General features: G+C 41.6%; 2 protein-coding genes across 2 annotated transcripts; both read right to left on the bottom strand.

The window, feature by feature from the left end:
• Positions 1–8,798: 8,798 nt before the first annotated feature.
• LOC131273125 (putative NBPF family member NBPF5) lies at positions 8,799–16,265 on the bottom strand. The gene is made up of 7 exons (XM_058275363.1): positions 16,092–16,265; positions 14,935–14,989; positions 14,167–14,375; positions 13,090–13,141; positions 12,392–12,573; positions 10,425–10,612; positions 8,799–9,944 (listed from the first exon to the last, which is right to left on the bottom strand). Exons 1-7 carry the CDS (start codon positions 16,162–16,164, stop codon positions 9,915–9,917), a joined length of 789 nt encoding a protein of 262 aa, XP_058131346.1. The 5' UTR covers positions 16,165–16,265; the 3' UTR covers positions 8,799–9,914.
• Positions 16,266–17,542: 1,277 nt separating this feature from the next.
• On the bottom strand, positions 17,543–29,077 carry LOC131273124 (NBPF family member NBPF6-like protein). The gene is made up of 9 exons (XM_071207774.1): positions 28,942–29,077; positions 26,905–27,007; positions 25,873–26,087; positions 23,824–24,030; positions 22,222–22,270; positions 21,186–21,361; positions 19,365–19,416; positions 18,739–18,917; positions 17,543–17,638 (listed from the first exon to the last, which is right to left on the bottom strand). The coding sequence occupies exons 1-9, from the start codon at positions 29,075–29,077 to the stop codon at positions 17,583–17,585; spliced, it is 1,173 nt and encodes a 390-aa protein (XP_071063875.1). The 3' UTR covers positions 17,543–17,582.
• Between the last annotated feature and the right edge of the window lie 31,871 nt (positions 29,078–60,948).

Raw genomic sequence — 60,948 nt, 5'->3', positions numbered from 1 at the left:
AGGTGAGGAAGGAACATTACAAAGACGCCTGACCCAGCTGATGTCTGTTCCACTCATCCTTGTCCAGGGCTCACCATCCAGGGCTGTTACTGTCAGGACAAAGTGGCATCTTGTCCAACTGGGATGGAGCAGACACCTCAGGTTCTGGATCTGCTCCAAGGACTGAAGAGGTCCTCGAGCAGACACCTCAGGTTCTGGATCTGCTCCAAGAACTGAAGAAGTCCTCGAGCGTGGGCCCAGTAGCCCCGGCTCTGGCCCTCGGGGCACCTGAAGGCCTCCATACTGGAACCCATGATCCTAAAATCAAACCTCTCAACCCCATAATGAGCTAAGAAATGTGATTTCATATTTAATTTTCTCAGTGGATCCAATTCCAACATGTCTCTGGTGAAATAAACCTCAGGATCTAGGATTCAGTGGATGCAGCCAATTCCTTTTACCAGAGGCCTGAGCTCAGAGTCACCGAGGGACTTACAGGTCACTGGGCTCCTCGGCAATGAGAGGCAGAGCTGCACTCAGGAGGGCTTGCCAGAACGGGGTACCCCATGATTGGTTATCCCTAAGCATCTGCAGTTTCCCTGCAGTCGAGAATCCCACCTGGGTCCCTGGAAATTACTGAAGCAGAAAGTGGAAAACACTACTGAAGTAGGATAGAGAGGGAATCAATAAACAGATCTGGAACATGGCAGAAAAAGCTGCCATTAACACCTGTCCTCCAGTATCCCCAAGATGGCTGCTGGAAAACCCTCATGAGAAATCCCCTTAAGAAAGAGATTTACTCTGGAAGTCAGGATAAACGCCGCATATTCTCCAGGGACCTTATCATTGTGCTTTCTGGGGTGGGGGATGGATGGGTGGGGTGATGGGTCAAAACAGCAAACAGCTGGACTGGTTTAAAAAGCAAGTGGCAATCTCCCGTGTTCACCTGCTACTACCAAAACTGCCCCCCAATTCCATGCACCATCTGACCCCCCCACCCAGGCCTAGCCCCCCTCAACCCTGCAAAGCCCCACCCAATAGGATCCCTATGCCCCTAGCATCTGGCACAGGTGCACCTAGGGCAGGTTTCTAGGAAGCGTGTGGGTGCTCATCTTGTCATAGTGTGTTGTATCAATGGGTGGAGACCCATACAGTGTGCAAGAAGGTGTTGTACCCCCATCCTGAGTAGGATAGATGCTTTCAAACAGAGGGAAGGGAGTCTCTTGAGAGCATTGGTGGCACCCAACTGGGGAGGACAGTCTAGTGTGTCAAGCCCTTCGCCTTACTGCAAGTATCTATGAATCTGGTCCTTCAGGCAGTGAAGCTTGGTTGTCACTGTGGGCCCCAAGGGGAGGGGGAGAGAGGAATAGAACAGATGGAAGAGACAGTTACTGGGGGGCAATGAAAGTGTTCCACAAGATCATGCAATGATGGATATAGACCATGTTAAATTTCACCAAAAATTTATAAAAGTATATAGTCTAAAATGTAAACTGTAATGTAACTAAAAATTTTTTAAAGTGTACAATCTAAAATATAAATGATAGTGGAAACCAAAATGGAAGCATGGTTAGTAGCTTTGTTTCAATTTCTGCACATCAGCTATAGCAAATATAACACCCACATGTAAAAAGATCCTTGCTGGGGAAGGGAGAAAAGGGTTTGATATTGGGTATATGGGAGTCCCCTATATTGTATATGTGACTTTACTGTCATCTAAAACTTTTTAAAAGACAAAGTTAAAAATAAAAAATAAAAAAAGGATGAGACACTGAAGAAGGAATGGAAGAGACTGCCTTGCCACTTTACATACAGGGCAACACCTATTAGAGTGATGAAAGGCAAAATGTCAAAAACAAAGTTTTATGATATTTTCCATTTTTTAACACCCCAATTTATTTTTTACTTTATTTTAGTTTTTCTAAATCAGTATGTATTCTATTTCTAATTCTTAAACCTATCATTACTATTTCATTTTCCTACTAATTGAATTTGGCAATATATTAGGCTTCATTTTTGAAAAAGTTTTGGATCATAGAGGAGTTCAACTATGGGAGGGGAGGAGCATCTTTGTGGGATGTCATTGATGGGGGACACAACATTGGGAGGGACTTCTCCAGGGCATGTATATAGGGTATACAAAATTGTTCAGATATTCATAGGGTATTCTCATAATAGATTTAAACATGACAACTGAGGAAGTGCTGAGTTCCTAGCCAGGGGAGCTCTGTCACATTCCCCAATGGAACAGCAGCAATCTCCCAAGTGCAGGGGAAAAGACCAGTGAAGAAGGATGGTCCAATGATGAGCCCTTGGTACTAATGACTATGCTTATGAGACTGTGCCTGAAATTTCAACTAGGCCTAGAGCTGCAGGGTGCCTAAGAGTTACCTCCTTAGAGCCTCTGTGTTGCTCAAATGTGGCCACTCTCTAAGCCAAACTCAGCATGTAAATGCATTACCTTCCCCCCAGCATGGGACATGACTCCCAGTCACCAGCTGGTGATACAACTAGAAAAAGATGTTGAATAAAAGGGGGACAAGGTAAAGATAAATGAGTTTATATGGCTAAGAGATTTCAAAACGAGTCAGAGGTCATCAGAGGGGTTGTGCTTACACACATCTCAGCAGGATCCCAGAGACAACCAAAGTAGATACAACCCCAGGTACTGGCACTCTTGAGCTACAGAGATACACAGGTTCTATGGGCATGGCAGATGGCTCTGGAGTTCAGTGCCTTGTCAGTGGGCCTTACTTTGGAATTTGTGTTCCTGAGTATGATGGAGCTGGACTCAGATGTGACCTTTCTACACATGCCTCTACAGTCACTTTTACTGAACCTATGATTGGTGCTGGTGTTGGTGTATACTCAGGAGACTTGAATCTCTGGATGTGCCAGCTGGGCTCTGAGCCTTAGCAGATTTGCAACACCTACTCTCCAGTTCTTTGGACTTACCCAACGCAGCTAACAGGGAAATGAAGATGGTCCACCACCATACCAGGGAACTGATAGGGTCTACAACTGCAAGCAGGAGAATTGCACCCATCAACCATGTGGGATCTAAGCCCACTCTTGATTTAGAGGTGAAGTGGACATCACCATCCCAGGATCCACAGAATGGAGGAATAAAATATGGATTAGAGTGGACTGACTGGTATTCTACTATAGAATTATTGTGACACTAGCAATGGAAGAAATTGTATCATTGATGTGGAGACAGTGGTCACAGGAGGTGCTGAGGGCAGGGAGGGGGAAGAAGAGGTGTGATGTGAGGGCATTTTCAGGACTTAGCCTTGTTCTGAATGACATTGCAGGGGCAGATGTAAGACATTATATATCTTGCCATAACCAACTGAATGGATTGGGGGAGAGTGTAAATGACAATGTGTGGTTTTTATTTTAAAGATGTATTTTTTATTTCTCTCCCCTTTCCCCCTGTCCCCCATTGTCTGCTCTCTGTGTCCATTTGCTGTGTATTCTTCTGTGTCTGCTCACATTCTTTTCAGCAGCACCAGGAATCTGTGTCTCTTTTTGTTGGGTCATCTTGCTATGTCAGATGTGTGTGACACCACTCCTTTGCACGCTGTGCTTTTTAGCAAGGGGTGGCTCTCCTTGCAGGGTGCACTCCTTGCTCATGGGGCTCCCCTACATGGGGAACATCCCGGCATGGCACAGAACTCCTTGTGCATGTCAGCACTGCATTGGGGCCAGCTAACCACACAGGTCAGGAGCACCTGGATTTGAACCCTGGACCTCCTATATCATAGGCAGACACTCTTTCAGTTGGGCCAAAACCACTTTCCTACAATGTAAACTATAATTCATGTGGTGTAGCAGTGCTCCTCAATGTATTCACCAAATGCAATGACTGTGCCACAGTGAAAAAAACGAAAAAAATGCAAGTGGAAAGCCAAATCAGTCTTTTTGCCTTCGCCCTGTCCCAGTGCCTGTCCCTGCCCTATTCTGACCTTCATTGCTCCCACTTAGACCAATATGAAAGTCAACCTGGGGATTAATAATTTCTAATGGAGAATTGTATTCTATAAATCAGCCCTCTTTATCACGTTACAGCCCCTTCCTCTCTCTGGGACCTATGATCTGTTGTTTTCTCCCATTTCTCTCCCCCACTCCCTTAACAAATTACTGGCCTAATCAACATGGCTTGCTTTTGAAATTCATTTCTTGCAGCTTAGTCAGGAAACCTAGACAAAATCTGGGAACACTATTGTTTCTGTTGAGCACACATTTAGTTTGGAAAATGACTCCCTGGGCTGCTAGAGTAAGATTTGTTTCCTTGCATTAGAGGGACAGCGCCCACTGAGATTTGAACTCAGATTGCTGGATTCACAGTCCAAAGTGTTCACTATTAGACCATGGAAACACCATTAGACCAAGGAGAAAAGCTCCTTCCCTGATGCTTTGGAGGTGTAGGAGGCTTTTTCCAGCTGGACCTGTTCCCAAGGACTTGGCTCCCAGGGCACTTCCTTTCCTGGTCAGAAAGGACCCACGTGGGGCTCCTCCGTGATGGGATAGTTGCCCCTGACTGACATCATCTCTGCTGGTGTCTTCACGCTTGTGTCTCAGGGAATGAGGTAAAATCCATGTGGGGCTGAGTGACAGGGAAAAGCTTTTCAGCCCTCCAATGAAGGCTTATGCTCTGCCTCAGTTTACAAGCGTTCCTGGTCTCAGGTAACATTGCTGAGGGAAAAAGTGGTTTTCCTTCCCTTTGCAATTTTCCTTTTCCCAGGGCCCAAGAAGTGCTGATGTTTGGAAAATGACTTGGGACTTACTGGGATCTGCCTTGCCTAAGCCATGGGCCACGTCCAAAGAAAACCAACCTAAAACCCTATTTAGACCTGGAGGAAGTCTCACACAACCCCTGGTGTTCAGTGACTCTCTTGATGCCCTTCTGTCCTCCTGGCAAAGTCTGGAGCCTTCAGCACCATGTGCTCTTGGGGGCGCTGCTGACTTCTAGCCCCTGAACCTCCAGCAGACTCTAGGCATCAGGGAAGGCCTTGGCCACTGAGAGCAGGACCTGGAGAGCTGCCAGGTCCTAAGGGTTAAACTACAGGGCATGCTGGCCACAGTTGGGGAGGGAGAGTCCTCTCTCAAGATTGAGATTTGAACAGAAACTGCCACAGCCCTAACACAGGACCCTAGTCACACCATGGTCACAGCTGGAACCAGTGTGGTTGGGTGTAAGTTATCATTGATGTCAGTCAACAACAGTTTCTTCTGAGCTTTTTCCTCAATGACTAGAGTGGCATCTCCATCTCTCTTTCTTTCTCTTCAGATTTCCCGGGTCACCCTCCTTCCCACTTGACTGTGTCCCAGAGGTTGAGGGGTTGAGGCCTCTGCCCCATAGTAGGTGGGGAATTTAGAACAGTTCCAGACAGTACTCTCTAAATGTTTCTATGATCAGAACCTATACCTGGTTCTAAAACAGATGTGGGTATAAATTTTATAAAGAAAGGTAGAGGATACAACAATGTATAAAAAGAATTATACACAGTGACCAAGTGGAATTTATTCTAAGTATACATGTCTATTTCAACATAAAAAAATCAATTAATGTAATTCATCATAACAAGAGGCTGAAAAGAAAACATTTGACAAAATTCAAATACTAGTTTAGGATGAAAAAAATTCTTAACAACCTATAAATAGACTGGAGCTTCCTCAAGTTGGTCAAGAATATGTACAAAAATCCTGTAGCTAACATCAATGTAATAGTGAAAAAATAGATGCTTTTCTTCTGAGGTCAGGAACAAGACAAAGGATGTACCCTCTTTCTACACCTATTCAACATTGTACTTGAAATCCTAGCTAATGCAGGAAGACAAGAAATTAAAGGTCTAAAGCTTGAGAAGGAAGAAATAAAAACTCTTTGCAGATGAAATGATTGTCTATATAGAAAAATCCCAAAGAACAGACAAAAGAAAAAAATCTCCTACAACTAATAAATGATTGTTGCAAGGTGACAGGCTATAAGGATAATATTCAAACATTACTTGCTTTCCTAATATCAGCAATGGACAATTGAAATTTGAAATTCAAAGCAGAATACCATTAAATTAGCACATCCAAAAAGTCAATACAGCCATAAATCTGACAAAATATGTACAGGATCTAAAGAGGCGATACTAGAAAACTCTAAGAAAAAAAAAATAAAGGTCTAAATAAATGGAGAGATATTCTATGTTCATGGATAAGAGGACGTAGTATTATTAAGATGTCCATTCTTCCCAACTCACTTTATAGATTCAGTATATTCACATTCAAAATCCAAGCAAGTCATTTGTGGATAGTGACAAAATCATTCCAAAATTTATAAAGAAAGGTGAAAGAACCCCCTCTTTTGAAAACCTTTAACATCCTTCCATTCTGGGGTAAGTTTAGGACTAAAAATTTAGGGTACACAGTGAAATTTTAGACCTACCCTCCCACAGGGTACTAGCACAGAGTTCCTTCATTCCCTGAGCATTTATTGGGTGCCTGCTACTTGCCGGACACAGCTGTTGGCAATGAGATGCAACCTGAGGAAACCCAAGTTCCCTTTATGGTGTGACCCACTTCTAGAGGTATCAAGAGGGGAGAGAACTGTTGAGACAGCCAATTTGTGTCCTTTCCATCAGCATTTGCTGGTTCAGATCTGTGGACTGCGGGTGAGTGTGGCAGGTAAAGGAAAGAAAGGGCTATGAATGACTTCAGCCTGAGAGGCTGTGGCTATCACCCTGGGGACAATTTCAAGGCAATAAGGTGGGAAGTTAAGGGACTCAAGATTGTCTGCTGGAGTCCTGCACTCACTCGGCCTCCATGTCAATGCCCAAAAGAGTCCAATGACATGACTCAGTGTCACTGGCAAAGAGTTTTTTTCCTTCCCATTAAAAAAAGCCTATTTCTGTTATTCAGCTCAAATAAACTCTATAGATCTGTCCTCAACTCACTGATTCTATCCTGTCATCTCTACTATTCTACCCATATACCAAGGTGTTCTTCAACCTTGGTTATATTTTTCATTTTTCCTTTTCAACTTTGTTTATAGCCACACAAGCTTTCTTACCCTTAGTGTTTGCATGATAATTTTCCCACCATTTGTTTTCAACTTGTCTGGCTCCTTGTATTTAAAGGGAGTATCATAACCTCAATAGTAATCCTACCATAACCCACTGAATGTACTGAGGGAGAGTGTAAGCTCCAATGTAACTATAATTCATGCATGCAGCAGTGCCCTGAAATATATTCAACAAATGCAATGAATGTGCCACAATGGTGAAAGAGGCTGTTGATGTGGGAGGGGTGGGCGTTGGGAGTGTGGTATATGGGAACCTCTTACATATTTTATTCAGGCTGTACTTTCTTTCGGACTGGGTGGCTCTCCTTACCGGGTGCGCTCCTTGTGCATGGGGCTCCCCTACGTGGGGGACACCTCTGAGTAGCAGGGCACTCCTTGTGCACGTGAGCAGTGTGCATGGGCCAGCTTCACAAGAGGCCCCCGGTTTGAACTGTGGACCTCTCATGTCGTAGGCAGATGCCCTATCCATTGGGCCAAGTCTGATTCCTCTCTTATATTTTTAAATGTAGCATTTTGTATGATCTAAGTATCTTTTTTAAAAAGACAATCAAAATTTTCATTTTCAAAAAAAATACTAGAGTGAGTCTCTTTAAAAAAGCTATAAAGTCACCTTAATTTTTTAGGCAACATTAATTCGTTCTCATTTTATGAAGCTATTGATATGGCCTGGTTTAAGTCCACCATCTTGCTATTGTTATTTTCTGTTCCATTTATTCTTAGTCCTTTACTTCATACATTTCAGGAAATTCCTTTTAGTTTGAGTATTTTTTAGCATTTTGCATTCCTTTTTATTTAGTAGATCTTCTTTATCTTATCCCTTTCCTATAGCATTTTATTATTTTAAAAAAACTGAGGTGAGTTCTTCAATATTTTTTATGAAATTCCCTTAATTAGATCACACAATTCATCATGTGCATTTTCTGTTTTCCACAAAACAGCAGGCAAAAATGTTGCTAAATGACTGCTGCTACATAATGCACATCCCCTCTTTCCAGTTTCCAATGTGTTCACTTTTGTTTAATGTTTCAAAGTGGAGGCCTCTTCAGAATTCTTCCATCTTTCATCCACTGTCTAGTTTCAAAGTTACTCCCACATTTTATGGCAGCACACTTCCAAAATCTATAATTCATTTTCTATTGCTTTATGATAAATTACTACAAAGGAAGCAGCTTAAAATAATAAACATTTAACATTTCACACATTTCTGTGGGTCAGTAATCTGGGAGCAGGGTAGCTAGGTGGTTTTGTCTCTGGATATGGGCAATACAGTTCACCTGTAGAACTAACTCCAAAACCAAAGTGGGGAGAAGATGAGAAAATAGTCTGTAAGTGGTGTTTGCTTAGGAAGGTAGAATTGACATCACAACAAGTGGCAGGTACAAAGAAAATAAATATGACAATAGAATAAGGTTGTTGATCATCAAGGCACAGATTTGAAATGGAAAGATATCTTTTAAAATTTATAAACTAACTACAAGATGTTTGACAAATTAATATGTTTTTATCCCAACAATAAAACTAGCTATACTATTCTTCCTCAGTAAAAATAACAGAGACATAACAATCACAAAAAGAAAAGCAATAAAATGGAGAAATATAGTAAATATAATCCAATACATATGGTAAAGATAGCCTACAGCACATGAGTTGTAAATATAAATAATGGGAAAATGTTTATGCTAATGTATATCCATATGCACCAAAAGCCATGAATGTATTGAATTAAAAATACATGAGTCCATAGTGACAGTCAAAACAAATTTAATTGTAGGGAAAGGGGAGGGAAAGCTATTTTTTACAGCAGAATAACAGCAAATAGAAGTATAGAAGAATGACTAAATTAGAAACTTAACCAACAAACAAACACAAAGAGTAATTGTCAAGGAGCATTGATGATCAGTAGATGCCAAAAGATTTAAGAGAATATTATTCCAGAAGAGGATATTAACTCTTCTCAAAGTACCTATCTCCAGATTACTTGATTATAAAGAAAATAATATACACTGCAGAGTTCTGCTAGAGCCCTCCTTACCAAGGTGACCAGACCTAAGACCACAGTAATGCTGGTGGACACAATGGACTTCATCCATCAGATAGGATGACTTGGAAGCACATAATCTTTTGAGTAATCTTACCCAAAATGTTCATCTGAATTTAGTCATGAGCAAAATAATCAGAAAACTTCAGAATATAGAACATTGTGTGAGAAACCTGACCTGGCCTCTTCAAAAAGTCAACATCGCCATGAACTACAACAAAACAGTGAGGACACACCTTTGGTTCAAAAGTACTACAGAGTAAGTCCTGTGGTTTTGAACCAAAAATGTATCCACATCTTTTTGTTGTAGTTGTTTGTGATATTGGCTGTTTGAAGAGGACAGGTAGGTTGTCTTGTTGAATGGACTATATTCTGTAGTTGTCTGATAATCTCCTGATTAAATTCAGGTTAAAAATTTTGAGCAAGACCACAATGTTGTTAATGCTGTGTGCTTCCTAGCAATCCCATCTGCTGGCAAAGGATGTCCAATTTGACAGGCGGTTTCTTCCACCAGATCCTTACTCCAATTATAAATAGATTGGTGTGGAAAGTAGCAAGGATTAAGGCCTCTCACACATGTCTGTCAAAACTGACATTGGTCACCCTAAATAGTTATCACATTTGGAGATGGGAGGAGGAGGAGGATTTTTCCAGTCCATGTAGCTTTATGGACTAAAAGTAAGGAGCGGCTGGTAGTTGTGAAATTGATTCTTGGTGATGAATGGCTCCAACTGTCTGTCTGGATTTTAACATGAACTGTTGTTTCATACTTTTTCATCAGGCAATGAAGGTACTTTTTAAAAAAATCAACTTTCATTCAAATTAGTGGTATCTTCCAGCAGTACTCTGTATCTAAAACAGAAGCAAAATTAAGAAATAAACAAGAGTCCTTGCTAGTTACCACTGATAGCTGAGCTGAACTGATAGATAAATTGTGATAGAAACCAGGTGTGTACAAAACTGCTATTGAATCTATAAGCACAAAGGGGTTAAGCTGCAGGATGGCTCAGGGTTTAGTGACAGCCACAGATTAAAGGAAGCACGTGCTCCTTAATTTACAGTCCAGACTGTGGAGCAGGATGGGAGCCACCCACGCCATACCAGGAGCTAGAGATGGCACTTCTCATCACTGCGATGGAGGGAAACAAAGCAGGGTTCAGAAACAAACAGGAGATGGAGTTGGTAGGATGTGGCAGGGGCCAACTTCATGCAAAATAGAGGTAGGACTTTGGAGTGAATAAAAAACTGATCCAATAGTGGGAGAATGAGCTATGATGGCATATAAAGAGCAAGAAGGAAAAAGTACCCCAAAGAACCACAGATGTGTGATACCTCTGTCTGAGTGTGAAGGCCAGGGAATCGGCATGCTAATCTCCTCTTGCTGAGCAGCAGTTTTCTTTTTGAAATCTTCTGTTTCAAGGCACTGGTAGTGTCAATGTGGCCAATGACTTCACAGCCTTGATTGTTGGCTGCTGAGTTCTCAAGAGAATCACAATCCAACGTGCAAGAGGTTTTCAGTCCTATGGAAGCAACAAAACCCAGTTTTGAAAAATAAAACATAGTCAAACAGGTTCCATTTTTATTCATTATATCTCTGTGACATGTTTTTTTCTTTCTAAGAGGAGGCATCAAAAATGTGTCTGGGAACCAACTAGGCCATCTGGAAAGTCCTGGGGTGAGGCAAAGCTAGTAAAAACACTTCAGTATTTTCCTTATACACAGACCTCCATGAGGTCTGGAGCACTAGCCCCTCTCAAGCATATTTGCACTTCTACAGAGAATTGAATGCACAGTGTCAGCAAGGGGAACACTTCAGGTGAGGCTCAGAGAAAGCCAGGTCCCAAGGGATTGTACCTCATTGGCATAATAGGATGCTTCTCTCCTCCCCTCCATGGTTCCCATTCTCATTAAGATGTGTTGAATGTTTTCTTATAATTGTCTGTTATGATTTCATCTTCCTGGTAGCACCTTTTATCAGACTCTCATATCTAATACAGAAATGCCACCATCTACATATTGGTATCCATTTGAGAATGAAATGAGCTATAGCTTATACAGCATTTGCTTGATAGGGGGCATCATTTACATAAGTGCAAAATAAATGTGTATATAAGTCTTATTTCTTACTTGCTGTAATACTGAGAAAAGCCTTTGCTGCTTTGTACCTCAGGAAGAAATTGCAACAGGCTAGAGGATGGAAATTTAAGAGGATGGTTCCACCATGAAAACTAACTTTTCTAACTTTTTCATCACTGATGAAAGAAGGAGTCTCTATACATTTTGACTGACTTCACAATAAAATATATAGATACTCTGAAGGAAATGAGTCTCTTACTTTTCCTGTAAGATGATTTGACAAAATAAGTCTCTAACAATCCACATGCTCTCCTGAATCAAAATTTGAAATATAAGCCAAATGAAAAGAATGAAAATTAGGGTTTAATCTCCACATATCTCTGAGGCTGTGACCTCAAGGATCTCTCAGTCACCTAGAAGGATTCCTAGAGAATAAGGAAAGGAAAACGCCCTGCTCTGCTAAAATATTAGGTTACAGCTCCATCTTGTATGTGGGTTGTTGATGGATCAGATGAGATTGTGGCACTGAGACTGGACACATGGTTGAAACTGGGGACCCACAAGTGGTAGAAAAGTGCTGCACAATTGGAGAAAACCATGGCACACATAGAAGATGGGGAGCTAGATTGGGGCTCTGACTTTAGTAAACAACTGGGAACAAACAGGATTGTGGTGTTCATGACAAGGTATCCAGATATCTCCAGAAGGATGTAAACCACCAGAGGAAGTAGAGGGTAAGGCCTGGAAGCAGGAATCATAACAGGAGTCCTCCAAAGAGCTGGCAGTGATGGCAGTCACATCGTTGATGTGCTGGGCAGACACAGGTCAGGAATGCAATGAATAAGAGCAATGCAGGAGAGGTGAGAAGACCTTCCTAAAGGTGGAGGAGTGTGCCAGAAACTTGCTCTGAATGTGTGGTCGTGATGCCCGCAAGATGGCCATGGCAGTTTCCCCACTGTGGCCTAATTTGGGGCATCAATGGCCTGCACTTGCCAACGGGGGCTAGAGGTCAGATTTGGAGCCTGGAAAGAGAGCAAAGCTACCTGACACACCTGTATTCTGGGCATAAAATTCTATCCTAGTGTTTGAGTCAGGCCAAGATGGGTCTACAACACCTACCTCCAAGGCAACACCTGTCAGTCTAGACACAGGTACTGAGATAAAAGTATTTGGAGATTCTTTGTGGCTCCAAGATATACTTTCTTTATACTAAGAGTACTTACTGCCTACATCCAGAACACAGCAGGCTCCATGTTCATGAAACAAGGGGTGGGTGCTGCTGGAAGGCAGGTGGGAATCCAACAGGCCATGATGACTAAAAGGACCCAAATAATCTTCACCCTTTGAGTCCTGCAGGACGTCCATCATTTTGTCCTTCTGTGGCTCCCTGCTGAGCTTGATGGGGCTGGGAGGACAGAAGATTAATGAAGGAGGGAGAGGGCAGCACAGTGATCCAGCTGGTCCTGATTGGGAACCTAAGGGAGTATGAGAAACAAAAGGGGCCATCCCTTCAAAGAGAAGAGAACAATCTTCATCTGACTATGGCACAGTGTGCCTGGCACCAAAGCAGGCAAGTCAGGTTAGCCATTCTCAGTGCCAATAAACAAAAGCTGAAAATGCAGAAAACAGATGGCAGACCACCCTGATTTTTAACCAAACAGGAGAGAACAAGTTGTTTTTGTGAGTGCAAGAATTCCCTGAGCCTAGTTGACTTTGGGTGAGAATGACTCTAAGTACCATGAAGAAAATGGACACCCTTGTTAAAAGACCGATATCATCATTGATTGTATCAGGAGATAGGAGTTTTTGTTCATCTCTGCATTTAGAATGTATGGCCACCTTGTACCTCTCAGTGTGTTCTTTCTGGGACACTCCCCGTATTTACCCTGTATACTGCCAGCACCTGATCATCCATTTTCACCTGAGAGCTGGTGATTCCTGTTCCTCTTCATCTTCTTCATCTTCATGATTTTCTGCAAAAAAAATTCAGAAATAACCAGAGACCCATGAATAGTTCCCACTTCAAACATTACAAACCCAATGTCCTATATGGGCACGGACAGGTGAATTATCACGTTGGAAAGTCAGAGAGTGTACTGAAAGTCTCAGATTTCATCTTTAAAGCAATGTCCTGGCATGACCTTTTCATCCAATCAGCAAGCAGTCCCAAATATCGCCACCATGACATCTCTGTGTGAAATTGGGTAAGGTGTGAGAAATGCCTTTTGTTATCATTTCACAGAATGCTTGTCCAGCTTCCGTCTGGACTTCTCCAGCCACAAGGCTGACACTTTGAAATCAGTGGCTCTATCCCAAACTGGATCTAGCCTAGAACTACTCCTGTTTTTTAAGGAGATGTCTGAGAATTCTGTCCTGCTTCCTGCAATACATCTGAGGACATCACAGGGACCTGCAGGTTGGCACCTCCTCTTTAATCAGCAAAAATTCCTTCTATGCTATTTGTTCCCTTATAAACCGTGACCAGCCACCAGCTCTACTATCTTCAGTAGCTGAACCCACTTGTAATGAGGGTTTCTTCCTTTTTGAAGTGGATTCATGGAGATTGCTTTGGTCATTGCTACAGAAATCATGCAGCACATTACCTGAAACCACCTTACAGATGAGGAAGCACGAATCCAGGAGGGAAGAATCAGGCGCCCACAGTTAATAAAGGCAGCGCTCAGCTAGAGGCAGGAAAACCTTGATGCTAACATGCTGCCTGCTCTCACATCCTTCTTTCTGTCTATTGACACTGGACGGAGGCTGCCTTTTGCCCTAAAGTCCACATTCCATCAGGCAGGAAAGAAACACTTTTAGTCCTATGACCAGTATGTTTCTCGTTTGCTTGCACCCAGGCAGACCTGAACCTGTTGTGGCACCAAATGTACCTAATATATACTAGATACAAATGTCTCCTGCGGAGGTGCTAAGGAAGAGAGTTTCTTGTGGGTCTGGGAACTTGGAGCAGATCCTTAAGCAGGGCATGGGGCAAACTTACCTGTGCTGAGTTTACAGGTAAGATGCTTTGCCATCATACGCCCCTCAGCCAGTTGCTCCAGGAAGCTCTGTGTCTGGTAGTCATCCTTGTGACTGAGCAGGAGCTTGAAGTGCTCTTTGAGCAGGAAAGATGCCTGCCTCCCTTCCTGGACTTTCTGCCTTAACTCTGTTAACTCCCTTGCCTGATCTTCAATTAGGAAAATGAATGCCCTGAAGTGGATGGAGAGAAAATAGAAAACTGAAGGAACAAGTGACATGTTATAAGGGCTTTCACAGAGATTTCTATGAGTATATGCCCACCAGCCCTCCAAGCAGAATTCTCACCATTGTTTGCTGACCTGTGCATCTTTTCTGCCCTGCAGCATTGTACACTCCTGGCTATCTGAGCTTTCTAAACTTCTCTCTATATTGTCACACAGTGAGAAGTCATTGCTTAATTTTCCTTCTATGAAAGACATGCCATAATCTAAGGGCAACCATAAAGAGAGAACTTCACCAGATCATGATTTTTAACCTGACAGGAGAGAACAAATGGTTTCTGAGAGTGCAAGTAATCCCTCAGACTAGTTAGTTCACCTTAAGGCACACTACTCCTATATGAACCACAAAGAGAAAAGTGTCATCATCGAAGAGTGAATGCAAATAGTACAGTAAGTAGAGTTGTTCATCCTTGCATCCGGAATCATTGACCTCAAAGATTTGTCTATTCTTTTTTCAGGACTCTTTCCCATACTTTACCTCTATAATACCTGCCACTGCTCATTATTACCTGGGAACAGGTTGTCCTTGTATGTCTTCATATTTCTTATATTCATGATTTTCTCCTAACAAATGCAGAAATGTAGTCAGACATTAATAGTTCTCACCTGACCCCTTAGAAACATAGAGCCTCAGTGGGCAGGAAGACAAATGATCTCTGTATGAGTTGCGCATACACTGAGGGAAGTGTGCACATCAGTCTCATATATTTGGCTTCAAAGAAATGACTGTCATGGTTTTCTGATACATAAGTCAAAGGTCCCTGCTCTGGTCATCACAAATCATGATATACTGTGCCTGAAACTGGGAAAAAGTTAAAAATCTCTTTTGTTCCTCATATCTGTGGGTTCTTTTCTAGCCACCTCCAGACTTCTCCAGATCTACCCTCCCTCCAGACACAGGGTGCCCATGTCCCATCCCACCTTCACATAGACCTACTCTTTTCTATCAGGAGAGAGTAACGCCCCAGTCCCACTTTCCTCCATATTTCTCAGGACTTCTCAGGGAACTGCAAGTCCTCAGCTGCCATAAACCAGCTTAATGGCTCTCTAAGAAGTGCTCCAGCATAAACCAATATTCTCCAAAGCATATTTACCACATTACATCTCTAAACCAATCAAGAAGACTGAGCTTTGTATGGATTCCACCCCCCCCCCCCCTTATTTGTGTGCATTCATGAATATTAACACTTGCTATGCAGGACAGTTGGTAGCAATCAGGCAACATACTCTTTGAGCCATTTTATAGAGGAGGAACACAAATCCAGGAAGGGCAAATCAGTCACTCACCCACAGTTAGTAAGGACAGTGCTCAGGCAAGTGGCTGGGAAACTGCTGTTTGCTAGAGGGCTCTATTCATGCTAACAAGCTGCCTCCTGTCACATCCTTATTTCTTCCCACTGACACTGGATGGATGCTGCCTTCTGCTCTAAAGTCCACGTTCCATGGGGGATGAAGGAGACACTTTCAATCCCATGACCCCCACCCCAGTGGGCTCCTCATCTGTGCTCATAGACAGGTACTCCTGATCCTGCCAAGGCCCCAAATGAGAACTGGAACATGGGAGAGTAGGTATCAAAGTCACATGTGGAGCGGTGGAGTTGTGGATCTGTTGTGAGTCTGAGGATTTGGAGCAGCTCAGTGGAAGCAGGGTCGGTGGCCAACTTACCTGCAGTAATCTTACTATAAAGGCGCTCTGCCAGCCTGTGTCCCTCAGCCAGTTTCTCTGGAAGGCGATGCATATGGTGGTTTTTAGAGTACTTATGTGTAAGGAGGCCCTTGAGATACTGATCAAGAAGGTCAGAGAGCCATCTCCCTTCCCGCAAATTCTTCCGCAACTGGCTCAGCTCCCGCACTTGATATTGAATTAAGAAATGGTATTTCCTAAGGTGTGATAAAAGAAAAATTTTAGAGTGGAATAGGCTAATGATAAGTCATAAGGGCTTCAGTTGATACTTCTGTGAGTATTTCTCCAAGAAGAAATCCAAGCAGAATTCTTGTAAATGTTGGGTAACCTGGTTAAGAATTTTTTTGAATTTTTACCTATACCAGACCAGTTATCCCAGGCTCCTCTGTCATTGTCAACTGGCAGAGATCTTTTGATCTGAAGGGTTTTTCTCCTATTATTGCCACATGATATGACCTATTTTGTTATGGTTATATTTATTGCTATGAAATGCCTGCAAAGAACCAAAGTCAACAATGCAGACATGAGATAAGCATTTCAACCTGATTTTAACCACACAGGAAACAAGAAGCAATCTCTGTAAATAGAAGAAATCCCTGAGACTGGATAGTTCCCATTGGGTCATACTGTCACTATGTAACAGTCACAAAACAGTATGTTAAAGGTAATAGGACCACTACCAGGGACCTGAGAGTGCCTACAACTGCAAGCAGGAGAATCGCATCTGTCATCCACGTGAGATCTAAGCCTCCTCTTGATTTAGAGGTGGAGTGGACATCACCATCACAGGGTCCACATGATGGAGGAATAAAATATGGATTAGAGTGGTCTTACTGGTAGTCTACTATAGAACTACTGTGCCTCTAGCAATGGAAGAAATTATATCATTGATGTGGAGACAGTAGCCATGGTATCTGCTGAGGGCAGGGGGAGGGAAGAAGAGATGTGATGTGGGTACATTTTTGGGACTTGGAATTGTCCTAAATTATATTACAGGAACAGATGCTGAACATTACATATCCTGCCATAAACTACTCGATGTATTGGAGGAGAGCGTAAACTACAATGTAAACTATAATCCTGTGGTGTGGCAGTGATCCAAAATGTATTAACCAAATGCAATGAGTGTGCCACAATGATGAAAGAGTTTGATGATGTGGGAGGAATGGGGGATTGGTGTGTGGCATATATGGGAACCTCTTATTTTTTTAATGTAACATTTTTTGTGATCTATGTATCTTAAAAAAAAAGACAAATTTTTTTTTTTAAAGTTAGATGGAGAAACAAACTAAAATAAGTAATAGGAAGTAGAAAACAGAAGAAGAACTGCAAGGAAAACAGACAAAATTCTTAAAAGGCTACTTTGTGGTTGGCTAAATGGCAAAATCAGGTGTAAGCAACAGATTTTGTTTTTCCCTGCATGGAAGCTCTCTAGATGGCACCATTACATTAATAACCCAAGTGTATTTAGACTTACGTCAAGACCACTGGCTTGTTTCTTTCTATTTCCTGATACTTCTTTTGATTTTCTGCAAATAAATTCAGACAGGGCCAGATATATTACTCAGTTCAACTTCACACATACAAACTACGGGGCCTATATAAGCAAAGGGATATAAATATCCTCTAAAACAAAGGAATAGTCCAAAGGGTATACTACAGCAGGCCTCAGGATGTGTCTCAGGAGCTGTGTTGGGCATGATTTCCAGAACTATCAGGCACACTGTCCTATCCCTAGGTGTTAGATCATTATCGCAATGTCATCGGCACTGAGATTCTGAAATAGTTAAATTGTCTCATTTCCCAGTGACATTGGGCCACTTTGCCACTAGATTTCTAGAGGAATTGCTCCCAGGCTCAACCTCTGCCTCAGCAGATATCATGGTGTGTTTCACTTATATGAGAATATACACTGAGACTGGAATGATGGGTGCAGGCTACAAACCCACCTATAGGAATGAACCCATCAGAGTCCATAGAGGACAAGATCTTGCCCGTTCATGGAGGTGGAGGGGTGCAGAAGCCCTGGCTCTGCCTTCAGGGAAAACTGCCAGCACAAACCATGATAGTGGCGTTTACTTTCTGGGACTCTGACAGCTGTTTTTAGCCAGGACTGGTGAACTGAGTAAATAAAGACTGGGATTCAGGGCCAAGTAAACATGGAAACATCTCCAGGCATATAGGTAAGACTGACAGTCTCCTTGGAGGACAAAGATATTGTCCCATAAAATTTGTTAGAAAATTGAAAAAGAGACAAGCAGTTGCATCTTAAAGAAGATGGCCAGTAAGATGCTACTGTTTACGTGGTATAATGGCAGCAAAGATTTTTCCTTGAAACTCTCACATCCCTCCCTCTGGCATTCATAGGGTCCAATAGCCTGCATTTACCAGACAGCACCAGCATGACAGAGAAGTTGCTGGAAAAGCAGGAAGAGTACAAAGATCCCTGACTCACCTTATACCGTACTTAAAACACAGTCCTAGAACCTGATTCAAACCAAGATGAGAATAAGGAATCTGTGACCAAAGATGATTTAATGCATCCGTGACAAAGGTGGTAATCACACAGACTAGAGAAGCTGCCTGGGAGACCAGTTGTCAGTTTGTTCTCTTCAATGGGAATACTCACTGGCTGCACCCAGAGAAGAGCAGACTTCTTGCTCATCAGACATCAAGGTGGTGCTGCTGGGAGGCTGGTGAGCATCAGGAAGATCATGGCAATGGAAATGAGTCAAATAGTGTTCATCACGTGTGTCCTCCTCAGTTTCATTCACTTCCTCTGCTTCTTGCTGCTCCATAAATAGCCTGCTGGGATGTGGCCGAGAGAAAATTAAACTACAATGAGCGCCAAGCCGCAAAACCACAGTGGCCCTGAATGGAAGCCTAAGAGAAGGTCATGGAAGGCAAAAGGGACATATCCCCAAAGAGGAAAAACTGGGGCTGATTGCTATGGGGACAAGAGAGGGAATGACTGACCACATTGACTCAACTATCCATCCATGTATGCTAGACTCATGATGCACAGCACACATGAAATGTCAGATGAGTGGCTTCAAGTCTTGTGCATAACTTTCTCTTAATTTTTTATATGAAGGCCCAGTGAATAGTTTCCAGACTCCTTTAACTCCCAGTGATCTTGTGCCAATATTGGTCTCTTTCACTCAGTAATGTGACAATATATGATTTTTTTCTAGTTCCTTTGCAACTAGTTCATTGCATAAACTATCTGTGATTATCTGTGATTATCAGCATTACCTGTGGGCCATGGACTCTTTTCCTTTTTCATTCTTATGATTGCTCTGATTTTCTGCAAATAAATTAGAATAGGGACAGTCACAAAAAGTAGCACCTTCTTTACACATTACAAACCAGGACCATATCCAAATACTGGGAAATAAGTATTCTGGTGTGTAAACAGGAGACGGTGGGAAGAATATTCTAGGAGGATTCAGGTTTTATCTTGTAAGATACAGACAGACTTACTTTTCTCTGAACTGAGTCCAGGGAAACACAGAAACATCTTTTACCTCAGGGATTATGAAGAAAGTGCCCAGCTGCTTTCTTGAGGTGTGGCTGGTGGACTCAGCCACTGCCACATGAGATACCGTGGTTGTTCTTGGTTTAAATCAGAATATGCGTGAAGACTGGACTGACTGATGCAGTCTCTACCTCCTCGACTTGGAGAGAACATTTTGTGCTACAAAGAGGACAGGATTCTTGGCCGTGCATGGGGATGGTTGTGCAAGGGAATGCCGCTGCCACAGCCCATGCTTGTGAAGTTTATGGTCTGGCACTCAGATGATGTCTCTGCCAGGAGAAACCAACTTATAAATGAGGCAGACTGGGGTGCAGAGCTGAGGAACCAGAGAGCTGACATGTCCCCAAAATAGAGTCAAGAGTGCTGACCTCCTTGGGCACCAATATATGCTCAAGGCACCTGTTCAGGGATGAATATTCACAAGAGTATTTCAGGGGAATGGAGATGTCCCATTTTAAAGAGGGAGCTCTTGGAGACACCTGCTTGCATGTGTCACAGTGGTCCCTGTGATTTTACTTGATCCTTTCATTCTTCAGACTCTGCCAGTTCCTCTACCCTCCACTACTCAGAGATGGCTGGGGTGACAGGCATGAGGAGGGAGACTAGGAAAAGTGTGAAGATAACTAACACTAGTATCTATACTTAAACTTGTTCCTAGAGCCAGACTCAAAAGGAGATAGTTTGACAGGGAGACACCTAAAGAGGCACATGTCTCAGCCTAGACAGAAGTGGTGAGCACAAAGAATATACAGACTCCCTGGGGCCAGTAGGAGATTCATTCTCTATCATAGGTGAGCTCACTGGCCTTATCTGGAGGACAGAGGACTTTCAGTTCATGAAACATGAGGGCCAGTTTACTGGGAAGTCCTAGGAGCTAAACAGGTCATGGCAAAAGGAAGGAGTGAAAGAGTCTCACTACATCTAGGACAAGATTTGTGACCATTTGGGGGTAAGGGGAGAAGGTCCATGTCCAATGCTGGCCTTTAGGAAAAGCTCCTGACATGGGGTCTACCTTCTGATACTTCTAAGTGAAAACAGACTCGGGCCCAGAACCTAGGAATCATGTAAACAACATCCCCAAAATTAGAGTTAAGACTGTCAAACTCCTTGACAGCCATATGTACTGCAATGACATTGCTCCTAGATGAATATCAGCAACACCATTTCTGGAGAGATGAGATGCCCCATCTTAAAAGAGGCACTCCTGCCAACACTGGCTGTACATATGAGGCAATGGTGGCTGAGTGTTGGACTTGGCCTCTTCAGAGTCACCCTCATGGTTGCCTTGTGAGCTCCAACCCCCAGTGACCTGCAAAGGCTAGGTCATGTTTGAGGCAGGAAGACTGCAAAGATGCCTGAATCAACTGAGGTCTGTGCTCAAGTTTTCTTCCTAGCGGCATTTCAAATCAAGTTGGGTCTACAGTGCTTGAATGCAGAGAAAACATCTCTCAGCCTACCTAGAAATGGCAAGCACAAAGAATATGAAGCATTCTGGGAGGACTGGTGGAAATTTATTCTCTTTACAAGGGAGTACTCACGGATTTTGTCCACAGCTAAGTTGATTCCATGGTGATCACATGAGAAGTCATTGCTGCTGGGAGGCCTATGGGAATCAGGCCGGTCATGGTGACTCAATGGAGTCAGACAGCATTCACCCAGTGAGTCCTGGAGGACTTCATTCGCTTTCCCTGTCTCTTGCATTTCACTGCTGAGCCTGGTAGAGTTGACAACGTAGAGTTTAACCAAGATGGATTAGATAACATAGAACCAGCTGGTCCTAACAGGAGGCATAAGAGAGATCACAGAAGGCAAAGAAAACGGCCATTAACATGGAATAAAATAATCCCCTTTGAATGAGGACAAACCATGGTGGTGGACGGTCAGGGGAAAGAGAGCAGTAGGTGATGAGTGCACTGGCCACAGCATGAAGGATGAAGGGGGCTCAGTTCTCTCTGTGCCATACACACAAAGGACACAGGGACAATTAGAAAAGTGACTTCAACTTTTGTTCAGTTTTATAAGCAGAGGCCTAAGGCATTGTAGATTCTTTGAGACCAACGAATTCTAAGTATCTTTCTCTCAGTATTTTCACATGTATGATTTATTTTCTCTAGTTACATTCCTTTCCATAGAAAATCTGCCCAAATCTAAGTAAATAGTGCTGCAGGCAGATATACATCTCATCATGCTTTCACCCACAGAGGAGAGAATAAGTAGTTTGTGTGAGTATAGAAAATCCCTGAGGCATGTTAGTTCACCTTGGGTTCAAATGACTGTGATCTATGTATCTTCAAAAAATACAATTAAAAAAATGATGGGAGTGGGGGGTGGGGAGTGGGGTATATGGGAACATCTTATGTTTTTTAATATAATGTTTTGTGTGATCTATTAACTTTAAAAAAAGATAATTAAGAAATAAAATTTTTTAAAAAAGAGAAGAGACAACTTTACTTAAAAGAATGAAATCAGATCAACCAGCACTGAAATTTGGAAATAGTTTTGACTTCTTTGTTCTCCCTGGGACACTATCCATGTTATTCCTGTTAATTAAATACCCTTTTCAATCACTGGTACCTGGCCACCCATTGTAGATCTTCAGCACCCTTCTCAGCTTCATGATTTTCTGCAAACAAATGAACAATTGCCAGGTCATACATGGAATAGTTTGAATTTCACTTATTACAAACACAGTAGCCTAACTGATCATGGACTGAATTATTTTTGGATGAGTTCAAGATACACTAAGAGCATTTTACTGAAAGGGCCCGTATTTTGTATTTCAAGAAAATGAACTGACTTGGATTTCTAATCCTTCAGGCCAAACCTTCCTGATCTGGATCCTTGTCATGACGTGCTCCATATCCAATAGGGCAAATGTTGAAAATGTTCTTTACATCATTCCTTAAAGCTTTTCCAGCTGTGTCTTCCATCTTGTCATGAATCTTCTTGCCATACACAGTACACCTCCATGGCCATCAGGGCTCTAACACAGACCCATTACTTACTCTAAGGTATGTAAAAATCATCCTGACACACTTGTCTCTACACATTGGGCCTACATAGGGACTTACAGATCTACTTCTACTGTGTTCACATGAGACATTTACTATGGAAAGTGCTCCAGTGTAAACCACATCATGCTACCACATCAGGTACCTAAACTAATGCCAAATAGAGGCTATCTATGCTTTTCTAAAGTGAATTCATGATGATTACACTTTTCGTTCTATCATAGCTATGTGAATTCATGATTATTACACTTTTCATTCTATCATAACCATGGAATACTAATTGTGCTGTAATATACTTGTGGAAACCCAAATCCATGAGGATAATTCAACCCCTTCTGCACAGTTAGAAAGGATGGGGAAAACCCTCAAGGTCTTCATCCCTGATTTGGGCAGAGTTAAACATCTACTGTCTCCTCAGAGTTCATATGGAACTTGACTCTGTGCTTTCTCAAAGTTTTTCTGCAAGACACAGGCTCTGCCCATTGAGATATCCTGATCGTTCTTGGTCTAGAAGAGAGTACCCAGTTACTAGACTGATGGTAGGAATCTACAAACTTTCAAATGGAAAAAACTTGGTTGGTGCTTCACAGACGATAGGCTCTCTGACCATTCATGGTCTTGGGGACAAGGTCTGTGTCACAGGCCACAGTCATGGGATTTACCTTCAGACACCTCTGGGTGAGGAGAGATTGGGGCCTAGGGCCTAGGACTCATGTAAACAACATCCCCCAAATTAAAGTTGAGACAGCCAACCTCCTTCCCTAGCCATATGCTGTCCAGGGACATTGGTCCTAGAGGAATATGAGCAACATTACTGGGAAGACAAGATGCCCCATTTAAAGAGGAGCTCCTGTTGACAACGGCTGTACAAGTGAGGCATTGGTCACTCAGAGTTGGTCTTGGCTGGTTCATATGTCCCACTGGGCTGCCTTGTGAGCTGCACCCACTACTGGCCCACAAGGTGAGGCAGGACCATGCAGATGCCTGACTTAACTGATGCCTGAGTTTAACATTAGTTCCTAGAGATTATTTTCAAATCAAGATGGGTCTCCAGGGCTTGTGTGCAAAAACATCTCTCAGCCTAGACAGAAATGGTGAGCACAAAGAATGAGAAGTCTTCTGAGAGTCTGGTAGAAGTTAATTCTCTTTAAAATGGTGTACTCACGGGCTCCATCCACAGCTAAGTCAAATTTGTAATCATCAAACAGGAAGGCACTGCTCCTGTGAAGCCTGTGGGCATCAGGCAGGTCATGAAGACTCAAGGGAGTCAGGTAACGTTCCTCCACTGAGTCCTGAAGGACTTTCTTCACTGTCTCTGCCTCTTCCTTTTGACTGTTGAGCCTGGTAGAGTTGAGAAGATAGACTTGAAATCCTGAAGATTATATAGCACAGAACCAGCTGGTCCTGATAGGAGGCATAAGAGAGCGGTCACAGTAGTCATAGAGTAGAGCCACTCAACATGGCTCGTGGAAGAAACATGGAGGAAAACAATCCTCCATGACAAGGGCATATTGTGGTGCTCTAAGGGCAGAAGAGAGTGAGAAGTAGGCGATGGGTACATTGTACACTGGCCAGAGACTCTCTGATGGAGGGGGCTCAGCTCCCTCTGTATGGTACATAGTCATGGCACAGAGCACACAGGGAGAACTTGGAGAGGGACTTCAATTTTTCTTCAAGTGCAGAGGCCTCAGGAATACTTGTCCCTAAGGCACTGTAGTTTTTTTTGGACCAATGCCTCCTACCTCTCTTTCTTGAAGTGTTTTCACATATAAGATACATTTTCTGTAGTTACGTTCTTTTCTATAAAAAATCTGCCAAAATCTAAGCCAAATTGTGCTGCAGGCAGACATATATCTCATAGTGCTTTTACCCACCCAAGAGAAAACAGGTGGTTTCTGTGAGTGTAGACAATCCCTGAGGCAAGTGATACTAGTTCACCTGAGGTCCAAATGACTATTCCAGTACCATAAAGAGAAGAGAAGCCCTACTTGAGAGAATGACATCATCATTGGTTAAGGGAATGAAATCAGTTCAATAAGCACTGGAATCTGGGACAACTCTAGACTTCTTTGCCTGTTCTTTCTGGGAAACAGTCCATGATTTTCCTGCTAATTACACTGCTCTGATCATTGACTGTTACCTGGCAACCAGTGGTAGTTCTTCTTCACCTTCTCCTGCCTCAGGATTTTCTGCAAACAAATGAACAATTGCCTGGTCATACATGGAATAGTTTGAATTTCACTTATAACAAACACAGTAGCCAAACTGATGATGGAAATGGATTTATTTCTGGATGAATTCAAGATACACTAAGACCATTATCCTGAAAGTTTCCATATTTTGTATTTCAAGAAAATTGACTCATTTGGTTATCCAATCCATCAGGTAAAAGGTTCCCAATCTGGATCATTGTCATAGTATGTTCTACCTCAAATAGGACAAATGTTAAAGTTGCTTTTTTGCAACTTTGAACTTTACCAGCTATCTTCCATCCTCCCATATAGCTGGTTGCCAGACAGAGTTGCTCTATGACCCATCAGGGCTCTAACATAGACCCACTTCTGTCTTTAATGTATGTAAAAACAATCCTGACTCACATTTGGGCCTTCATAGAGACCTACAAATCTGCTTCTACTCTGTTAATACCAGAAATTCATTATGGAAATCATTTCATATAAACCACTGTATACTACTACCTCACGTACAAACACTCACCCAAAACAGAAGGTTTTTATACTTTTTTGAAGTAAATTCATAAATACTACATTTTTGCTGATACTGTAACTGTGAAACACACAGTTGGATCCATACTGCAGGTGTAGAAACCCAAATTCATGAGTGAAAAATCAATCCCTGCTGCACACTCAGAAAGGATGTGGAAAGTTTGGTATCTACTCCAGACTTCCTTCAATCTCACAAATGACCTCTTCTCACAACCTTACTTTGGTCAATTAAACCTCTTTGGGTGCTTCTTACTTCCCAAAAAGCCATGTTCTATCAAGTAATGAAGGGGACATAATACCATGACCTCCAACCTAGTGATTTATTTTCTGTGTTCCTGAGCAGGCAATCCTGATCGTTTCATGGCCACAAAAGGCCCTGTGAAGGTAGACAGCAGATACAGTTGTCCTTTCCAGGGGTGGGGAGATGTGGCTCTCTTTTGACCCCAGCAATCAGAGCAGCTTTGTGCCTTCAGGGCCTGTGGCCAACTTACCTGACTGGAGCTCGTGGTAGAGGCACTCTGCCAGCTTGCCTCCTTGATCCAATTTCTCTCGAAAGCTCGGCCACTGGGAGCTGTCAGGTTCCTTGTTGGTGAGTAGGTCTCTGAAGAGCTGATGGAGCATGTAAGAGACATCTCTTCCTGCTTTCAGTTTCTGCCTCATCTTGATCAGCTCCTGCATTTGATCATGAATTGGGGAAATGTGTTTCCTATGATGGGACATAAGAGAAAGTTTAAGAATGCAAAGAGGTGAATAATTTTTGGTATGTGTTTGTTTGTTTTTTGTACGTTTGTTTGTTTTTGACAGTACTGGGGATCAAACCAGGCACCTCATACTTGGAAAGTAGGTGCTCAACCACTTGAGCTACATTCACTCCCCTGAATGACTGGTTTTCATGATTTAAAAGACTGAGACTATCCCAAAATCTTTCCACAAAAATTCTGTCTCATGTTTGGTGAAATGCATGTTGCAAAGAGAATGAAAAATTAAAAAAACAAAAACAAAAACAAAAAAAAAAAATGGCCTTCTCCTTATCAGAGACATCTCCTAAAAAAATTCTGTGATAACCCCTACCCCAACCCCCTACTCCATTCTTTTGAAAATAAAACCAGGTGGTTTTTGACTGTTTCCTAAAGATGCCCCTTCAGGTACCCTCTCCTTAGTGCACACCCATTTCCTGTTTTGACCCAGAGTGTACTTTGCAGAGAGGGGACAGAGAAACAGACAGACCTGTGGGAGAGGTACAGCTGATGTGAACTGGAGAGATGAAAAGACAAAACAAAGTATCAAGAAGAAAACATTGTTTTCAATGAAATGAAGACAAGCCATGATCAGTCAGAAGTAAAGTAAAAAGAAAGGAGGGTCTGCGTAAGAAATGGAGTCCATATTTTACAATAGAGCTGTTTAATTTTTGGATATATATCTGGCCAAGCTGTACTTGGCTTATACATTTCTGCCTTGCCCTTGCTCTCTTTCTCTCAGCTGAGCTGCCCCATGGCAGAGCTTTATCCACCTTCCCTCCTTACCCCAGTCTCACAGCAGGTACAGGCTTCTCTGCCAGCTCCTCCTCCTCAAACTGCAGCTCCTCCCCCAGCACGGATTCCAGGATGTCTTTATATTCTTTAGCCTCTGAGAAAAGAGAGACATGATGGCCTCAGTGGAAGCTGACATGCTGCCTTCAAGGGAGGAAGCATGATCCATCCCCAGGTCAAAAATAACCCAAGTGCAAAGCTCAACAGTGGGATTTCAATTTCTTTTTTCCTCAGTCTCCCACAACATGGCATGATTCCTCTCCATTTTAGATATGAGAAATGAATATCTAGCCCAGGGACACATAAAGTAACTGGAAAAGGCTGATTCAACTGCAAAGAATCAAGCCAAATATTAATATTCCCTCAGTTCTGATGGTGAATCCTGGGCCCCTTTACCAAGGCTCATCACCTCTTAGGTAGAGCAACAAGCAGAGCACTGAAGTAGAGAACTGTGGCAGACTGGGAGGGACCCCAAAGACTGTTGCTTTTGTTCTACTGGGAGTTTCAAGAATTTCAAAGATTACACAGATAATATAGATTATCTAGAAACTATTATATAAACTATAAGGCTCAAGACCCATAAGTGCCTAGAAGGAATGAGACCAAACACTAGTACATTTGCTTTAAATTACAAATAGAAGATATAATAATAAAGTGTTTTACACCATGCCTGGCTCTGCTGGAAGAGCTTTACAAAATTTAATCTCTTTGCTTAAAAAATCTTAGTGAGGTACGTACTACTGTAGGACCATTTTAATAGGTGGGGAACTCAGGTCACAGAAGACAAACAACTTGGATTTGAACTGGGAACTCTGGCCCAGGTTTCATGCTCTTCTTCAGTGCACTGTTACCTTCACACACAGTTCATGGGAGATATGTTTCTTCTTCAATTGCATTTTTCCCCAACAATTATATTATGATTATAAAAAAAGACAGTAGTAAAACTTAGTTGCTCATTCCTTAAACATTCCACTTAGTAGCATACTTTAACTTTTACTTTCCTGATTTTCAGGCATTTTCAATAAAGCAAAACCCCTCTTTTGGTTTATACAAAAATAATTGTTGGAAAATGAAGCTGATTCAGGTTAAGAGTAGACAAGATGCCATCGATTCATTCTGTTTTGCATGTCTGCCTATTCCCATCATCCCTTAAGGCCAATGGGTTTCCAAATGCTAAGGATGACTTTGGGGAGAAAAGTAGCTTTCCCTGATTCTGTGGCCTGGGCTGTCCAGGGCTTGGTGTCTCCTCCACTTAGCCTATCTCTCAGATTGCCCATGTCTCCTAGCTCAGATGCTGAAGCCCACCCAGAGCTCCTGGCTGCTCTGAGGAATGGAGGCTCACCAGCTCAGGGAGAGGCAGGCAGGAAGCAACAGATACTCTGATTCTCCCAGATTCACACTCAACCACACCACAGAATGGAAAATGGCTTCCTTGGACTTAAGTGGAAGGAGACACTGCCCTCAGACACAGGACTTCCTTCTCACCAGGCAGAGAGGCATAGGAAGTTCAGGGAGGAGCAGTCTCCTCTTTAAACTCCTTCAAGGCAAGCATGGTGTCCTAATGTGACATTTCCCCAGGGTAACAAGACCAGTGCTTTGCCAATGGGGCCTCAGGAGAAGGATCAGTTGATAGAAGCACATTAATCCCAGGATATCTAGACCAAGAAAGATGTCATGTTTCCATTATCTGGTCCAACAGAGGTTCCTGGAGATACAGTGTTGCCCATTCCTAAGAAAAGCAACAGTTTTGTGTCTGCTCTGAGAACTCATAAATTGGGATCTGAAATCTTGTTCTACTTTCACTCTCACTGCTAACTTGGAAAATTAGTTTTACTTCCCTGTGCCTCAGATTTTCCACCCTCTGCAAATGGAGAGAAAAATACATATTATTTCAACCTGAAGATTGTGGCCTGGATGAAGTTTATTTTGAGGTAGGGGAGAGAAGAATAAAACCTGGAGGGTCTTTATGTTATCACAGGGAAGACAGAAAGTCCATCATCACCCTGGCAGTCTGGACCCTATAGGACTTACTGTATTTCTGTAGCTGGTTGGCCAGGGAGTATGCCGTCGCTTGCGATATAAGGAATTTCTCTGTGAGGTCTCTGAAATCCTGTTCACATTTGGCCAACTGGGAGCACAACTCCTGGTTGACTTCCTGGATGCTCATTTCTGTCCTGGGAGCACAGGAAGTGCTGAGAGAGACTACCATGCTGAAGCAGGTGGCACAAGAGTGGAGTCCAAGACTGGGGAGAAGAAAGCCAATCACATGATGGATTAAAAACAAGTGAAATCAAGTGTTGAATCAGGAACAAGAGATGAGGATACTGTAATTTTTAACTTACTGTTAGGAAAACTTTGATTAATACTCCACAACTCTTGAGGGTCCTTAACCACACAAAACAAGTTCAAGATGCCACAGCACTGAGCCTTAGGCACTGCCTGGGGCTCAGCCTCCAACAGGAGAGCTGGAGGGAAGGCCCAGTGCTCCAGGTAACTGCCTGCAGGCTCAATAACAGAATTAGAAGGCTAGGGAGTCATGGAATGTTGGGAACCTATGCCTTCCAGTTGCCTAGGCCACACTGATACATGAGGCCAATTGGTCCCCTCTAAAGGTCACCACCCATGGGGTCCATCCCATCAGCAGCCACTCTCAGTTTATGTGTGGCCTTGTGCTAATACCACCACCTAATTCTTGCCAAAAATCTAGGCATTTCTCATTATTCATTCTTGTATAGATATAAGAATATCAATCACTCCCCAAATCCTTATTTTCTTTAGTGTTTCCCTGAAATCATGCCACCTCCTTTTAAAATTCAAGCAGATATTAAGGCTTATTTTTGGTGAAAATGGAAAACTTTCAGGCTAACAATTTTCTTCTCTGGCTCTTATCTATTTTACACATCTTCTAAAAAGTAGAGAAAAAATAGCAATATATAGTATTTGAGTGAATAAATACTTCTAAAAATGCTTACATTATCTTTTGTTTTTCTGTATCCCAATATCATGTTTGTTTCTTTTCTAACTATGGGAAGCCCAGCCAGCTTTTCATTAAACTCACCTACATACTGTCAGTCTACCACTAACGCTGAGCCCATTCGTTCTGAGTGCGATGCTTTCCTTTTTCATGTCACTAAACATTACACTTCATACTCTTCAATTCTGGATTTTATTCAGGCCCCACAAGAGCTGTTTCCAAGATGTTTAAGTGCTTTGAAATAGTCTGTCTCTCCTTACATACTTGTCAACCCGATACTATTTATGTTTGTTTTTAGTACACCCATATATTGAATAGAACAGGACTCAAGAATAGGTGTAAGGAATATTTATTGGTAGGATATTTGAATTCACCTAAAACCTGAACATGGTAAGATCATGTCATGGCTCTGGGGTGGTTGGTGATCCCCAGGGAATGTCAACTATGGGGCTCAGTGTCAGAGAAGGTTAAGGAGAATTAGGCAGGTAGAGGATAGTGATCCCCTGGATCATTCTTCAGTTGATCTTTCTCCCCTCACTTTCTAGTCGTCCCTTTCCACCTGGGTTTTGTAAGCCTGGCTCACAGATGAAGCTCCTGTGGTATCCTCTCTTCATTTGAGCTGCTGGATTTACCTGAGTTGAAGGTGACATGGGTGTAGCCATGAGCCTGTGAGCAGTCATGAAAAAGGAAAAAAGCAGTCAGGAAAAGGAGGGCTGGGGCAGCAGACTTGGCCCAGTGGTTAGGGCGTCCGTCTACCACATGGGAGGTCCACAGTTCAAACCCCGGGCCTCCTTGACCCGTGTGCAGCTGGCCCATGCGCAGTGCTGATGCACGCAAGGAGTGCCGTGCGGGAAGCCCCACACACAAGGAGTGTGCCCTGTAAGGAGAGTTACCCAGCATGAAAGAAAGTGCAGCCTGCCTAAGAATGGCGCCACCCACACGGAGAGCTGACACAACAAGATGACGCAACAACAACAAAAAAGAAACACAGATTCCCATGCCGCTGACAACAACAGAAGCGGACAAGGAAGATGCAGCAAATAGACACAGAGAACACACAACGTGGATGGGGGGAAGGGAGAGAAATAAATAAATAAATAAATCTTTTTTTAAAAAAAGGAGGGCTGGATCAACTACTTCCCCCACTTTCTTTTTGAATAGGCGGTAACAGACATTGATCCCAGAACCTCATATATGGAAAGAAAACACAGAACAACTGAGTTATATCCACTCCCCCATGGGAGTTTTTTGTTTGTTTTTTAGGAGGTGCTGGGAATTGAACCCAGAATCTCATATATGGGAAGCAAGTCCTCAAGCGCTTGAGCTATATCCTCTCCCCTGCCGAATAATACCCATTTATGTAGTTTCCAGTTTTTGGCAATTATAAATAAAACTACCAAGAAATATCAAGGAAATATGGTTGTGTAGGATATATTGTGTGAACAGCAAACCTCAAGCAATGGGTCATCACTGGTATATGTTTAAATTTTTAAGAATTTTATCTTTTCAAGTGGTTGTACCAGTTTTCTTTATCACAGGTGGATAGATTTTCTTTTGCTGTAAAACCTCCTTTACATGGTAATTTCAGTCATTCCATTTTAGTTATATTAATGGATATGTGATGGTGTTTCACTTTAGAATTAATTTATTTCCCTGATGACTAATGCATTGAGCACTTGTTCAAGTGCCATTAGCCTTTTACAAATATTCTTTGTAAAGATTGGTTCATGTATTTTGACCAATTATTTATTGTATTGATTATCTTGTCAGGCTTCATGATATATTCTACAAATTGTTTTCTGGAGATAAATATAATTTTTTTTTCTATTTGGTGTCTTATTTTCTCTTATGGTGCATTTTTTTTGGACATAAACATTTGTGTGTATGTGTGATAATTTATGGAAGAATTCATTGCCTAATATAATGATGAAAAAGTGTCCTATGTTTTCTTTTGAGAATTTTGATAGTTGTAGCTTTTTCATTTCTGCTATAATCCAGGTCAAGGAATTTTGTATATGTGGTGAGATTAGGGTTGATATTTTTAATACAACATTTAGATTTCCTACCCTCATTTGATAAAAAGAGTTAACATTATCCATTGAATTGCAATGGTACTTTCATTGAAAAGCAATTGACTTGGAGTGGTCCTGGGTGGTACTTCAGGGACAGTTGCTGGACATTGTGGGTCCTCACGTGGCCCACTGGGTGGACTGGGGGAGAGTGTGGGCTATGGTGTGGATCATTGACCATATGGTGTGGCAGTGCTCAGAGATGTGTTCACCGAGAGCAGAGAATGTCCCATGATGATGTGGGAGGTTGTTGTTGTGGGAGGAGTGGGATGACGGGGGTGAGGGGTGTATGGGGACCTCATATTTTTTAATGTAACATTAAAAATATAAATAAAGACAAAAAAAGAAAAGAAAAGCAATTGACCATGCTTGTCTGTCTATGCCTGGACCTCTCTGTTCCATTAATCTGTATCCTACAGTTTTTGTTTTAAGAAAATAACACACTGTCTTGATTTCTCTAGTTTTATGAAAATTCTGGTATTTGGCAGCGATTCTTTTTACCATGAAAAGACTTCAATGTTCTTAAATGCTTTCTTGCATTTATTAAAATGATCATGTGGTTTTTCTCCTTTATCCCACTAACATGAAAAATTGTACCATTGATCATTTTAAATATATAAAATAAAACTTGAATTTCAGGTTATATAATTTTTGTGCATTAAAACTATTCTATTAGTTACATAAGCATATACTTGACACAAAATAAAGTACTTGAAGTTGAAGTCCAAAAATTAAGAGGTTTTGACATACTTATATACATCCACCATCAAGGGAGTGGGTACATCTATACCCCCCAAAGTTTCTTTATGTTCCTTAAAAACCTCTTCACACCTTTTCTGTACTGCAAGCAATCACTCTCGTAATAGATTAATATGCATTTTTACAAGTTTTCTATCAATGCAGTCATTCATTACACAAAATATTTTGTTTGGAATTTTTCCAGTCATAATCATCTTATGATTCATCCATGTTTTTGTTGGTCCCCTCTTTTATTATCATTGAGAGGTATCCATGACATAGGTATCTAAGAAATTGTTTTATTCATTCAAATGTTGGTGGATCTAGGGGTGATTTTGTGAAGTAAACAGAAACTCCTAAAATCGATTTTGCAGGGATATATATGTATGCTTTCTTTTCACTGGGTAGAATGGCTTTATCACATAATGGGTATATATTTAACTTTAAAGATGGTCAAACTGTTTACTGATGTGTTTGTACAATTTTACTTTCCTATTAGCAGGGTAAAAGTTCAAGTTCATTCATACCCTTGTCAATACTTGGTGTGATCAGTTTTTAATTTGAGGTATTTTTAACAGTAGGCATTAGTACCTCATGGAAGTTTAAATTTACATTTACTTAATGACTAATGATGTTGAGTATCTTCTTTTGTTGTTGAGAATCTTCCTTTTGAAGTGTATCTACAATCTTTTTTTCCTTGTATTTATTTTCTAACAATGAAACCAGGTTTTAACATTTGAACATTACTTCACCATAAAAAGGTTTAATTGTCAAAGAAAATGTTTTCCTCTCTTGTTAATTGTATGTGAATGAATAATGGAGATTTTAAAAATAATCTCATGGTACTAGCAGTCATTTTTTAATGCATTTTTTAAATTAGAGAATTGTGAGCTTACAAAAAAAAATCATGCATAATGTGCAGAGTTCTCATGCATTAGCCTTCCACCCATACCTTGCATTTTTGTGGCACATTTATTACTGATTAGGAAAGAACATCAAAATATTACTACTAGGGAAACGGACTTTGGCCCAGTGGTTAGGGCGTCCGTCTACCATGTGGGAGGTCCGCGGTTCAAACCCCGGGCCTCCTTAACCCGTGTGGAGCTGGCCATGCGCAGCGCTGATGCGCGCAAGGAGTGCCATGCCACGCAGGAGTGTCCCCCGCGTGGGGGAGCCCCACGCGCAAGGAGTATGCCCGTGAGGAAAGCCCCCCAGCGTGAAAAGAAAGAGCAGCCTGCCCAGGAATGGCGCCACCCACACTTCCCGTGCCGCTGACGACAACAGAAGTGGACAAAGAAATGAGACGCAGCAAATAGACACCAAGAACAGACAACCAGGGGAGGGGGGGAAATTAAATAAATAAATAAATTTTTAAAAAAAAAATATTACTACTAACAATAGGCTGTATCTTACTTTTGGTATATTTTCCCATATACCTCCCTTATAGTAACAACATGTATTTGTATTGCACATTTCATAGTTCATGAGAAATGAATATGGTCATTCTTTTGTCCACTTAAAAAGTGTGTGTGTGTGTGTTTTGTTTTGTTTTTTTTAGTGTGTCCTTCTTATTGAATTTTGAGAGCTCTTTATATGTTCTAGATAGAAGTCCTTTATGCAGACCTCACTGCAGACAACACTGTCGCACTAAGCCACCATGGAGCCAAGGTGTAGCTTATATCCAGAAAGGCTGAAGTCTGGCTGATGTTCAGAGTCCTGGAAGGAGACTTGTCATCCAGCTGTTGGAAATAACCAAGAGGACCAGGAAAAGCACTGAGATGAGGCCCCAGGCAGCAGTGATCAGTTCCTCCTATCAACCCTCCTTCAAACATTTCTCCTGCCTTATTGTTTACTAGACTGAGAGCTCCCTGGGTTGGTTAAGTTCTTAGGTGACTAGGCTAGTTCTGTGTCCAAAGCTTTGGCCAATCAAGCACTGGCCTGGTGGTCACTGGGAGGGTACTTCCCAGATTTTAATCTTTAGTCAGAATTTTGCGTTGTTGACTACCTCTATAGTCAGCAAAGGAGATTGCCTTCAGCAAGGAGAAAAGTCACTCCCAACATTTTGAAGGCCTTAAAGTGAGAACTGATGATTTCAGCAGTTAGGAAAGAACCATTTCTATCTCTACTCCAGCCAGCCAGCTTCTGGGGAATTCATTGAAACTTATAATGATTCAATATGTGTTCATCAACTGCAGCAAATGTAACACACTAACTGAAAGATGTTAATGTGGAAAAGTGTGGGAGAGGGAGGGGTAGGATATATGGGAATCCCCTATATATTTGATATTACATTTATGTAATCTAAAGCTTCTGTAAAAAAATTTTAAATACAAGAAGTAAAAAAGAAACTTACATTGTCATTCCTACTTCTGCCCTATGTCATGGAATTGGGACTTGCCAGTACCCACGGTCACACGAGCCAATTCTTATAACAGTCCTCTTAATATTTATATACATCCTGGCAGTTCTGTTTCTCTGCTGAGCCCTGACTGATATGGCCTATGAATGGGGATAATATTACACACATCTCTGTATCCATGGGTCCAGGTACAGAAGCAAGCACTGAGGAGCCCCACAATAAAGTTCTTCACAGACTGAAAAGGGAAGTAACTGCAAACCTCAAATGATCTCACCTACACTCCTGTTCCAAGCATCCTCTCAGGGATGCTCTACATTCTCCAAAGGGGAGCAAATCCACAGTCCACATCCCTTTATCATGCACACTCTATGACCAGTCACCCAGGAAAGCTCAGGTGAAAATGCTACTGTTTCACGTATTCAACTCAATACACCTCTCAATAGGAACAGGTGTCTTTGGCCACCTACACCTCTTCTCAGATGCCACAATACCTGGTATAGGGGATCTATCATAATTTGTTGAAACTGTTTTTCCTCTCACTGCTTTAAGATCATGTAGGAAGTCTTAATGACATATGCCTCCCAGAGTTTAACACAGTGAAAGGAAAACCAAACATCAGAAATTTTAGACATAGTGTGTGCAAAGTCCATCTCAACTGTTAGCACAGTCAACTATTATTATATCACTGCTTCAGATGCAAGGACCCCCTTACCTGGCGTCTGCAGAACTCAGGGAAAAACTGTTGAAGGTAAGCCTGGGGGCATCTCCAACACTTCCTCAAGCATTATTTACTCCAGCAAAGGTCATACCTACTTAGATGGTATCCACTGTGAGGGCAGCCCTAAGGTAAAGCCTCTGAGTCAGGGACAGGCCTAGTGGTCACATCCACCTCCTCTTGAAATTGGTGCTTCCCAGCAGTATAAACCAGCCCTCAGCATGTCCTCCGCATTTCCTTAACCAGATAAGCAAGTTCTCAGCTAAGTAAAGGGATTCTTCCAGTGTTCATGGGGCAGACAGGGCTGTTCTTGAAAGGTGGGATAGTATCATGGGCAGTCTTCAGTTTCCCCACAAATCTGAGAACCCAGTCTGGAGACTGTCCTTGTTCTCACCCCATATATTTACCATTTTCTCATTTCCTTGGGACACTATTACCTGGCCCCTCAGTGGAGTATTCTCATCCTCCAAACCTGCTGACTTTCTTTCTTCCATCTGATTCCTCAGCTCTGGGTTACCAGGTCTTGAGCTCAGACCAGGTTCCTGTAATAAATATGCACAGCAGTGACCAAATCAGGTCTCAGAGACACTGTAAGCACATATCTCAATCCCTCATGGACTCAGAAAACCACTGAGAAGGAATTAACCCTGAGAAAGAAAACAGAAACCTAAACTTACTGATGATGAAACTGAGGCCCTGAAAAAAAAGGGAATTTTTGCAATGCCCACATTTCTGGATGACAGCAGAGCCCCCATCACAGACTTGACTTCAAGTTTCTCTGTCCAGAGCATACTAACAAATGTTTCAAGTCCATGGATCTGAGTATCAGGCGGTTTGGAACAAATATTGGTATTTCAACAGTCAAAACAGAAATGTCAGAAGGAACTTTTCTGGGACAAATCTTTATCACAGCTTTGTTTTCCTATATTAATACTCAGTCAATGTTCAATCTCTGGCTGATAGAAGGAAATCAATGAACACAGAAGTATTCAATAATGCTCACCACAACTAAGTTGAAAAGGTATTTATTTATATGGTTACATGGAACATGTCTTCCTTTTGTGCCAGAAAATAGTCTTCCCAAGATCAGGGAGCCTGTCTGCCATGCACACCCCATATCACTGACATATAAAACAATCAGTAAATAATTTTAAATTAATAAACATAAGTCACTAGGGTTAACCAACTTTCACCAATGCCCTCAATTCCCAACCATAGTTCTAACAGATCCTATGCTTGGTCGGAGTTGAAGCAATAAAACAGCAGCCTTTAGGAAAGGAGAACAGGATATAAACATCAGCTTCACAAAACAACAAGGCTATTTTAGTGGACATTTTCCTTACCATGTTTGAGTCTTTTTCTCTTCATGTATAAAATAGATATGACAGCATTAAGCACTAGGGCACTGGGTGAGTAAGTAAAATACTAATCAGCAGAGAGGTCTCCGGATTCCTGAGTAATAGCTGCAAAGAGAAAGAAAAATGACCTTGGTGTCACTGAGGTGCTTGTTTAAAACTCTCTGGGGATATAGCCCAAGAAAGAGCAATTCAGACAAATTCCAAAGAGGTTTCCTTCAAAGTAAAAACCCCACCATCAAGCAAACAGCCTGGGGCAGAGACTCCAAAAGCCTCAAGGTCAAAAAAACTACTCAGGTGGAGCAGTGCAGGGCCCTGGACCTTGGTGGCCATCCAACGAGAAAAGTCTTCTTTTGAAAGGGAGGTCAGCCCACATGCGATAGGAATAAAGTGGAGCCTGCAACCCCAGGCTAGGCCTTTAGCTTTCTATTGTCTTTCATGTTCTTGCCTCTGCTCTAATTGTTGGGGCTCTGGGAGCTCATATGGACACTTCAGCATCAGGGCCCTTGATACTTTCTTCTCCTGATGAAGAAGGAGAGGTGAGAGATTGGTTCTGAGTGACTTTTGTCCTACACTTTGTCATAATCCACCTAGTGTTGCTGAAAGAAGTAATGACTGATAGAAGTCAGATCAATACAGATGATCCCAGTAGACTGTGAGATCACAAGCCCCAATTATAAACCAATCACATCCACTGCATCATCAGCAGATTTGTTTGTGTTGTAAAGACACATTGACAAATAATAAGGAAAATTGGGGTATGGGAATGGGAAATGAAATGAAGATTCAGAGGAGTGGGAAGAAAGAGATAATTACCAGAATACAAATGGGAAGGCATGAGTCACAGGCAGACCCCATGTCACAGAGCATTATTTCCAGGCTGTTGGGGATTGAATCATGTCCCCACAAAAGGCATGTTTGGCTCCCATCCCTGGGTCCTGTGGCTGTGAACCCATTTGTAAGCAGGATCTTTGAAGATGTCATAAATTGTTGTGCCCAAAGTGACTGGGATGGGCCTTAAGCCCATATGGATGAAGGCTTCACAAGCAGAGGAAATTGGACACAAAGGAGAAGGTACAAGAAGCACCCAGAAGCTCGAATCAATGGAATCTGGATGAGAAAGGAGAAGGTGCCACCATGTGCACTGTCGTGATGGAAAAGCCACGGGCCTCCAATGATTGTCAGTCAGCAAGAAGACACTGATCCTGAGGGAAGCAAGAATTCTCACCTCTGAACCAATGAGCCAATAAATTCCCATTGTTTAAATCAATCCCTGGTATGGTATTTGTTTTAGCCTCCTGGAAACAAGAAGAGCTTTTGGCAGTAGAATGTGGAGTGAGGCTACACAAAATACCTAAAATGTGGAAACAGCTTTGGAAATGGATAATGGGTAGAGACTGGAGGAATGATAAGGCATTTGACAGAAAAAGCCTAAATTGCTTTGAAGAAAACATGAGTAGAAAAGTAGAAATTAAAGGCACTTCTGGTGAAGGCTTAGAAGAAAGTGTTGAATGTGTTATTGGAAACTGTAGAAAAGGAAATCCTTATTTTAAAGTGGCCAAGAACTTGTAAAAATTCTTAGCTGGAAGGGAGAACTTGAAAGTAATGAACCTGGATATTTAGCTGAGGATTCTAAACTAAGTGTGGAAGGTGCAGCCTGGTTTCTCTGCAGCTAATAGTGAAATGAGGGAAGAAAGGGACAAACTGAAGATTGAAATGTTGAGCATTAAAAAACGAGCAATTGATGATTTGGAAAATTCTCAGACTATCCAGACACTGCTCTGAGATCAGGACTAGAAGCAGTGCTATCAGAGACCTCGAGATTTTGGCAGGTGAGGTCCCAGAAATCGGGGTTCCATATGAAGGATTAACTGAACTATCCTTTGCTAAAGAACATGTGGCTGAACATGGGTCAAGTCAGCCATTTCAGTGAAAGTCAGGACTGGAAAAGCTGTTATCTTGGAAGGATCAGTGGAACTTTCCATTGCCTGATGATTTGGCCCCCTGGAACTGCATGCAAGGCCAACAAGTTTTTGCAATATTAGTATGATGAACAGAACTTCTACCACCTTGCACTGAAAGGTACGGAGAAGGGATGAATTGAAGGAAGAATGACCATGGAAGCAAACGTTTCACACAAGTAGATCTCCTCAGGCCATGTGAGTGGGCCCACCCAAATATGTGGAACAGCAAGTCTACCCATGAGCTTGCAGGTGAGCCATGTGCCCACATGCTTGGAGTGGGCAGGCCTTGTGCCCCATTTGTCAAGGAGAGTGTCACCACACAAAGGCTCAGGGAGGGTATTCTCTGTGCCCAGGTATACACAGAGACCCTGGCTGCCTTTCTGATGCTTGTAGAGGGTAGGACAACCTGCTGGTGTTCAGGTAGAACAGGGTGCTGCACAAGCACTTGGGAAGGGTGGAGCTGCTCCTCCATCAGGTCCAGAGGTCAGAACATCCATCCACAGATGACTCTCAGGCCTTGAAATCTAATGGAGTGTGCCCTGCTGGTTTTAAGACTTGTTTGGGGTATGTAACCCCTGTTTTCCTTCATTTTTCCCTCCTGGAATGGGAATATTTATACTATATCATTGTAAATTGGAAGCAAGTAACTTGCTTTCTAGGTTTACAAGTTCATCAGAGGAATTTTGCCCTAGCATAGACTATACCCATAAATGATTTTGATAAAGCATTGTACTTAGCATTGTACTAAAATGCTGAACCTTATTGGAATGCTGAGATGGAATTAACATATTTTGAATGTAGGAAGAACATATCTTTTTGGGGTCTGGAGAGTGAACTGTTTCAGGATTCAATCACATCACCCACAAAAGACATGTTCAGGTCACAACCTCTGGTCATGTGAGACATATTTATAAATATCACCTTTGAAGAAGTGATCAGTTAAGGTGTGCCCAACCTGAAGAAGTGTGGGCCCTAATCCATTATGGCTGAGGTCCTCATGGGCAAATGAAATTGGACATGAAAGGAGAAGCCACAGGGAACAGCCAGAAGCTGGAAGCCAATGGAACCCAGAAGAGAAAGGATAAGATGCCACCATGTACATTGCCATGTGGTGGAAAAGCCACATTTCCCAAAGATGCCTGGAAAGCCAGAGACACCAACCCCAGGAGTATCCAAGCATGTGGGCACATGGCTCACCTGCTAGACATAGCCTCTGAAACCATGTGCCACGAAATTCCTGTTAATCCAATCACTGGATTGTCTTTATTTTAGCAGCCAGGAAACTAAAATTTAAGATTTGGAACCTAATCTAAGAAGTTCTGGAATTCGCCCAGTTGGATTTCAAATTTTTAGAATAATGACTCATCTCTTACTTTAAAAAAAAAATTAATTTATGGAAGTATATCACTCATACATAAACATGCATACACAATAAGTGTATAATAATAGTTGTAAATTTATAAAAGAAACATACATTACATCACACAGGACTCTCATAACTCACCCTACCACCAGTAACTTTTTAACTAATGACTTAAGAGCATTGTCAAAATATTACTACTAACCAAAGTATTTTTCCCCAACAAACCCTATTATTATTATCTTTATATCATTTATATAGGAACATATATAAACAAGTAAGTATATAGTAAAAGTTGTGAACTTACAAAGGACATGCATAACATCATACAGGAGTCCCATACTTCAGCCCTCCATCAACACCTTCCTTTGTTGTGTGATGTTTGTTACAAATTATGAAAGAATATTGTCAAAATCTTACTACTACTCATAGTCTTTATCTTATATTTGGTGTGTTTTTCCCTGAACCCACCCTATTTTTATTTTTTAAATATATATTTTTATGATAGAAGTTGTAAACTTATAAAACAATCATGCACATGTGCATAATTCCCAAACAACACCCCTCCATCAACACAGCACACTGTGGTGGAACATTTCCTACAGAGAACATAACATTATCTGATTGTTACAATGTCCATTGTGTATATTTGGCTCACATTTCCAGCCTATCAACACAGTATACCTTTCATATAGAAGCAAGAATATTATATTATTATTGTTAACCTCAGTCCAGAGATCACTCCAGCTGTATTTGTCCCAGGCTTCTTCACATTCCGAACACCCTGCTGTAGTGACATACATTTGCTCTAGCTAATAGTGGACACTCTTGCATCTGTACCATCAACCACAATTCTCATCCACCTCTTGATTTACTGTGCTATTCAGTTCCTAGATTATTCTCTAACATTCTGTCAATTTGTACTTACATCCCTAGATTTCCACACTTTTACAGTAAAGGTATTAAAACTTCTACATACATTAGACATGAGTAGTCCATCTAAGTCCTCTTCTTATCTCCTTTAAGAATCCACCACCTATCACCAGGTCTTGAAGGTATTTTCCTAAAATATCTTTCAATCCATGAGCATGGAATGTTCTTCCAGTTATTTAGGTCTTTGTTGATTTCTTTTAACATTGAGTTGCAGTTTTCCACATACAATTGCTTTACATCATTGGTTAACTTTATTCCTAACTATCTGAGATATATCTGTCATATTTGCTTTCACCACTCTTTTGATACTTTTAGTTATTTTTATTAATGATAATCTTCATTTCTAGACTCTCTTCCAGGCCTCTCTCTCCTGTATTTTCTTTTCAGGCTCTAGCACACCCTTTAGTATTTCCTGAAATTCTGGTCTCTTACCTAGAAATTCTCTCAGTTTCTGTTTATCTGTAAATATTCTAATCTCACACTCATTTTTGAAAGACAGCCTTGCTGGGTATAAGATTCTTGGATGAAAGTTTTTCGCTTGCAGTATCTTAAATACATCCTACCACTGTCTTCTTGCCTCCATGGTACTGGTGAGAAATCAGCACTTAATCTTATTGGGTATCCCTTATATGTTAAGCATTCTTTTTCTCTTGTTCTCACAATTCTTTCTGTCTAGCATGTGACATCCTGATGAGTATGTATCTCGGAGATGGTCTATTCAGGTTTTTTCAGTCAGGAGTAGGTTGTGCTTCTTTGACATGGATATCCATGTCCTTCAATAGGGTTGGGAAATTTTCTACCATTCTTTCCTCAAATATTCCTTCTGCCCCCTTTCCCTTCTCTTCTTCTTCTGGGACATTCATGACATGTATGTTTGCACACATTTTGCTGTCATTTAGTTCCCTAAGAAGTTGTTCAATTTTTTCCATTCTTTTCTTCATCTGTTCTTTTGAATGTTCACTTTCAGAGTCCATTTCTTCAAGCTCACCAATCCTTTCTTCTGCCTCCTCAAATCTGCTTATTACATGATTCCAATGTTTGTTTTTTATCCCCTGCCTCCCTTTGCAGCTTCTTGCTATCTGCTCTCTGTGTCCAATTGCTGCCTGTTCTTCTGTCTTCTTGCTTGTCTCCCTTCTTTGTTCTGTCACCTTGCTGAATTGGCTCTCCATGTCGATTGGGGGCTAGGGAGCACTCCATGGTGTCTTTAGGCTGGGTGGTGGTCCCACAGCACCTGTGGGCTGGGTGTAGCTCCACAGCAATTGTGGGCCAGGTGGCCCTTCACAGCATGCAGGTGAGCCTGCCTTTCCAAGGAAGCTCCAGGACATGAACCCAAGGTCTCCAGTTTGGTAGATGGGAGCTCATCTGATTGAGCCAGTTACTTCTCCCATGATTCCAATGTTTTTTAATTTCATTTACTGCAACCTTCATTCCCATGATCTGCTATTTTTCTATGTATGCTTTCAAGTTCTTTGTGCTCATCCAGTGTCTTCTTAATATTCTTAATCTCTTTAGCCATCTCATGGTATTTATTAAGGATATTTGTTTGAACTTCTATGATTAGTTGTCTCAACTCCTTTACATCATCTGGAGGTTTATCTTATGCCTTTAACTGGGCAATAGCTTCCTGTTTCTTAGTGTGAATTTTAATTTTTTGCTAGTGTTGTGACATCTCACTTAGTAGAGTATTTATTCTGGGTGCAGTTTTTCTGTCCTTTCTGCCTTGCTGATTATGCAGTATGAGCCAAGGGTGTAGTTGGTGCTATAAGCTGTGGAGGCTCAAGCTGCCCTCATTGCCTCACGGACAAATGAAGCTTCTCCCAATTTTCTCCTTTGCCAGGGGTAGGGACAGAGACACAGCTAAGTGGAATAATTCAAGACATGCAGGCCTAGACTATAGTTGTCTAGAGAGACTGATGAAGCTTCATGCCCCTTTCTACCCTGCCTGGGGCAGGGATGGACCTGCAGATGTGGGCAGAAATCTATGCAGTGTGTGTCCAAGATGACTGCAGTTAGCCTGGTAGACTTCCAATACTTATTCTGTGCCAGCCCTTTGGCTGTACCTGTAGTTACCTGGATAGGCTGGTGCAGGGCCTATCAGCCTCCTGCCTGTCAGAGGCAGGGCTGAAGCCTAGTCTAGGGTTGCAGGCCAATCTGGGTGAAAGAAACTGGTTCCTACCATCACTGTGATTTTCAGTCAGCCCAGTTTCCCATCAGGCTGGGGGCCTCATCTTTTGCTGTTAATATCCCCATTTTGAACTAGAATGTTAATGTCATCATATACCTGTCCTGCGAGTATATGTTGGGAGCAGATAAATTGTTAACTTCATTTTCACAGGACCACTCATGGAGAAGAAATGGAATCAGAATCTGTATTAAATGGATTGACTCAGCAGCCTCATCTACACCTGATGTAAATGATGGAGGAGAGATTTTAGATTTTTGAACCCAATGGTTTTATATGAGATTTTATCGAATTTGAAATGATGCTGCATCAGGATGAGACCTGGGGAACCTTGGGAAGGTGTGAACATGTTTTCATGAGGGAGGAATGTGAAACTCTGAGGCCCAGGGTGACACTGTGGGAGGGAGGACTTCTAAAATGGCCCCTGAATATGTCCCACTCAGACCCCCAGAATCTTTGTGTAAAATGAGCCATCAATTCTGTGAGTATGTTATTTTCTATGGCACAGTTGACTTGAAGTAGAAGATTATAGAGGTGGGCTTCACTAATCACATGACTCCTTAAATGCACAGAGACTGCTCTGGGTGGTAGGAGTCAGAGGGTCTGAATGTGAGAACTTGATGCACTGTTGCTGGCTTGAAGACAGATTATGAAGACTGTAATGAGAAAGGATTCAAGCAACTTCTAGCATCAGAGAATATCCCATGTATGATGGAAACTGAGACCTCAGTCTTGCAAACACAGGAACTGAATTCTGCCAATAACTGGAATGAGCTCAGAAGAATAACCTGAGCTCTGCATGAGAATTCAGCCTCCCAGTTCACTGATTTCACTTTTTCAGACCCTGAGCATAACATCCAGCCACATCTTTCCAGACTTTCAACCCAGAGAACTGTGAGCAATTAAGTGTGTGTTGTTCTGAACCACTAACTCAATAGCTGTGTGTAATTTGTTTTGCAAAAACAGAAAAATATACGCTGATGCCTATCTCTGCTACCTTGATTTCTTATTTTCATATAAATGTATGCTAATACTTACACGAGTAAAAGAAATCAGAGAACCATGGATGAAAACCTTGCACTCCCTTTCATGGAACTCTTACAAAGTCCTTACTTCCTGAAGGAAGGACACTCTGAGGGACATTTCACTCACTTGAGGAATAATGAAGATGGTAATATACTTAATGTCAGTTTAACACTATCTGACAGTTCATGATCCAGCTTTATTTCCTATGGCAAGCTGGTATTAGCCTCTGTTTTCCTGAGCTCACGTTTGGAGGTTTTTACTCAGTGTCACCTACCAGCATAGATGAAACAAATCCAAGAAGAGTGATAAAACAATGACCATTATTTTCTTCCAGATCAACTTTGACATCTGCAATCTTCCCTCTTTTAATAACTAGAAATAAAGGAAAGATCCATTATCTAAAGTCCCAATTGAATGGAAGTGAAAAAAAAATAATCTTGGGAAGCACTTGCAGCTCAATTGATTGGGCTCCCATCTACCTATGGGAGGCCCTGGGTCTGCATCCCAGGGCCCCCTTGTGAAGGCAAGCTGGCCTTTGCACCACAGAGAGCTGAGAAAGCACTCACCATGGAGAGCTGATGCAGCAAGATGATTCACAAAGGGAGAGAAGCAAACACAGAAGAATGTGCAGTGAATGGACACAGAGAGCAGACAGCAAGCAAGGAGCGGGGGGGAATAAATAAAACAAAAAATAAAAATCAAATAATTTGTTTTCAAAATTTTTATTTTGCTCAATCCCCATCTTGGAGTTCATGTTCCTCAGACTGGGAGAGTCATCAATGCACTGCATCCTGGAACCACAGTCACGGCAAGTCAAATGAAGCCAATCTCAAGACTCTCCTGTGAATCAGCTCATCACTCACAAATCCAGAACAGTGTGCAAACAAGCTGTAGCATCTGGCAAGCCAGAGTTATATCTTTACACATCTACTGGTTCAAATTATTTGTGAGAAAAGATTCTTTCTGCTAAACTCTTTTAGAAATGGGAATCTTTGGGGTTCTGGCAGGGTGTTCCCAGTAGGATTTAAATTAGAGAGATGGAGGATAAGGTTGAAAGGCTGGTTAACAGAGAAAGTGCAGCACAAACACAGCTTTCAAGAGTCTGGATTAGGCAAAACCTAGTTTGCCTAGATGAACTCCAACCACCAACTTCTTAGACAGAGACACACACTGAGCACCATATGTGTACTCTCTCTGCCATCAAGTTGAAGTGCTCTCCAATCTTCTGGTGGTCCAACAATATCTAAAGAATCAGGAAATTCTGTTGGCAATAAATTTACACAACCTTTATATACCTAGTATCCAAGAAAAGCCTATATTTCTTTAGGTGACAGTTAATATAGATTTATAGGTTTTCCCCACCTACCTTTAACGTATGATGTTCTAAAATGCTTCACTGGGATCCTGCAGAAAGGTTGTTCCACTGGATAGTGGAAGGCCCTGTCCAGCCTCTTCTCCAAAAGGCACCTGGTCCTTCTGTCCTGCCTCTTCCCATGTAACTGCAGGATGTTGCTGTCAACTCCTTCCCCCTGATAAGGGTGAGAGTCCCTGATGTCCTAATAGCTCTTTTCTACCTGGAAATCCTGGAGACACATATTTGCACCTGTTGGCAGGCCCTCTGTTCTTATCTTTCCTCTCCTCTATTTCCTTGCAATTCTTGTTCTGATATCTAGAGGACATCCTTAATATTATCTTGCAAATCTTGCAAAGTATTTTTTATATTTTTGCTATTTTCTTTTTAATTTCCAAGAGCAATATTGTTAAGGTGTGACCTGAATGAGGAAGCATCAAGGGGTAACAGGGCCATGGAATCAGTGAAAATGGTGCAGGATTCATTAAGTCACCTCTCCCTCCCTGTGCTGGCCTGCCATTGGCCAGTTGGCAGAGTGAGAGGAGAAAGGAGCAGGGAAGGGGTGGGGCATGTGTTGGAGGGAAGGTCAAGTCAAGTGAGATCACAAAAGGGGCACGTATTATGTGGGTGAGCCACCTGCAGAGGCTGCTGTTTAAGCATCTGCTGCTCTTATGCCAGATGACTTCTGCTGTGAGTAAAACATACCTCAAGGTACTCGGGATGCTGCTCTTATGCCAGATGACTTCTGCTGTGAGTAAAACATACCTCAAGGTACTCGGAAGACTACTCTTCTCTGCCATGTTACTACATTTCCTACCTGCAAGCCCCACAAGTTAGGATAATTCTCTCTCCCTGTCAATGCTTGACTCCCCAGACCAAGGCTTCCAGCAAACACTAGGTTCCAGGACCCTCACAGCCCCTGCTGTAGGTAGGGACATTCACTCGGGTCTGTGGCTGTCAGTTCTGCCTCTGCCACCTGAGGCTGGTGCCCATCCAGGCACCAACTAACAGGCTGGGCCAGGGGCCACCTCCTCTCCTTTTCCATGTTTTACTGTGAACATAGTAGGACCCACACCTCAGAAAATGTGCAGATTGGGATTAATCAACTACACCTTTAAAGCAATTTGCAGATGAAGAAAACTCAATATTAGATCTTAGGAGATGGATCCTTAAGACATGGTATTTTTCCTAGCTATATAATAAAACATGTAGAAAGGGCATAAAAATGTAGAGCTTATATGAATTGTTACAAATGAACATGTAACCCCACCTAGATCAACACCAGGGCTTATCTGTCAGAAGCTCCCACATATCCCCTCCTGATCTAACCCACTCCTGCCCTGAGCAGTCAGCACTAATATTCATATTTGGGTCCTTGCTTGACTTTATATTTTTGTGCTCATTATGCCATTCTAACAGGTTTAGGTTTTAACCTGTAATCTTACAGTATACATATGCTATATTTGGTGTTTCGCCAAAAAGTTTGGATCTACTAGTCCTCAGTGTTTCACCAATTTTATTGCTAATTAAAGAGACCACCATAGTTTACCCTTCCTGTGAAGGCTGACATTTGGGTAGTTTCTGGTCTGCGGCTCTAACAACCTTGTGAGGGTCCTTTTTAGACCGATGACCTGGGGATCATGATCACGTGTTTCTCTGGGTTCCAGGACAAGGAATGGAATTCCAGTTAAGCCACTCCAAGGATTTTGGAGGTGGTGAAAAAAGAAAAAAGAAAAGAAAGCTGATGAACAAATACAGAGATATCATTCCTAAGAACAAAATGAAACAAAGCTGTTTATATGTTATGTATATGAATATGTAGATTGATAGTTACATCTCAAAGTACTAATCATTTTCCATGTACATCCTCCCCAGAGACTCAAGTTCAGACTTTCAGGATGAACGTCTTCACAATCCTCTATTGAAATGACTCGAGACAGCTGGATTCTGAGCCAGCAGGATGGACCTAGAATCCTACGAGGAGTCTCTGGACACTTCATTATTTAGACTCTCCACAATAGAGACAAGGTTTGGCTAAGAAGGCTTGGGGTGTGGGAAATGGGAGGGAACATTTCTGCTCCTGGCGAAGGCCTTAGGCCTAGCCCTGGGGGATCCAGTGGAAAAGGAAAAAGCCCCCAAATCAGAGGAAGGAGGAAGGTGAGGGGCTGTTCCTTTGGGAAGAAAGGAGGCTGGGGCAGGAGTGACCACAGGGGGTGTGGGAGTGTATGATGCAGAAGTGGGGGTTCCAAAGAAATGGTCTGCTGTGCTGGGGCCTGGGAACAGAACCACCTGGTGTTCAGCTCCCCGTCCCCTTGTCCTCCCCTCCCCGTCCTCCCACATCCTGCCTTTCAACCCAACCACATTCCCATGTATTAACAGAGAACATTTAAAGTATTATTTCACACTCTACTTTAGCATATGTTGTATACTTCTAAGCATCTAGAAAGACTATAGAAAGACTAGATGTTTCAAATAAGGACTTAAGTTTGTCCACGGAACACACAGTAACACTGAATGAACCACATGCATGTAACAAAGGATAAAATCTGAAAGTGTCTTCTAAATAGGGATATTCTGGCCTAGAAACTTTCCCCTTCTCACCTCTGTCAACTCAGTGGTGGCATCTGCAATGCCTAGAAGGGATTTTAACAATTTTCCTTTGATAAATAAAATTCTGTTGTTTTCAAGTCTTCCCTATGAATTATAACACAAAATGTACAAAATATATTAGTTTACTTACCTACTTCTTCTGTCAAACACTGTTAACCTCTTTAACACCTAGAAAGACTAGATGATATAAAATTAGGACTTGTTTGTCCATTGTATATACCATATATATATATACACACACACACACAGCAAAGTAAAATAAAACACACAGAACCCTCAGAATGACAGTTTATCTTGTCTAACACAGTCCTACTCATTTTAGCCCTTGGCACATCCTTCTCCCTCCTCCCTGAAACAGCACAAGCATAATATGTACTGCTCTGGAGGTGGTTTGACCATTCCCTTTTCAAAAGATAGTTCATATGTGTTTTAACAAAATGATACCTATAAAATGTGTTATTTCACTCCATTTTCTTTTCTCCCCCTCCCCCTCCCCGCGCTGCTTTCCTTGCCCTCTATGTCCATTTGCTGTGTAATCTTCTGTATTTCTCTTTTTATCTTCTCCTCTCATCCTTCCCCTCTAGGATTCACCAGGGCTTGATCATGGGGACCTCCCATGTGGAGAGAGGTTCCCTGTCAATTGCGCCACCTCAGTTCCTGGTCTCTGCTGCATTCCACTTTAACTCTCCCACCCATCTCTCTCCTGCTGCATCATCAACCCACCAAGTGACTCAACTGCGTGGGCACCAGCCCACCACACAGGTACTCAGCTCGCTGCACAGGCACGCGGCTAGCCATGTGGACTCCCATGTGGGCACTTGGCTCACTGTGCAGGCACTCAACTTGCCATGAGGGCACTGGCTCACTGTGCAGGCATGCCCTCTCTTCGTTCTCTTCAGCAGGAGGCCCCAGGGAACAAACCCAGGTCCTCCTATATGGTAGGTGGAGGCCCCAGCACTTGAGTCAATCTGCTTCCCTACTCCCTCTACTTTTAACATATTTTGGACATTTCTAAATATCTAGAAAGAGTATATGTTTGAAATAAGGACTTAAATTTGTCCATTCTATACACAGCAGTATTGAATAAACTGTACACATGTAACAATGGTTACATCTGAAAGTTTCTTCTAAACAGAAACCTTTTGGTCTAGAGTTCCTTTCTCCCAGTCCCTTCTCTCCACCACAAACCCAGTGGATGAGTGACAGGCACATGTGCCACTTAGAAGTGGGTTTACAATCTCATTTATAAAAGCCATTTTCAGAAGTCAGCCTTTCTATGAATTTTAACACAAAGAGTACAAAATGTCTTAGTTTACTAATCCTACTTTTTTCATACACTGGCAACCTCTCTAATATCTAGACACTAGATATTACAAAATTAGGACAAATTTGCCCAGTATATACACAATATGTGCAGTACAGGAAAGTTAAATGAACGCACATAACACACAGGGCAATGAATGATCAGATATTCTCTACTACACACTAGTAAATAACTTTTGCACCTTTTTCCCTACAATTTCCTCAGACCAATAAACAAGAGTACAATTCCATTTCTAAACACAATATTTCCCACCAACTTTTTAAAGGTTTATTTATTTATCCCTCCCCCCCCCCCTTGTTTATGTGCTCGCTGTCTTCCCTCTGTGTCCACCTGCCCTCTCCTTAGGCAGCACTGGGAACCAATCCTGGGACCTTCTGGAGTGAGAGAGAGGCTCTCAATCTCTTGTGCCACTTCAGCAACCTGGTCTGCTATATCTCCCATTTTCTTCCCTCTGTGACTCCTTGTTTTGTGTCATACTGCTGCTCCAGCTCTCTGCACTGGCCAGCACTCCTGTGTGGGTCAGCATTCCATGTAGACCAGTGCTCCATGTGGGCCACTTCTCCATGCAGGCCAGTTTCCCCCACCAGGAGGCCCCAAGAATTGAACCCTGGCAGAAGGGCCCAATCATTTGAGCCACATCCACTTCCCTTTCCCAACTGCTTTTAAAAGCTATTTAGTGCTCTACTACCTCTATTTTCATGCAAATCAAACACTTCTAAAGTATTTTTAAAAACTAGTTATTTCAAAAAAGAACTTACTTGTCCTCTACATAAATAATATTGTTAAATAAACCCACACACACAAAACAATGGTTGTACTCTGTCTATGATAGATTATGAATCTATAATCTGTCTAAGCATTACCATCTTGGCCTGAAACCATCCTCTCCTCACTCCTTTTTCTCCACCACCAATTCAGGGGACAAGTGCAGGCAAGTGTACTGACTGGAGGCTGGTGACCAAAGTCAAACCCAAAAGTCATGTCAAGAAGAAAAGCTTTCCAATGAATTTCAACACAAAGTATACAAAACATGCTCATTTTATTAACTCAACTTATTCATACACTGGCCACCTCTTTAGCATCTAGAGGATTTGATTTGGTAAATTAGGATGTGTTTGTCCATTATATACACTATATACACAGCACAGTGAAAAACCAAATGCATGAATGTTGACCGTGTCTCTTATAATCTCACAGGCATAGAGCCCTTGGCATGTCCTTCTCCCTCCACCCCAAAGCAGCGCACAAAATGTGTACTACCCAGAGAGGAAGTTTGGTCATTCCAAAAAACACCACAATAGTTCATATGAATTTTTTAAAAAAGATATTTAGAAAATGTGCTGTTCTACTAACTCTACTTTTAACAAATCAGGCACCTCAGAACCTATACAAAGAAGGGATACTTTTAAAAATATTACTCACCCTCCAGGCCCATCAAAGCCTTTGCAGTCTTTCCTGGAGGGCCTGGAAACAGCCACTCTCTGCTTTTCACTGCACCTCTGCCAGAATGCATGGATGGTATACTTTAAAGGAGCTCACCTTCTGTCTGTTGTCATCTCCCCCTTTGATCCACATTCTTCCCCAATGGTCGAGCCAGCTCAGATGTACCTTTTACCTAGAAAGGAGGTTAAGGAGAAGCCTAAGGAAGTCTGCATGAGGTAGGTCAAATGTTACCCTTGATTTAGCTACATGGTGTGACATTATAACCCACACTAAAGTCCCAGGAGGAATATGCACTGCCAAACATATAGATATAGATATCATGCCTTTTCTATTATGTCCAATTCTTTGGTATAACTATGTTTAGCCCTGAGTCAGGGACCATGGGATTGGACAAAATGAAAGAAAACTGTTGTGAAGTGGGAAAGCTAAGAAATTATCTGTTATACTGGCTTGTACAATTGAATTGTCCTTTTTGCCCACATTTTCACTTCCCAAACTTAGAGAAAATTCCAATAAAGTCCAAGTGTTACTTGCTTCAATTCAATCTGAGGATGCAAAATAATTTAAACTAATCAACCAGTCTTACACATTTCCCTCATTCTCTTTGGATGCTGCACAAGGAGGGTGATAAGTAATGTGGTATTTCTGTGAAACAGTAGGTTTCCTGGTCTATTTGTGTGCTAAGAGTATCATCATTAGTGTGCTTTTCTACCTGTACCACACACAGGAAACCCAACAAACATTAACAATATAGGGTCTCTGGGTTGGGAACATTCAACCATCATTGAAATCCTCTCAGAGCTCAGACTGGCTCTTGATCTGGCGGGATCTTTGATAGTCAAATACCCCTGTTTCCTTTGTAGTTGTAACTCTAAATTACTGATACAGAGGGTTTATGATAATCAAAGAAAAAACACAAAACAACACTATTTTCCTGTGGCAAAAATGACTACTAACCTATGTAGGACCCTGTCTCTGCTCCTATGCCCCAGACATGGGTTTCCTAGTTCCAGCTGTGTGCAAGCCTTCCTTTCCATCCTCCCAGAAGACCTTCTAGCAGCTCAGCCAGATCAACAGGGAGCCCTTTTACCCTCTGCTCATCTTCCCCCGTTTTGGGTTTTGCTTCTGAGGACTCTGCCTTTAGGGTACTGGAACCACTTTGCTCTACCTCATCCAGAATAATCTGGGAGTGTGTGAGCACCAAATCCCATTTACCCCACTCCCCGAAAATCACTAACTGGGGCAAACATAGGAAATCTCCTTTTCCCAGAGACTTAACTTTTCTCTTAGACATAACTTACCCTCCATGTTCTCCTGCAGGATGAACCTCCCCTGAGGGACTTTGCTTGATACCACACCATACCCAGCAAATGATTCAAAATGGCTTGAGACCTAAATCTAAGAGTTACAGTTTTAAAACTTGAAGAAGCATAGGTAGGATAAAATCTGTGTGCCTTTGGATTAGGCAAGAGTTCTAATACAGCATACCCAAAGCATGAGCCATAAAAACACTAATAAATTGTACTTCATTAAAATTAAACGTTTTGAACTTCAAATGTCACCATTAAGAAAATGAAAAGAGAAGCCAGAAATTAGAAGATAATATTTGCAAATCATGTTTCTGATAAAGACTTGCATTCACACTATAAAAAGAACTCTTTTAAATTAATAATAAAGAACCCCAATTTTTAAAACCAGGAATAGGCCTGAATAGACAGTTACCATAGAATACATATAAATGATTCATAAGAATTTGAAAAGGTTCTCAGTATCACTAGCTATTAGGGAATTTCATATTAAATCCACAGTGAGATGCCACATCATACCACTCCTTTGGCTCTGTGCAAAAAGATAAATACAGAGAATTGCTGAAGATGTGGAGAAACTGGAACCCTCCTGTACTGCTGGTGGTGGTGTAGAATTTGAGAGAGGTTCAATTATTTGTATATGGAAAGGCCAGGACTCAGGAATGATTTTGAGAAGGAAAAATGCTTATCGATGGCTGGCCAGCCTCGGGAGCTTTCTGTTTCAAACCCGAGCCCTGAACAAGAATTTTGAGTTCCTTTTATACAGAGGAAGGGCTAAATCATTCTTTGTTTCAGTGCTCAATAGGTTTGAATTAGCATATATCTTCCACATCTAGGTAAGCTTTTAGCATGGACTTCATACATTCTAGAGAAGCTTTTAGCACATTTGGTGTGCATTGATAATCTGATTCCTGGGACTGGAGTTGTTGCCATGGTTACCAAGGGCAGGGCTGCAGCCTCTCACCATCCCATACCCACAAGTCAGGACAGACAGCTTAGGTTAAGGTTATCTCCAAAGAGACAAAGAGCCTCCCACCCATAGCCCACATCATTTTCCCCCCTTATGCCAAAGCTTAACTTGCTAAGCTTTGGCATAATCATTGTTGGAACTACGAGGTGGGTGGCTGTTTGTTGTTTTGATTGATTACTTTACTTATCAATTTTTACTGTAGCATCCAGGACTTTGTTTTTAGAAGTTTAGAAGTTTTCATTCTGGACAGCAGAATCCTGGGGAGGGGGCCCCCCTGCAGTTATCCTGGGGCCACCACTGCTTACGTGGATTTCCAGTTAGGATCCAGATCCATCTATAAATTTTGTTTTACCCTTAAAGAGTTTACACCTTTAATCTTAAAGGGGTACTGAAGGGAGATGATTTCCTTTCTGTAACTGCTTCCTGCTGGCCATGGGCTGTAGTCATTACCTAACAAGGTGTAAAACTTTTATTTTATTTTAACTGGAAGAAGATGGATCTGGCATTCTATACAAAGTTGGATGAAGTTTTCATATGGTTAATAAGATGTTCACTCTGAAAGAAACAAACAATTAAAATTTTGGAATACCCATTTTTAAAAGAGGACATTGGATTACAGAGGTAGACAAGGTTAGGTGTTTATGAAGATGGCACCCCTTTTTAAAAGCTGGTGGGAACAGTATATATATATTTCTCTAAGTTATTTTTAGAGAGAAATTGCAATAGATACTTAGCTTTGTTTTGAAGACACATTTCACGCTGTTTAATAATTGGCACTCGTGTTCTGTTAGATGCTCCTGGTGAACTGGCACTTTTTGGACAGTTGGTTTTAATCAGGATTAGTGCACTCTGATGAAAACTTTCCTAGCTTTTAGCTGTGGGAGTGATCAGAACTACAGAATAAAGTTTTTTTACATTACAGTTTTAATTGTACAATTTCTAGTAATTGTGACCCATTATTAGCAAGCAAGCCTTATTTTTGCTATACAGTAGAGTACAGTAGAATAGTAAGTTGGCTGAACCTGGCTAAGACCATTGCCTTATTTTATAGACATATTTCTTAACTATTTAGAAAATAAAGTTACCAGGAATTTAACTTGTCTAATATACTTTTGTACTTGATCCAGAATAGAAAAGATAATGTTATAATTATTAGGCATATATTTAAGATAAAAGGATAAAAGTACAGCACTTTAATATTAATTAATGTATTACTTAATGCACCATGGATTCTTTTTTTTTTTTAAAGATTTATTTATGTATTTAAACCCCCCCTCTCTCCCCCGGTTGTCTGTTCTCTGTGTCTATTTGCTGCGTCTTGTTTCTTTGTCCGCTTCTGTTGTCGTCAGCGGCATGGGAAGTGTGGGTGGTGCCATTCCTGGGCAGGCTGCACCCTCTTTCGTGCTGGGCGGCTCTCCTTACAGGGTGCACTCCTTGCATGTGGGGCTCCCCTACGCGGGGGACACCCCTGAGTGGCAGGGCACTCCTTGCGTGCATCAGCAATGTACATGGGCCAGCTCCACACGGGTCAAGGAGGCCCGGGGTTTGAACCGCAGACCTCCTATGTGGTAGACAGACGCCCTAACCACTGGGCCAAGTCCGCGTCCCAATCCACAAGGATTCTGAGTTGTAATTAATAGTTTTAAATTTCAGGATTATAATACTTTACATGTTATCACTCCATGGGAGCAGGCCATAATGCCAATTGTGTTTAAGCTTAACTTACAGTACCCTGGTATCATGGCTCCACTTACCATGTTCTTCACACAGTGAGCAAGTCACAGCATCATTGATCCTAGAGAGAGTTTCTAGTATTCTACCAGCCTGGTGCATAGTGCTCTCTGGCACTATGGAACAGTGCCAGTCTGGAGGCAATATCCATTGTACACTTGGCTGTACCGAGTCATCATTGGCTGCTGCAGGAGCTTGAAACAGCAGTGTAGTTTCCATTGACTTCAGGAGCAGAACCAGAGGCTGATATAGCAAATATTTCTAATTGAGGGGTTCAGTGCCCAACCTAGCCAATAACTCACATGGAGAGGCAACCTGTAATGTATTCAAGGCCTGGTTTGAATGCACAAAAGAGTTTGACATTGTTAAAGTTTATTCCTTGTTTTTATATATATTTTAAACAATGTAATGCAACACATCATATATCAAATGACTGTTTATTTATACAATTTTACCATGAAGGTAATAGTAGGTATTTTACTTTAGTAATAGAGGAGAAAAAACTATTTTTCATTGTTAAAATGAAAACAGAAGATTCCCAATGAAATCAAGATAACTTTTTATTACCATTTACTTAAATATGCCCCTTGCGGTGGCCTTCAGACAGGTTTTATTATCACAAAGTTATTCTTTGCCACCAATACCAATCTAAATTTTTAGTTAACAATGACTTCTAAAACTAGAACTATTTAAACATTTTCAGTTTGGAAGATGTTTTACAAACTATTTGTAATTGACTACAACCACATTGACTAGTTACCTTACATTTAAATGAACTTATTATATTATAATTACTAACCACAGAAATTTACTTTATTTATTTAAAAGAGCATATTTACAATTTTTCTTCTTTAGCTTAATTTCATTAACGTGAACTTAGAATTTTCATTACTCTAAAGATTTTGTACATATAATGTTAATATATTTAATGGGTATTTTATAAACTAAGGGAGATTACACCCAAGCTAAATAAAATTGAAACCATTATAGTTTATGCAAGGAATGTTATCTTTTTTTCTTTACAGGAAGCTAAAACTTTTCTTTGTTTAAGTTATGAAAATGAATAATTTTTAAAAGCATACTGACTACCAGGTTTCAAAACACATTATGCAATTACCTTATTTGTTTAATCATAACCCAGGAAAGATCTCTCTCATAGGTTTTATGGACTTTTCTTTACTTACTGAAATTTGTCAACAGAACTACTAGCTACCCTTACTTCATGGCTATCAAAAGGTATAAAATACAAAATTATAGGGCAAACTGATTCTTAACTCCTCAGTCTAGTAGATAGGTTTAATCTGCCACACCTAGTTCTGTCCTCAAAGCTCTTGCAAAGAGGAGGCCCTTTCCCAATAGCTCCTATAATGAGATTTTTATATGACTTTTCCATCCTGCTTAGTCTAATTTGGGCTCCAGGAATATTATTCACATATATAACTGCATATTTTACCTCAACAATTTGAGCAAATAGGCAGACATGAATAGTTTGACACAAAAACATAATTTTAGTTACTTAAAACTTCCATTTTTTTTTTCAAAATAAGTGTGACTGCAAAACATTTCAAAGACTCCTGAAACTTTTCTTAATTTGCACTATGACTGTGCAGTTTTGCCCAATAATTTTGGTTTTTTTACTAATGACTTGTAACCAAAATGTTCCCAATGATTTAGCACCATTTTCTTTTGTTTCACAACTTTATATTTTACCTTGAATTTAGCAGAATTTTGGATAAGCAACAAGGTTAATTTTATGTATATTTACTGAGGCTATTTGAAGCCTCAGGGAGACAGACTGGTTTCTCTCATGAATTGTCACTCTTAGGAACACTGACAGTTAAGGCAGGAGACTTCCTTTTTTTCCCCCCAGTCCTTAGAAATAATAAAACTCCAGGGGTTGTTTAACCCCAAGGCCTAAGAATTCTACCAGGCAGCAATTTAGTTTACACTTGGATTCATGAGAGAAAGCAGGGTTACTAATACCAGTAGGACAGAAGACAGGGATGTCCCCAAGTCTTCCTTTCCCTGGACTATAGGGGCAGAAGCTGTTATGAAATAACCATAGGCAAAGGCAAGGGGTGAGGCTAGGCTTGAAGTAACCATAAATGAAGGTAAGGTTAGTTTAGAATTTACACATATTATAATAGTTTCAGGCTAAATTTACCCAGTTATAATTTCAGTTATTATCTTTCCACTGTTTTATAATATAAATGCATTTATAAATGATCTTAACTCTTAGTTACAGTTTTATTAACTTTTTTAACCTTAAGGTGAATTGGATATCTTTATTAATTAAGCTTCAGGAATTTTATTAGTAACAATTCTGTGAAGTCCTGCCTTTTCTTAGTAATGGAACAAATTCTCATCTGCCAGTTATGCATTTAATTCACCAGCAAGAGAGTATTGGCATTTAAAGATTCATTTTAAACTATGTTTTTACCTTTTTACTGTGAATTCTTAGGTGCCAGCAACTGACAAAAGCCAAACATAGATTTCAAAGTGACGTTTCATTCTTTTTTTTTTTTCTTTTCCCTCTGTAGTCTCACAACCCTGAAGTTCCCAGTCAGACCATTGGAAAGGCTATCAAGTGATTAGAAGTCTATTGTTTCAAGCAATAGCCTCCTTTCTTCAGATGAGTTTACAGTTCTAAAACATTCCAAAGTATTTCTACAGTCTTACAGAGAAGAGATTTGGAAAAGTAAAGAACCTGGGCAGTGCAAATGCATTTTGGCCTTTGACACCCTAGGGAGGGAACTTTACTGCATTTATTTTGATCTAGCTTTTTATCTTCTCCACCTGCTCCCCTTCCAGGCAGTAGAGTGCACAGCAATTAAATAGGAATGCAGTTTATGAATAGAAGGTGTGGACTCACTGGAAAGGGGCAAGCCACTCTCCCCTTTCCAGCTTTCCACCAAAATGGGCAGACAGAACTTAACTCAAATTCAGCACCCCTCCCAGGGACCCAGTCACACTGAATGGGGCAGCCCCAGCAAACCTGGGTGTGTGGCATGGACACAGACAGCCTTCAAACCCCTGCAAAGGTGTGGACCAGAGATGAGGCAGCAGAGCATGCGCAAACATCCAGACTCTGCAGTTTTGCCCTATAATCAATTTACCCCCTTGCCAATGGCAAGGGAGGGTTCCAGCTCAACTAAATTCCACCACTTTACATAGCCACACAACTCCAACACCAGCATTGAGGTGACACAGACAGAAGCACAAAGGTCACTAATCTGACCCATAAGTTCTATATATATATGTGTGTGTGTGTTTTCAGCATGGTTGCTTCCACAGCCATCACAAACCTTAGAGAGAACACTTAACATTAACATCTTGTATAAAGACAATTCATTCGCAATTCAGCACCATAACAAAAGATTCCAGCTAGACCTTTTTCACTGTTTAACTTTACACCCAGACCAAGCTTCACTAGAAAAGCTGATCCATTTTCTTGTAACCAAGTTTTTCTTAAAAATCCAGACCAATTTCCAGGACGTTAGGACTCGAACCTATAAACATCCCTTCCTATTATAATCAAGCCTCCACTCCTTCAGTGGATATAAGACCAGTACCAGATTCTAACATGCAGTTAGATAAAACCAAAACATCAGGCTTTTTCCCAGTTTTTCTCCTTTTTCAGCCTAGAGAGAATGGCTTCCCCCCAATTTTCTGGGGCTACTAGGGTTCTCTTGGGAGGTGGTCAGCCTTCCTCCCTAACAATTAAGGCTAGGGTTCTCCAGACTGTTCTCACCCAGGGAGCCTTACCTTCTTCAATGTTTGGAGTTTTTTTCATTCCCAGAATCTTTCTCTTCAGACATTGCATTGCCCTTGATTTTTGTTGGGAAGATTGTGGTGGAGCTCACATCTTTTCTGGATTAAATTTAATCAAGGGGCACCCAGATTTGGTTTCACCTGAGTCCTCCCGGCTTCCTCAGGGATTTGGAAGGGGAAGCAAAATGCTACCATCTCTGGCCTTCATTTGCAATCCCAGATGAGCCCGCAAAAATGTTGTAGAATTTGAGAGAGGTTCAATTATTGGCATATAGAAAGACCAGGACTCAGGAATGATTTTGAGAAGGAAAAATGTTTTTGATGGCCAGCCAGACTTGGGAGATTTCTGTTTCAAACCTGAGCCCTGAACAAGAATTTTGAGTTCCTTTTATACAGAGGAAGGGCTAAATTGTTCTTTGTTTCAGTGCTCAATAGGTTTGAATTAGCATATATCTTCCACATTCTAGGTAAGCTTTTAGCATGGACTTCATACATCTAGGGAAGCTTTTAGCACATTTGGTGTGCATTGATAAACTGATTCCTGGGACTGGAGTTGTTGCCATGGTTACCTAGGGCAGGGCTGCATCCTCTCACCATCCCATACCCACAAGTCAGGACAGACAGCTTAGGTTATCTCTGAAGAGACAAAGAGCCTCCCACCCATAGCCCACATCAGTGGGAATATAAAATGGTGCAGCCAGGCTGGCAATTAGTGTAACCATTGCTTAGAAAGTTAAAGTTAACATTTCTACATGACCTAGTGAGTCCACTCCTAGAAATCAAGTGAACTGGAAAAATATGTCTAAATAAGACATGTCAGGAATGTTCAAGGCTTTGTTAGTTATAATAGTCAAAAGATGGAATGAAAGAAGCCAGAAGAGTACCTATAGTCTGATTCCATCTGCATTAATTGTCTGAAAAAGACCATTTACAGAATCAGAAAAAAAGCCAATTAATCATTGCTTGGGGCTGAGAAATAGAGCAGAGATTGACTGCAAATGGTCTAGAGAGAATTTGGAAGATCCAAGAACATGCTCTAAAACTGGATTATGTTGATGGCAGTATGACTCTATAAATGTACTAGAAATCATTGAATTGTAGATTTACAATGGGTGAGTTTTATTATCTATAAATTAGGTAGGGATGAAAGACTTTGATAAATTATGAAGAGATCCCGTGCCTGATGCCCCGGGTGGCTAAACCACCAACCTGTCAGTTAATAGTTGAGGCCAAAGCCAATGGCCTGGAGAGGCACATCTTGAATATTCATGGCATGGTTGAGAACTTTCCGCCACCCCTTCGGTGCTCTGTTGAGCACACATTTGGTGCCAGAGACTTTGAGTCAAGACCCTGAGTGTTTTGAGTCAAAGCCAGATGCTCTGTCTTCCCAACTGCTCCCACCCACCTAGAGCCCACCTGGCTCCTGCAGTCTCTTGGGCTGAAATAACCTGTTCCCATTCCTCAGGCTGCTTCACCCTTGGAGCTAACCAGGATTCCCTGGCCAAACTGGGTTGAGGAACTTGGCCTGGAAGAGGGCAGAGTCAGGCAACTGACTAGTCCTGTGGTGAAAACTATCAAAATTTCAACTTCCCTAAGGGAGGTGTGCAGTAGGAATGGCTTAGTAAGCCTCCAAGAGCCTGTTTAGGATCCCCTGAGATGAGTGGGTGGTCTGGAAGACTGAAGAGAGTCATTTTTCTGTGGTGAGTTCAGTCACCAGGGTCCCATTTGTATTTCAATAGGGAACTCATCCTGATGGAGAGGTGAGGGGTGATTCCCTCACACAGGCTATTGCATCTTGCTTCCCTGGGAGAGGGAGGAATAAGAATAGAAACAGGGCAGCGACAGACTCCTAATCA

Source organism: Dasypus novemcinctus, chromosome 13, assembly GCF_030445035.2.
Source record: "Dasypus novemcinctus isolate mDasNov1 chromosome 13, mDasNov1.1.hap2, whole genome shotgun sequence".
Lineage (NCBI taxonomy): Eukaryota > Metazoa > Chordata > Mammalia > Cingulata > Dasypodidae > Dasypus > Dasypus novemcinctus.
The sequence above is the reverse complement of the archived record's forward strand: the minus strand, read 5'-3'. Positions and strand labels throughout refer to the sequence as shown.

Excerpts from the sequence above, each read along its gene's own strand:
- LOC131273125 (XM_058275363.1), bottom strand. The coding sequence starts at position 16,164 with ATGCATCGCCTTCCAGAGAAACTGGCTGAGGGACACAGGCTGGCAGAG. Across the intron at positions 14,990-16,091 it reads TTATAGTAAGATTACTGCAG|GAGAAAATCATGAATATAAG; the intron begins GTAAGTTGGCCA and ends TGCATTTGTTAG. Across the intron at positions 12,574-13,089 it reads CAGGAATCACCAGCTCTCAG|CCCCATCAAGCTCAGCAGGG; the intron begins GTGAAAATGGAT and ends CTGTCCTCCCAG.
- LOC131273124 (XM_071207774.1), bottom strand. The coding sequence starts at position 29,077 with ATGAGCATCCAGGAAGTCAACCAGGAGTTGTGCTCCCAGTTGGCCAAA. Across the intron at positions 27,008-28,941 it reads CAACCAGCTACAGAAATACA|AGGCTAAAGAATATAAAGAC; the intron begins GTAAGTCCTATA and ends CTCTTTTCTCAG. Across the intron at positions 19,417-21,185 it reads CTTAGCTGTGGACAAAATCC|AAAATCAGAGCAATCATAAG; the intron begins GTGAGTACTCCC and ends ATTTATTTGCAG.